This window comes from Cynocephalus volans, chromosome 11, assembly GCF_027409185.1.
Source record: "Cynocephalus volans isolate mCynVol1 chromosome 11, mCynVol1.pri, whole genome shotgun sequence".
Lineage (NCBI taxonomy): Eukaryota > Metazoa > Chordata > Mammalia > Dermoptera > Cynocephalidae > Cynocephalus > Cynocephalus volans.
In genome coordinates, this window is record NC_084470.1 from 53,984,707 (window position 1) to 54,045,802 (window position 61,096).

Consider the following 61,096-nt stretch of genomic DNA (forward strand, 5'->3'; position numbering starts at 1 on the left):
CAATGTAGTAGCCACTACTCACAGGTGGCTATTGAGCACTTGTAATGTGGCCAGTGTAACCAGGAATTGAAATTTAAAATTTTAATTAATTCAAATCTAAATAGTCACATGAAGTTAGTGAATCTCATATTGGACAGTGCAGTCCTAGACCAAGAAAGAGAAATTCAAGTGCTGCTGGAGCCCAGGCTGCTGGTGTAAGTGAATGAAGTGGGCTGGGTGTAATGAAAACAAATCCATTTATGTCTTGGTTTCTCAAGTTTAATTGAACGGTGGTCAGAGAAATGTAAATTTTCTATAAGAAAAAAAGTAAAGCAAATGTGGTGCCAAAGACAACTGTTCTTTCTCCTTGGTATTGGGAGACAGTAGGGAATGATAAGGCCTGTGGTGAACTGCAGGGAGCATGTCATTGAGAGAGGGAGACACATTCTACTCCAGCCATGTGGGGACATGGGCCAAAAATGTGGCTAGAACTTCCCCTTTTTCAAAGGAATTTGGAAATGTGAATTTTTATGTGAAATATCCTGGATTTTAAACATCAGCTCAAATTTATTTAAATTGCTTCAGGCCAAACAAAACACATCTGCAGGCCAGATATGGCCCGTGGATCCCAGTTTACAAACTCTCCTTTAGGTCTGTCTAATCCCGTAGAAGTCCATACTACCTGCTGGAGACTGGGTGGATTTAAGACAAAGTGAGGTGGATGCTATCCTGAAGTATTCCTAATTGGCTCAGCCTCCCCTGTTGTCACAAGTTTAGTCAGAAGAGAGGAGAAGCGCATCTGGAAGACACAGACCTGTCCCCTTTCCCTCTTCACTATGGCTCTGTCTTGGCCTCTGAGCAACCAGAGAGTAGAAATCTCTGGAAGGTTGGAAAGGAACAACCCAGAGAGAAAGTTGCAATTTTTTCAGCAGCAATCCTCACCCACTCTATACCCCAGTTCCATTTCCAGGCCTGAGAGCAAAATGTGTGGCTGTTAATACGAAGGCAGCCAGAGAAAATTCCCAACAAATGACAGGGCCTCCAGAATTCCATCTGGCCTTTGGTGTCCCCACACTGGGGTTCTTGTGAGCAGGGACAAAATGCTAACTCAGCCATGGTTGTAGAGAGGGCTCCTGGGGCCAGCATGGCTGAAAACCCCAATGTGTGATCAGCGTAGAGACTGGAGCAGAGCAGCCAGCAAACAAGGAGGGGAGATAGGAACGCCTCGTCTCACTCCTGCCTATCTCGGGAGCAGGCAAAGAATTAACACTCCCACCTGCAGAGCACTTGTTCTCAACACACGTCCCAGGATCCCTGCCATGAAGGTAATCCCATGGGCATTGCTAGAAAATCACGGTCATGGTGATAGTAACAATACTAATGACAGCTAACATCAATTGAACTTAACTGTGTCAGGCTATGTTTTGAATGTTTTACCTACAACAGCTAATGTAACTCTCGTGGTACTTAGTAGAGTGATTTTATTTTTGTGAGTGACAAGTCACATTCTTTTCCCACCAGAATATTACCACCATAAGGGGAGGGGCATTTGTTGTGTTCATAATGTATCTCTTCTGCCTGGAGCAGTGCTTCACTCAGGAAATATCTGTTTAATGCATTAATGAATGGACCACCCTATGAGGTAGGTGCTGTTATGATCCCCATTGTACAGATGAGGAAATTGAGGCCAAAGTCTCCTAGCAAGGACACAGTGGAGGTGGGATCAATACCCAGGCACCCTGGCTCTGAGCCCGTGTGTTATTAACAGCTACACTAGGCTGGTGATGACAGGAGGCCCTAGTGACCTTCCTACCTGCATTCTGGGCTAGGGATGAAACTTGTCAAACAGCTGGGGGGCTGGACAAAGGTCACGGTGAGCAGATTTGTCCTAGGGTCTGGTCCTGTGGTCAGGGACTGAGTGGGGCCCCTGGGGCCATTTGGATGTGGGATGCTCAGTTCCTGGCTCAGCCTGTGCCCTGTGAGCCTCAGGCCATCTACCTTGAACCTGAGGACTTGTGGCCTCCCTGAGGAATGTGCACAAACTCCGAGAGGCCATTTGTCTTTCTGATGACAAGTTGGTCACTCTGTCCCTGGAGCAGAGAGCTGGCAGCTGCATGTACTAAGGGCCATGTGCAGAGTGGCACATTCCATGCTTCCTTCATAGGCTGAGCAGTAAATCAGAGCTGAGGTTGGAACTTGGGCTGGGATAATGTCCCCTCTGTATCGGAGCTGAGAGGCCCTGTGATGGACAGCCTCACTAGCCAGGGTTCCTCAGCTGGGGCAGATGAAAAATTTTTCCTTGCTGCCCACCTCTACCCTCTGCAACCCATACCTCCCTTTCAGAGAGTCATGGGAAAGTAGTTTTTTGTGTGATGTGTCTGGGCATTGGTGAGGGGGTCTGGGTGAGTTGCTAGGTGTGAGGGTGAGAAGGCCCTCAGCAAGTCTTGCTGATCTCACCTCTGGCCTCTGCTCCCTGCTCTGGGGGGGGCGTCTCCTTTTTTGGCCTGATTTTTCTGTTTTTCAAGTGGAAGATATTATGTGTGCAAGCTGCTATTTTTGAGAGGCAGGGCTGGGAGGTAGAAGTGGGGGAGGAAAAAGAGAGAGAGAGAGAAGAGAGAGAGAGAGAGAAGAGAGAGAGAGAAGAGAGAGAGGAGAGAGAGAGAGACAGAGAGAGAGAGAGAGAGAGAGAGAGAGAGGATAGATAGATAGATAGATAGATAGATAGATAGATAGATAGATAGATAGATAGATAGATAGATAGATAGATAGATACCTGGGATCCACAGAGCTGGGGAGAATCTCCAAACTTGAAAACAACACATTCTTTTCCAAAAATGTACCTCGCAAGGGCCTCTCATCCATGGGCTGCTCTGACCTTCACTGGTGCAGACCCTCCTCTCCCCAGCTGTACCTCGCATGATGGCTGCACAGGGAGCAGTACTCCCCTCTTCCTCCTCCTCGTAGCTGACATTTATTGAGCTTCTATTATGAGTCTAGAACAATTGTATTTAATAGTTAGCTCATTTAATTAGTATAATTTCCCTGTGAGATTGTGTCTTGGGTTGGCTTCCACAAGGAGACCTTGAGACAAGGATTCCAGTGCAAGTAGTTTCTTTGGAAGATGTCACTAGAAGACAGCAGTAGGGAGAGAGGAAGTGAGACAGGGAAGGCAGCCGATGTAGGGTGCGTGAATGAGCAGGTTACTGCTGTGGGAAACTAGGGCTCAGTCCTTCTGGGGACTTCTGGGAGACAGTGCAGAACATGCCCCACATGGGAGTTGTCTTGCTTCAGCGGGGAAGATGGTCTTCATCCACCATCTCCTTCCGTGGTAGGTTGAGGACTGCTTCTGGGGTGTTAACGTCCCAGCAGGCATACTACTGCTGACCACTTCTGAAGTTCTTTAGAACTCCAGAACTTTCCTGGACCTCACCTTGCTGTTCACCTGTATGGGAGGATACCAGTTGTGAACACGAATCCTGTAGAAGGAGCAGCCAGAAGAACTCAAAATGTAAGGCATCTCTGCCTAAGAGTTGGTTGAATGAAGGGCCAGCTTTCGTGGAAAATTCTGGGGACCTCATACCCCAGAACTAGGAAAGGCTGAAGGAGAAGCAGGGGCAGGGCCGGCAAAAGAGGCGTGTCAGGGCCGGGCCTCCTGGTGGAGGTCATTACTGTGCATATGTCTCGGGGTGGACCTGCAGCTCAGCTCCTTAACCCAGCTGGCCCTTTGTTGTAGTTCATTCTTAGTGGGAGAATATTAATCGCGGTAGCTACCATCTTTTAAACAGTTACTATGTTCCTGTGACTCTTATAGAGTTTTACGTAGACAAATTCGTTAAACACTTGCACCAAATAGAGGAGGTAGGTACTATTATTTCTACCACTTTAGAAATGAGTGAACTAGGACACCATTCTAGATGTCCTCCCTAGCAAGGGTGTGAGGGCTGGTCTCTGCTTTGTGCCTTCTGGTGTGACAGGCATGGCCCTGTGTGGGTGGCCCTCCTCCTGGTGTCTCTTCCTCCCCACTGCTCATTCCTCATGACCTTTGTGCTAACCTTGGGTTTGCTGGCTTGAAGTCACCCGATATTACCTCTCTGGTCACTGGTGCTGATTTGGTCTTTGTGGTTATTGGCGATGACCAGAGCTGGGTGTGGGAACTCTCCAGTCAGTGTCAGCTTTCTTAGCATGCACGAGGGGAGAAAAGCCTCTTTGTTTCTTTACTGGGCCCTGACAGAAACTATGCCATTTCATCCATTGGCTTTCAGACTTTTTTTTTTAACCAATATGCACAGAAATACATTTTATATTGTGATCCAATGTGTGTGCGAATGTGTGTGTGTGTGTGGTGTGTGCATGTATGCATGTGTGTGCGGATAACTGAACTAAAAGTCTCATGAAATGGTACCTGCATTGACTGGCTTGTTCTCCTCTCTTCTTCTTTTCTTCCTTTTTCTTCCCTTAAAAAAAAATTCAGACAGTAACCCAGACACTGCTAATTGGTTCCCATCCACAGTGTGATTGATCTCTGCTCTATTTTAATAGAGCCTTCTCCCTTCTTGAACTCGGTTCAGGTGCTGGGAATGCAGCCAGTGTGGAAGGCAGTGTGCGCACCATTGCATTTTCAAATCATCATGCCTCCCTGCCAACGTATACCTTATGTCTGAACAAAGCAGGTGCACACGGGTGCTCCTCCTGCACATGCAAGCACTCTCCACGTCCAGCACACCCCGAGGGGAAGGTGCTCAGGAGCCTTTGTCCTGGGCCCGGCTGTCAGCCCCAAGTCTGTCTCCTTACTGTTCCCCTCGAGGCAGGGTTGGGGGAGGGTTGTTTACTGGGACTTCAGTGGCTGCCACCCCCACTGCCTACCCTGACATAGACACTCAGATTCCTGGGGTGGACGTGCCAGACATGGCCTTCTTGGAACCCTCACTGTGCAAGGACTCCTGCAGCAGGAGGTTATGTGGCCATCTCTGCAGCAGCCAGGGTAGGGGTTGTGTTAGTTTCCTATGACTGCTTTAACAAATCAACACAAGTTTAGTGGCTTAGAACAACACAAATTTGTTCTGTTATGGTTCTGGTCCAAAATCAGTTTCACAGGGCTGAAGTCAAGGTGTCAGAAGGGCTGTTTCCTTCTGGAGGCTCTAGGGATTGAATCCTTTTCTTTGCCTTTTCCACCTTCTAGGTGCTGCCTATATTCCTGGCTTGTGCCCCTTCCATCTTCAGAGGCCATCATTCCAATTGCTGCTTCTGTCACCACATTGCTTTCTCCTCTGCTGCTATCATACATATCTCCTTCCACCTCCCTCTTAATATGGACACTTGTGACATTTAAAGCCCACCCAGGTAATTTTATCCAGGATAGTTTCAAGATCTGAAAAGTCCCTTTTTCCACAGAAAGTAACATTCACAGCTCCTGGGGGTAAAGACCTGGATACCTTTGGGAGGCATGATTCAGTTTAGCACAAGGGTCCTCCAGTCTCTGCATTGAGGACCATGAGTTACTCGTCCCTCATCAGCTGTGAGTCAGGCAAGAGCTGTGTGCGTCTAGGGGTTGAGGGAGACCAATGTGACTTTTCAAATGCTTTCCCACTCCTATCTACCAAAACAGGGAAAATCAATAGTTATTAGGTATTTAACAGATAATTACTGTGCTCTACCACTTTCATAGTTAGGCTTTCACTCTTCAGTCAAGTTCCTCTTTGAGTTTGTGGAAAGACAGGAAGCCATAGAATCTCAGAAGTGCAAGGAACTTAGAGGTTGTATAGCCAGGGGGGACTCAATCTGGTGGCCCCTGGGCCAGATCAACCAGATTCTCTAAGTTTGGCCCTTGATGCTAATGAGAGAGATGAAGGAATATGGGAAATCTCTCAAGACAGCAGCCATGCCTACAAGCCCATGCATTTCCATGTAATTGTTTCACGTGTCAGCAGGTGAATATTCCCTTGTTCTAACTCTGCTTATCTTTGTAACGTCCCCCTGTAACACTCCCAGGCAGATGGATAAGACGAAACTCAGGTTCTCAGGAAGGCAAGCAGGAAAAGCACATTAATACTTTGTAAATACTGTCATGTGCCACATAACGTTGTTCTGGTCAATGGCAGACCTCATATATGATGGTGGTTCTATAAGATTATAATGCAACTGGAGGTGTGTGGTACACTATACCATCTAGGTTTATATAAGTACACTATGATGTTTGCACAGCGATGAAATTGCCTGATGACACACTTCTCAGAACATCCCTCCATTGTTAAGCAACACATGACTGTACTGTCATTTTTCCATTAGTTGCTTTAGAGTGCTGCTCCCATGGTAATAACTTTAGTAGTCATTAAACAGGTGACTAAGCTTATGGACAATTTAGTTGTAGTTGTATTTGGGGGCAGGATGGGGCATGGAAGACAGCAAAGACAAATTTCCCCTACTTGCTAGTTTTGGCTTTGAATGCCTAGCCCTGGATCCATTTGCTTTACTAAATTTTATATTTTTTTGAAGACAAAAAATTTTGTTCTTTTGGGACCCTCTTGGCACTGTCACAGACTGGTGGAGATGCCTGGGTACCTGTCACAGAAGGAAAGGGGGAGTTGAGCCCCCATTTTCCTTCCTAGGAGGAGAGCTCTCTCCTCAGCTTCCCTTCCCCCACTCCCCTGTCCACCAAATACACCATTCCAGATGCCCCAGTGTTGGGAACACCTAATGCCAGATCTTCACTTTGGCAGAACTCTGTCCAACCAGTGCCCTAGTGTTGTGGGACTAGTCCAGAAAGCCTGCACTGGGTCATGGGCTATAAGAAATTCCACTTCATGACACAGAGGGTGGAGTGAAACCCTTCTAGCTCCTGCTTTTCTTGGTGGAACTTGGTGATACATAGTCCAGGAAAGGGAACGTTCCTTTCTAATACTGGACATAACTTAGTCCTAACAGCATGTGGTCACATCCAGCCTGAAATGGACTTGGCCTGCCCTAGCAAGCCAGTACAGAGAAAAAGGAGCCAGATGTTATGACATAGTGGTCTGTGCTCAGAGGCTCGTGTAGCCTCCAGCAAGTACGTGGATGAGAATGCAATGCTCGCTTATTGATTTGCGAACACAATACCACGGACAAGGAGCTGAAATGTTGACTGACTAACCCTTTCAAAAGAGGAGAACTGAAATTTAAGGTGAGGGGCCATAGCTACTGACTTCCAGGAGCACTTGGTCTTTCCAGGAGCCTCAGTGAGAAATTAGAGGAGGTGGGGAAGGTAAAGGTGAAGGTGGGGACAGGTGGGCCTCTGTGGGCATAATGAAAGGGCGGTCAAGCTTGCACTGAATAAAGAATTTCTGAGGTTAGGGAGGCTCAGTTGGATCTCTGGCTCACCACTTCCTCTTACCCTGCAGGCTCCCGGGATTTGGCCTGCTGACTCTCTCTCCTCAGCCACCTCTCGCACCCGCAGTTGTGTCTCCTTGGGGCTTCCTGGGCATGTGAGGCAGGTCCCTGACCACCCCCACATCTTCTGCCGGAACACATGCCCTCCCTTCCCTTTTGGATGCTTTTTATTTCTAGAAACTACATAACCTAGAAAGCTTGCTGATTGGAAATTTGGTGTTAATTATCACTAGTCTCCTTTCCAATGTGAATGGAGCTAGGTAGGTCTGCATTTGAACATTCTTCCCAGAATCTCTTGTTAGATGGTCCAGCTTGTTTCTCAAGACTGATAATCTCACGGTCTGAGTGCACTCCAAGAATTTTCCAACTCTGTGGCTTTATTTCGTTGAGACAAAAAACTCAGCATCTGATGATGTATCAATCTCTTTCTTAAGGGATTTTCAAGGGTAATTTTGATCTGGACTTAATTTTTGCCTAATTTGTTATATTCTTATCTGACTCTCCCATAAATTGGGACTTTGCTGTATTACAATTTTTATGCTTGCCTTTTATGTTTGTGTTTATGGTTGTGTTGATTCAACGGATCTGCTGCTGTTTATCCTTTAATACAGCATTTCTCAAACATGCCGTGAGCTCTGGGGTCTCCAAGGATCTTCGCCTTGGTTTACAGCTGTGCTGTTCAATATAGTAGCCAACAGCCACATACTGAAATGTAGCTAGTCTGAACTGAGATGTGCTGTAGGTGTGAAATGCACAATAGATTTCAAAGACATTACAAAAAATGTAAAATATCTAATTAATAGTTTTTATATTGATAACACGTTGAAATAATAATATTTTGGATATATCAGGTTAAATAAAATATTTTATTAAAACCAATTTTACCTTTCTTTTCCTTTTTTTCCCCCTGATGTTTTTCCTTTTTAAAAAAGCGGCTACTAGAAAATTTAACCTTTCAAATGTGCTTCGCATTATATTTCTACTGGACAGCTCTGAGTTAGAGAAATGCGGACTCATAGCAGAGTCTCGTTCTTCAATTCTCTTGTTCTTGAAAGTCAAGCTCAGCAATTTCCACATTCCTTGTTTCCCAGCACTGTTCTCTGATTTTCATCTCTGAATGTTTGAGGACTGCAGGTGATCATTAGAGCCTGATTTTCTTATTCAAATGTACCAGGACTTGATTTGATTAGTTTGTTTCTGAGAAAAGTCTCTAAGCTACTGACTTCAATCTTGGTGATTCTCCTGATTTACACAGGAAAATTTCTACTTTATTTGGTCCCATAACCTCTTCAGATTATCTCTAGCACACTGTGGGTAAAAATGCACTTAAAAAAATGGACGTTAAACACAATCAACTCAAGTCTCCCCCTGCCAGTCACCTTGTGTGTGAAGAAGGCAGATTGCTTCTAGACCAAAGGTCTCCAAAGTGGGGCTTACTCACCTCAGTGGGTACGCTAGACGATCCACTGCAGTGCAGTATGAAAATATTAGAACCTGTGTTTACATTTATTTTACCTAATTCTTTTATGATATTTTATTTCTTGTTCATGTTTTTCATATACTTATCACAAGTCAACTTCCTCTTAATAGACTCAAACACATATCACATGTCAATTTCACCTTCTTAGGAAACCCCCTCTCCCAGGGGCTTTTGACCTGCTCCCTCTGGAGCTGGTTGCTCTCTTGGTCTGTGGCACAGCTCTTGCCTTAGGATGTCCTTTCGCCAACGTTCCGAGTCTCTTTGCCTCACTTTTGTGTTGGATCGCCGTATACTGCATCCCACATCTTCCTTTTCTCATTTGCCCTTTGGTTTTAGTGGCATAATTTATCCAATAGATTATTAAAAATAATGCAGGAGGATTAAACTATTTTGAAACAGCGTATGCCTGAAACTGCCTTTATTTTACTATACACTTGATCGATAGTTTGGCTAAGTATAGAATTCTAAGGTAGAAACCATTTTCTGTTGGATTTTGAAGGCTTTTTGCTCCGTTGTGCTCTTGCCACCAGTATTTCAGGAAAGAAGTTCAAAGCCATTCTGATTTCTGGTTACTTTGTATAAAACTTGTTTTGTTTTATTTCCCTTTCTCTCTGGAAACTTGTAGGATATTTTCACCAGCGTTCTGGAATTTCTCAATGATGTACCTTGGTTTGTCTTAACCTGGCTTCCTAATAACAGAGCCTGAGGTGGAAGGCTTATCTGCTATTATTTTGTTAGGGAGTACAATCTCAGGGAACACCCAAAGAGAAGCAGGGAAGCAGGGGAGACGATCTGGGGATGCATTATCAAGCTGGCTGCTGCTGAGTGCAATTGATTGTGTGATCCTATGGCCCTATCCAAGAAGCTGCATACATTGAATTCAGGACCACATGGATTTACCCACTGGCTTCAGTCTCAAATAATCAAAGGTTTGTTTCACTTAATATAAATTTCCCTGTGCTTTTGGCTTGTGCACCCCTCAGTATCACACAACACAGGGGAGCAGGCGAGAGGTACAGCACTGTCAAGTGGTGAGGCTTTATCAGGATGTGCCTCTAGATGACCCCAAGCAGTCACTGCCATGCAAGCTTTGGCTTTTCACGGCTGGAACAACAAACTGTTTTCATGACTGTGGAAATGTCTTCCCTACTGGGAGGACATTCTGTTGCTAGGGCTGATCCTATCAAAATGTAAGTGGGTGTGTATGGGGGAGGTTGCAAATAACTGAATCAATACAGTTAGGGTCTCTTTTTTAGCCATTGTGTTGGATACTTGGGGGGCCCTTTCAATATTTCAATGTTCTGGATGTAAATGTTCTCTTAAAACTCCTGTTTATAGCATTGTCCCCCTGCTCTCAGTTGTGCCTGGTGTCTCCCAGTATAGAGACCCTCTGGCTTCCTCTCTCCATAGAACAACCCCCAGTCTTTTTGCTGGGTGGTGGAGGGGTAGTTGCCTGGCTTCAGAATATGGAACAAGGGATTTGGGTGTCTAGCTTCTTCTTAAGTAGACTTTCATTCCATCCTCTTGTTTTTGATTCTCCTTCACTGCCCCCTCCAGAGGCACCTGGTAGCACCAGACCTTGACCTTCTGGGGGCTGCTGTGGTGTACACCACACTGAGTCTTGACCTTCTGCCTTCTAGTTAGGATTCCGCTCTCACGGCTCTGCTTAGGCCAGTGCCGCTCAGCCCCCTGCTTTCCAGCTTCCTGAGTTTTGCTTAGGGTCACCTCCTTTCCTGTTCTTTGTCCTTATGGGTTTGTCCCTTAAAATTAAGAACACTTTGCTGTCACTTTCATCAGGTGTCATGAAGATAGGGAATAGTGTGTGCTTAATCCACCTATTTTAGCTGAGCACCAGCATTGCTTTTCCAAATCAAATTGTGTGGCTCCAAGCCTGTCTTCACCTAGGTGACCCAGCAGCAGTCAGACAGCCTGGCTCAATTTGCTTCTAGAAGCCTTGGTTGGTTTTTGAAAGCAAAGGCCTTTTTATCCTCTCCTGTGGCAGGAAGAGGCAGCTTCCAGATCTCCAGGTTTGCTTGCTTGCTTGGAGAAGGGAGGCAGGGAGGGAAACAATTCTTATTCTTGGAGGCTTCTGTAATAGCAGGGACAGAACTCCAGGTAATAAATGGATGGAACTGGCCAGACCTGGGTTTGAATCCTGACTCTGCCACTTAGTTATGAGGTTGTGAGAAAGTGACATAAGCTGTCTGTGCCTCAGTTTCCTCAGCTGCGCAATGTGAGTGATGGCGTCTTCTTTACAGGGAAGTTATGGGGAGTAGAGGAGCTGATGTGAGTCAAATTCCTGGCACAAGGCCTGGCATAAGAGATGCGCAATAATACTGGCTACAGTTGGTGCCCTGGACTCCTCTGAGGGAGGAATTCCATGCCTCCAAGAAGGTGCCATCTGCATCCCCAGATGTGTCTGCCCACTTCCTCCCTAGTCCTCTTAAGCCAGAGGCCACCTGGCTGGCAGGAGCTCTGTGCCCCATGGTTGTCAGGAAATGCCCCACGAGCCTCTCCACTGCAGGCTCCCTTTGTTTATTCAGCCTGTAGACTGCCCGTCTGATAAACTCACTGAAGGAAAAGGTCAAGATTTAATTCTTCTATCTCAGATTCCAAGTGTAGCTTTGTTTTAACCTTCCTGAGGTCCAATCTTCCAGGCATTTCATGTCTGAGCCCCGCTTTCCTGCTGACCGGCATCTCCCCAGGAGTACTGCAACCCTCTCAAGGGCTCCATAGGTGTTTACACATGTGCAGAAGTCTGCTGCACTGGGCTGCAGAGAGAGGAGCCACAGGTTGCTCTTTTGGTCCCTTGAGCAAGTGGTGTCTCCTGGGAGGTGCCTTGGAATCAGTCCCTGAGATGTCTTGATGCCCTTTCCTCTCAACGATGGTTTAACGGTTCTCAGAGTGATGTGACCCTGTTACCAGCCCATTCACAGATGGAGAGAGTGAGGCACAGGATAGTCACTTAAAGGAGGTGCTGGAGCCACAGAGTACCACAGGGATTTAACATTCGTGTGATTTAATGATAGTACTAAGTAATAACTATAAAAATATATGCAAGACCCTGTTCTTACCACTTTATACATATGTTAAAACTCACTAAATCCTCACAGCAACTCTTTGAGGTAGGAACCATCACCATACCTGTTTTCCAGATGGGGAAACGGATGTTAAGTGACACGCTCGTTAGCGGCAGAGCTGGGATTTGGACCTAGATAGCCCAGCTCCTATGTGTCCTTCAGCACATCCTTCCAGATACTGCCTTTCCAAAGTAGGTGTCTGTGAGTATTTTCCTGTGTCTCAGCTGGTGCCAGGTTCCCATCTCATGGAATGAAGAGACAGATGCAGGTTTCTCAGGTATCCTAAAGCCTTCTGCCAGCACTGCTTCCCCCATGTCAGCTGGGAGCACTGGAAATGCTTCTGGGTGAGCCCTGGAGGGCGTGAGCTAATCCTTTCCCGTGTTCCCCCAGGTCCCCAGGCCCAGAACTGGCTCCTGTGTGCTGGGAAAGGATTGGTCTCTGAGGGCTGCTCTTCTATTTAGTTGGCGTGTCACCTTGTGCAAATGACTAGGTCTCCGAGCCTCGAATTCCTCACCCATCAAACGGGCATGACGAGAATTCTTTCCTACCTGCCAGGGCTGTTCTGAGAATATCTGCAGGCAGCACCCTTCTAGCCATAACAGTGAGAAAACTTTAAACAAATATGCGATGTTATTGGATGTTGGTGGGGTCCTCGCGTAGCAGCACCGGCTCTGCCCCCAGCTTTCCGTGCTCTGCCATCCCCACCCCTCAAGGCTGGGAAGGAGAATGCCCAAACATAGGCAAGGCCAGCCTTGTGGGAGGATTTGGGGTGAGCAGAACTGGCATGGGGAAAGGATTGTATCCTTCATGTTTCTACTACGAGACAATGTGTTGCTTGAAGGCAGGGGCCAAGCCTTCTTCACACTGGTGTCCCTTTTTCCTGGTCCAGTGCTTGGCTCAGGGGGGTGGTCAGAATGAAAGGATGGGGCCAAGCCCGTGGCGCACTTGGTAGAGTGCTGCGCTGGCAGCGCGGCGACACTCCCGCCGCGGGTTCGGATCCTATATAGGACTGACCAGTGCACTCACTGGCTGAGTGCCGGTCACGAAAAAACGACAAAAAAAAAAAGAATGAAAGGATGAAGTTGTGGTATGGCAGAATTTGTCTGGGGGGTGACCTCAGCCCTACACTGTCCCTTTGGAGGAAGCTGCCTGCCTTCTGCCCCGGGGTGTCCTGGATTTCCACTGATGCGCTGAGGGTCTCAGAAGTGCCTGACGTGCCATGCCTTTCCCAGTGTCCTCCACTGCCCTAGATCTCATCTGGAGATAGCAGGTTATCAGAATGCTGCACTGAAGCTGCCTCTCAAATATGCCCAGATTTGGGTGCGTCAAATAGTGGCATTTTTTTCACTGATATTCTTCTCTTCATAAAGTAGGACAAGAGACATAATAAAGCTATTTTCATTTTGAATGAAAAACATGTCGCCTGAAAACACTTTTACTTTTCCTCAATTAATTTGCCCCCATGCAAAAAGGTTGCCACGCACCTCTGATGTCTTTCAAGCTCATTTTGCAGATGAACTGACCACTTCCAAAGAGATAAGCCTCTTTTGAGAGAAGGACCCACCTCCTAGCACTCGGTGCCGGGCAGGAGCTGGGGGCTTTGGGTGGCGGTCCCTTCCAGGGTAGCACAGCAATTACTCAGCTGGCCCTGGAGCCAGATTGCCTGGTCCATGCCCTGGTGCTGCCCTCGCTAGCTGTGTGAGCCTGGGGCCTCTCCGATTCTCTGTGCCTTGTTTTCCTCACCTGTAGAATGGGGAAAATAACACTAGTACCTACCTCATAAGACTGGCATGAGGATTAAATGAGTTAATATAAGTCAAGTTCTTCAAAGAGTCCCAGGCTCATAGTGAATGCTGAATAAGTGTAAGTTATTATTCCTTTGGTTTTCTTTCTTTTTTTCTGAAAATTGGCTGGACAAGAGATGATAGGGGCAAAAGTTCTTTCTTGTCTTGAAGTTGCTGATGTGGAAGGAAAATCACAACCCTCCAATGGGGCTGAGCAAGAGAGCCTGGCTGGGTGGTGGCTTTGGAGACAGGCAGCCTGGGATTCTGCCCACAGTGGGATAAACAGCTCCAGCCTCCCAGGACCCAGCAGATCTGATAGGGAGGGAGAGGGACACAGTGTGCCTGGAGGCTCTAATGGACTGTGACTGCCACCTTTGCCCCCAGAGGATGGCTGTGCCAATCCAGCTCCCCTGCCAGACCCTAACTCTGGGAAGCTGAGGGAAGCAGTTTAACCAGGTCTAGCTTGCGGAGTTACTCACAGGACTGTGACATGTGGTTTTAATCCCGCCCTCTGAATATCTGCTCATGTACTCCCTCTCACCCCAGCCATACTTTTGTTATGACATTTCTTTAACTGAACTTTAAAAAATGGAACAGAAACTCCAAATTCCAAAATCTCTGCCAGTCTCACTCAGAGTCTGGGTAGCGATGAATCAATGATCAGTCAGCCGGGACTGTTTAGAAGGGGGCAAAGATCAGGGGGACAGAACCTAAGGGGTCGTCACACCTTCACTGGTGACTCTGGAGCCAGAGCCAAACTCAATTCTTTTTTTTTTTTTTTTTTTTTTTGGTGGCTGGCTGGTTTGGGGATCTGAACCCGTGACCTTTGTATTACAAGGCTGCACTCCAACCAACTGAGCTAACTGGCCAGCGCCAAGCTCTATTTTTATTAAACACACACATGCATGCACGCGTGCACACACACATGTGCACACACACATGCTCACTCCATCACATGGCTTCCCTCTGCCCCTTCTGCCACCTAGAAAACTCCTAAGAAACACTTTACAAGTGCTTTATGGTCTTTTCGGTTTTGGTGGGGAGAGGAACGTGAACTCTCTCTGTCTTCTCTTCATCTTCCCTGCCCAGCATGTAATCTCTTCTTCCATGGCGTTTGGTGGAGGACCAGGTTTTTATTATCTTTTTTTTGATGTCTGGCTGTTGAGGAAAGATGAGTTTGCCGCTGTCCCTGCCACCTGCTCCCTGTGCAGCCAGCCGATGGGAATCATATTTGTGAAGCACGGGGCTGTCAGGTTTGGAGCAGGCAGGTGTAGAGGCAGTCTGGGGAATGGAGACTAGTGCCAAAATTTGAGACACATTCCTGACTGGATTTTCCAAAGTAGAAGAGCATTCCTTTCCCTGTGACCCTTCTGCTGGCTATTATGGTACAAGGTATAATCTAAGCCTTTCTTCCAAGTGTCCCTGTTTCTAAACTGTCTCTATGCGAAGGCAACCAGCTTGCGTTGAAATTTTTCAAAAAAGTCCTTCTCAAAAGACCTCTCTGGTTTCCATTCGACAGAAGCCTCCCTCCATGCCACCTGCCTGTTTTAGGGGGGGAAACTGACTCAGGGGATATATCCGCAACCAGGTTATGCTGTCATCCTCATCGCAGCCTGAGCCCCGTTTGTAGAGACAGCACCACACACTTATTAGTCATGGGAGGGCTGCTCTGCTTTAGTACGAAAGTGCCTTACTGTTGCCCGTCCAAGTACACACACGGAGCCCAACAGACACTGCTGAAAGATCTGTACTGGTTGTGCTTTGCTATGATAATGCTGCATGAGAGACATCCTCACAACCTCGATGGCTTCAACAACATATACCTATATCTTGGTTGCAGGGCTGGGGGTAGGCTGGGCCCAGCGGACATGGCCGGGTCGGCTCCAGCCTGGGGGTTGGGTTCAGGTCTGTTCTAGGTGCCTCATCTGGGGCACGCTTCTCTTATGTGAGGACAGGTTTGCACGGAGGCAAGCCAAACCACACAAGCACGTTAAAGCCTCCAATAGGACGTGGCATGTGTTATATCTGCTCACTTCCCATTGGCAAAAGCAAGTCCATGGCCAAGGCTGAAGAGAGCAGACAGGGATGTATGCTCCATCTGCAGCTGAACCATGGTGAGGTGGGGAGGAGGGGAGAATTGTAGACAAATGATGCCATCGACGACACTGCCCAACTCCATGTCTGAGAGCTGTCTTCACCCTCATGGAGGCAGTGGCAGGGAGTCTGGTGGTGGCTCCTGCCCCTGCCCAGCACAGCCCCCGGCTTCTCAGTGGGCCGGGCTCTTTGGATCACTGCCATCCTGGCCTCCCTTCCCACAGCTGTGAGGGGGCCCAAACCCCACTCTTGTCAGAATCTCAGTCTTCTCCTTTTAGTCCCTCCATCTCCTACCCTTTATCTCCTCACTTTCCCACATGCTTTTAAGTCAAGTGATTCCTTCCTGTTCCGTCCTGGTTATCTTTGGATGGAGCCTCTGCACAACAGTGAGGCCTTTCTCACCGCCAGGGTGGCCTCCTCCTGGCTTACCCTTGTGATTTTATGATGAAAGGGCTTCCCCTCCTGCCTCTACCTTGAGTTGTGATCCCAAATATCCCCATATTTTACTCTGACTTTACAATGTGCCAAAACCCAGAAAAAGGAGTCGGTATTTCTTAGACCCTAGAAAGATAGAGGGTGTCCAGAAAGTAGGGGGAGAAAAACCCTGATCCCCCATGTAAATGTACCCGAGTGTGGAGTGGGCCCTTCACATGCTTTGACACATTTATCTCCCACACCACCCCTTGGAGGGGGACATTATCCCATTCTCCCCATCTTATAACTGAGGAAACTGCAGAACGATGGTGTGACTCGCCCACTGTAACGCAGCGTGAACGGGCAGGAGCACGGCCAGACTCAGCGCTGTCTTTCCCAAAGCCTGCGCCGTCTGCTTTTCTGGCTACTCCTTTTTTTCATTCCTCCTCCTGTGCAGCAGTGGGGGGATGTGGCTGCTGGGCCAGTGGGCATCTTCTCTGAGGAATTAAAGGGAGTCTTGGGGAAGGGGTGGGAGGTGGGGATCTGAGCAGGAAGGAGAGATGGAGCAGCTGTAGAAGCAGACAGTGCAGGTCATGCCACTTCTCGTCCCCTCCTGCCGTGACCAGTGCAGGGCAGGCAAGACAGTGTGTGTATTTTGGAGGGAGAGGCTCGGGGGGAGGGGGCGGGGCAGCCTTAGCTGGCAAGTGAGCAGTGACGGGGTCAGTTTGGGTCCCACCAGCAAACTTTCTAGTATTTTATGCATCATCCCCCTCTTTTTTTTTTTTTTCCCTCTAATATGCTCTTTATTATTCAGCTGAATATTTCTCTTCAGAGGATACTTTTTCAGTTTGATCAAAGCTGCTTTTCTTTTCCCAAAGCTTTCCTTGGGTGGCCCTGCCTGGGACATCTGCTCATGGCCGTTTTGAACCTTTCTCTCTGCACAGCTGCCAACTTTCCCCAGGTTTTCTGAAGCCAAGGAAGACTGAGAGAAGGACCAAAACAGCCTGTCTTCTTGAAGCATTTTTAAAAGATGATGAATTTTTTCCTAGTGGTGTCCAATACTTTGAGAATACAGATTATGAATTCAGCTTGAAAACACATTTTTCATTTTAGATGAAAAAAAATGAAAACAAATTTGTTCATGGCCATTTCCCATTTAGTGTTTATTTAAAATGTTGATATTCTTGCCAGCTCTATGGCCCTGGGCAAACGTTAGCACTCTGGACCTCTCTGTTTCTTCAGCTATAAAATAGGAATTCTATAATTACAGTTATAGAGTTCCCATCTCACTGGGTTATTGGGAGGATTAAAGGAGACAGTAACTGCTATACGGTGAAACGTGAAGGGCAGTGAGGAGTGAGGCCAGCAACATCCTCTGTTGGTGTCTCCTCTGGAGAAATCCTCAGATTGTTTCCCAGAGACACATGTCTGGAAGTTCAGCGAAGCATCGTTTATTATCATAAAAAATTGGAAACTATCTAAATAGTTTTCTGTTGAGGAACGGGCAAAGGAGTTATGACACACCCCAACTGTGAAATTACGCAGCAGTTAAGAAGAGTGGAGCAACTCTATATGGACAGATATGGAAAAAGCTTCAGGGCATATTGTTACATCAACCAAAGCAAGTTGTGGAATAGTCATAACCTTTATGTAAAAAGAATTACCATGTGTACTAGGCTCCCAAATAATATCCACATCCTAATCCCTGAAACCTGTGCATGTTACCTAATTTGAAACAAAGAATATTTGCAGATCTGAATAAGAATCTTGACATGGGGTGCCTATCCCAGGCTATCCAGGTGGGCCCTAAGTGCCCTCACATGTGCCCTTATAAGAGGAAGGCAGAGGGGGATTTGAGACAGACAGAAGAGGAGACCATGGAGGCAGGGATTGGAGTGATGTGACTCCACCAGAAGCTGGAAGAGGCAAGGAACGGATTCTCTCCTGAGCTGAAGGAAGCACAGCTCTGCTGACACCTTGATTTTGACTCAGTGAAACTGATGTGGAACTTCTGGCCTCCAGAGCTGTGAGAAACTAGAGAGACTGTTGTTTCTGGCTTGGGTATCTGGGTTAGCCAGATTGGAAACAGAAGGAGGGGCTTGTTTGGGAGTGAGATGGAGTAAATTATAAAGTGAGAACTTCATAGTTCTCAAGGAGAGGGGAGTGAAATGGCGAGTAAATTATAAAGTGGAGAACTTATAGGCGACCTGGTGGTCCCTTCCCCTCTCCCTGACTCCTAGAACTCTGTGATAGGTGGGCCACCTTACTTCCTGCTCCAGGACTCTTTTCAAAGGGCTTCAAGAGTGGTCTCACCTGGAGGCTGCACTCAATTCACACAAAGCTGGTGAGTCAATCTCACGGAAATGTGCAGAGGAAGCAAAATTCTTGGAATTCCCAGAGCTGTTTGGGTGCTGGGCCTCCTGAGCACAGAAGTTGGAATAAGCTGGTTGCTCTGTGGGTTGGTCTAGTTACTGCATTATGTAAGGGCGCACTCCTTTCTTCTTAAAAATGTGCCACCGAGGACTACTGGTATGAATATGGCTGCATAAACTCTGCGTTCTCCACTTGTCCTGGAAACCATCTGAAAGCAACAAAGAGAATGGAAGACAAAAATGCCAATTTCTTTTTCAGCTAAATGAGGAGGCACACACCAAAATACTTGGGAGTAGTGTAAAAAGCAGCCAGTTTCATGCAGGAGCAGTTTCTAACTTATTTCTAATAAGTTAGAAAGAGAGGAGGAGAGAGCCCAGTGTGGCAGAACTCAGAAAGCACCGATGAAATATACCTGAAGATGAGTAACACACCTTGAGGAGCAGAATCTTCATCTCTCTTTGTCTGCAAAAGAGGGCGTGGAATGGGGGAGGGGTTAGGTTAGTGGCCCAGAAGCCCCCGCTGGACTATTAAAAAAGCAGAGGAGACTGTGATACATAAAGAACCATGCTAACAAGACATATTTGCAGGAAGCAGCCTGGCAGCATAGTAGGTAAGGAGAAAAGATCATCACATCAAAAAGCCAGCTGATTTCAAATTCTACCTGGGCCCCTCTGTAGGAACCTCTTTTAATTGACTGGTCCAACTCATACAATAAAGAGTTAGCAGCCATACAGAGACACTCTAAGAAAAAAAGGAGACAAAGGAAAGCAAAGTTTATCAACAGGTGAGGGCCAGTATCATGAAAATATTACCCTGAAACAAGTGAAAATTTTGAGCAATCATTTCACTCACTATGAATTTTTAATGAAAAAATACCCTCTATGAAGGAATAACACAGAACAGAAATGCAAGAACTCTAGAAAAAATGATAAGATTGCGAGAAGTAAAATATGAGCTAGAAGGAAATAGAGAAAAAAGTAGAAATTAGCAGAAAGGGTGAATAAATGTAAGTATTAGATAAAACAAAATAAACCAAATAGAGTATAAAAATAAGTGAACAAAATGAAATGAAAATAGTTAGAAAGGATTAAAGAGAAGATGAAAGATATAGAAGGCAAAGAAAGGAGATCCAACATATACATAATTGAAGAACCTGAAGAAGAAAATAAAATTAAAATTATGGAATGCAACAAATATTTCAAATTTAGTTCAAGAAAACTCCAATGAAATAAAAGACATATATCTACCTTTTTTAGTAGGGCATACTGCATGCCAAGAAAACTTGACATGGAGCAGTCAACAGAGATATATTCTAGAAACATTACCAGACTTCAAAGAAGAAAGAATCCTTAGGATAGCCAGGCCAAAGTAAAAAAATCAGCCTAAGCTTAGATTTCTCCACCGCAACATTCAATGTTAGAGAACAGTGGAGCAGGACCCACAGCTATTCAAAGATAGAAACTGGGAGTATTTTATATCTTGTCAAACCTTCCTTCAGGTATGAATGCTCTAGAAAAACAGTTCGAACATGCAAGAACTCAGAGAACATTGTTTTCATGTGAACTTCAGTCAATCAAGAAATAATGGGAAACTAGGGCAAAAGGGACAGGAATAGGCGAAGAATATATTTAGATAAATAACTAAGAAAAATAAAGACGTGACAAATGTGGGTATGAGGGTGATGGGATAGAAAGCCCATGCTTTATCTTCTAACAGAGTAGAAATGACACAAATAAAAAATTGGGAGGTAAATGAAGGAAAAAGTAGGAGAAAGAATAAATATGCTGTTTACTTCATTAATAAGAGCAAGGAACCAAAAAATATCATTTAAAACTGGCAAATATAGTAGAAATGTAAACATTTAATTGTAGAAAGGTGGACATTAAAAAAGATAATGCTAGTGATGAAAATTGAGTGGTAGAGGCAAGGTAGTATCTGGGGGGAAGAGGAAATACACAAATTTTATTATTTCTCTTACTAGGGAATTAAAAGTTACAGTTTAAAGAGCCACACGACTAAGGGAATAAGATAATAAAGGTAATCATGAGGACCCAAATCAAAATTTCTAAATATTACAATAAATATACACCACCATGGGCTGGCCAGTTATCTCAGTTGGTTAGAGCTCTGCCTTGTCACACCAAGGTCAAGGGTTCAGATCCCCATACCAGCCAGCCACCAAAAAAGAAAAAGAAAAAAGAACTATACACCACAAGACAAAGTAAAGGGACAGAAAACAGGGTGAAAGACTTCAAAAATTATAAATACAGAAAATATGCCATAAAATATTATGACAGAACTAGTACTAAACATGTAAGGCATATTAAGTAATGTAAATGGGCTAAACCCACCCTAGTGAAAGAATACAGAACTATTTTGGTGGAAGTGTGGGGGGGGGGTGCAGAGCACACAAAGTCCTCTCCTAAACCCCTGCCCCATGGTAGACCATGAAGGAACCCCGTGAGCAAATCTGCAAACCATTTCCTCAGCTCATTTCCAGTAAGCAAGAGAGATTCCAGATGAAATCCAGGTTTGGGGAGCACAAGTTGTCTAGGGAACCACACAATTCATAAGGAAAATATGCTGCAGGCTTTGTCTCCCTACCCTGTGGCCCAGGAAGACCTGGCTAGCATGGGAGGAATCAGAAACCTGCCCTCACCTAATTTCCCTACTGCATATTCAGCTCATGGGTCCCTACGCTGGGCCTCCCCAAGCAGGGGAAATGGTTGGGTCCCCTGGGGGTGACTGGGCAGTGGCAGAAAACCTCACTCATTTCAACTCCTCTTTTCGAAGAGCTACCCGCAAGGGCCCACATGGCCTTATGGGGTGCTGGTGCTGTGGGAGCTCTTCTTGTCCAGCGTGGCTGTGCTGTGGATGCTTGGTCAAGAATAGTGGGGCAGAAGGAGGTCCAGGAGAGCCCACAGGTGGGTCAGTCCCCCTCCAACTGTTCACCAAGAGCTAGAATCACTGGGTATTGGGGGAAGTGAGGCCTTAAAAGTCATTTTGTCCAACCCAACCCCTTGTAGATGAGGAAGGCAGTCACAGACTGCAGTCCACTGACCCCTTGTCCAGTGCTCCTACCACGTCACACAGGCCAAGAGACATTGGTGCACTGGGCACAGAGGCACTAAGAGAGATGATGGTCCCAGTTCCAGAAGCAGGAGAGGCTGGAAAGGGACAAACCAGTGTGGAGGAACTAGAGGAAGGAGGCAACCGTGGGGATTTTTTTGAGGCAGCGCTGTAACTGGGATTTCCTGCTTCCTTTTGATTATCTTCTGATGTTCAATGTTCTGAGAAGAGAAAGGTGTTTGGTTCCTGCAGAAACTGCCACTGGCTCAGAAAGGGACTGAAAACACAGGCATGTGAGGGGGCTGTTCCTCCAGGCCACATGGTTGGAAGGAAGGGGAGGGCCTGATGCGGACAGAGGGAGGGAGGGAGGCTCTTTTAATTGCAGAGGGTAGGGCATTCAGAAGTGATCTTAATAAGGCCTTTTTGGCTGCATGTAGCAAGAGCACCCATCACCTACTCAAGTGTAGAGGGAGAGTGGATTTACGTGGGTCCTACAGAGTCCCACAGAGCCCAGGTAATGGCTGCAGCTGCCCCGGGCCAGACTCAGAACTGGAATCAGCAGCTTCAGGAAGACAGGCCAGGCACTCCCTCCTGTTTCCGTCTCTGGCTTGTTTGTGGGACTATTTCCTTCTCTCTCCCTGTGGAACAGCTCTCAAGAGAACATGTCTCACTGCTGAAATCTTTAGCTGGTGGCCATGGGCTCCTGCTCTCTAGTTCAAGAGCAAAACAAGTCAACCCTTGTTCCCAGGGCCAGGGTGGGGGTTGAGGATTTGTTGGCCCAGTGTGGGTCAGGGTCCAGGACAGCCCCATCAGCTTTGGTCAGGGATCAGGGTGCCTGGACAAATATGGCAGCTGGAGTGGATTGTGGGGGATAGAGGTGGCACTTTTGAGGGAAACCGGAGGGCTATTGATGCTGGACCTTACCCACAGACGTCCACCACAGAACTGATCCTGGTCAATCCCCTTTTGTCACCCACAAGGGGACTTTTCAGAAGAGCAAGCACATGCATGATGACAAAAATGGAATCTGATTTGTTTTGTTGGCCTGGTTTCCTTGATATGGGAGATCTTCTAAAATTCTGTCTACCTATGTGCCTTTTCTATGCATTCCAGCGACTTGCCTCACACTGCACATAGTATCAAATCTCTGAGAAACATCTGGCAACTTCAGTAAGTAAAGTTAATTTGAGGAGAGTTTTGGGGATGTGGACTACTTTTCAGTCATCCTATCAGTCACACGTCTGCTGGTTCTTATTGTGTCCAGTGCTATGCTGATAGGTCTATCATTAGCATAAATGTTTACAGGTGCAGAGACTCCAGAATGCAGTGGCTCAAACAGCCCCCAACAGCTCTGCTCCCATGTGACTGTGCAGGCAGCCACTCTCCTTCCTTCGTGTGGTTCCACGGTGTCCTAGAGCAGTGGCTCTCAAGCTTGAGCCAGCGTGAGAATCACCGGGAGAGTTTATGGGAACACAGGTCCTGGGCCCGTTTCTCATTTAGTAGTTCTGGGGTGGGGGCCTGAGAATGTACATTTCTGACAAGCTCCCGGGTGATATTGATGCTGCTGGTCCAGGGACCACATGTAGAAAAGTGTATTAGCCCGTTTGTGTTGCTATAACAGAAATACTTGAGACTGGGTAATTTATGGAGAACAGAGGTTTATTTGGCTTATGATTCTGGGACAGCTGCATCTGGCGTCAGCCTCAGGCTGCTTCTGCTCATGGCGGAAAGTGGCAGGTAGCTGGTGGGTACAAGCAGATCACATGGCATTGCTGGGTGAAGCCCAGCCTCTCCAGAAGCCCAGAGAGGAAGCAAGAGAGAGAGGGGGGAGGCGCCAGGGTCTTTTATACAAACAGCTCTCATGGGAACTAATAGAGTGGGATCTCACTCAGGACCCCACCCCCAGATACAGCATTAATCCATTCATGAGGGATCCACCCCCATGACTCAAACAGCTTCCAGCACTGCCACATTGGGGGTCAGATTTCCACATGAGTTTGCGGGGGACAACACATCCAAACTCTATCAAAAGTCATTGCCCCTTGGGGGCGTCCTTGATAACATGCACAGAACTCGTGCTGCCACATCCATGTGCCAACCTGCAGGAAAGGGGAAGAGAGAAAGTCCAGTATAGCCAAATTCCTTTTAAGCAAGTGGGGCAGGCAGAAGTAGTCTCTCATGCCGTAGGCAAGAGCTTAGTCACATGGCCACGTCTGGCTACACAGGATGCTGGGCAAAGTCATCTTTAACTGGGCAGCCATATGCCCTGGAAAGGGAAAGGGGGCATATGTGTGGGGCAACTAGATGTCTGCGAGAGTGGGCTTACGGATTACGTGGTGGTCGGGGCAGATGTGGAAAGAGACACATGATGCCCGGTAACCAGTATTGCAATGCCAGCTTATTCAAAGGGGAGAGTAGGGGAGAAGCTGAGGGTGTCTGTGGCCTCAGCAAGGGCGGCCCCGAAAGGCAAAGCAGCTGTGCTGTGAAGGGTGCTTTTCCTCTCTCCAAGGCAGCTCCGCCCTTGAGAGAGGAAAAGCCTTCTTGATGCCTGGGCTGCACTATCCACCCTCCCATGCCCCTAGGGTGCTCCTCCGGTCACTGGGCCCATTGTGTTGTGGGCTGAGGCTGATGTCTTTCTCAGGTCTCAAGCTTTATTTTTCTATCCCGTCTCCCAGGCATGTTGGCTCTGGAGAAGACTGCGTGGCAAGAGGCGGTCAGTGATGGCATTCTGCCTCTTGATGACCCTGTCTGCGGTGGCTGTCACCCGCTTACCCCCACAGCATCCAGCTGCTGGCCCAGACCCTGGTCCCATGGAGTCCCAGGGGGTAACTGGAACCCCTGCCCCTCATATCCAGCAGGTTCTGAGCTCCAGCCAGAGGCAGCGGGCAAGAAACCTGGGCGTCTGGAGAGGCCGGGCTTCACCCAGCAATGCTGTCTTGGTCTGTGCTGAGGAGCAAGGCCACAGAGGGCGAGTGGACAGAAGCAGGCAGTCCCTGGGAAGGGACAGCAGGCATCCAAGGAAGGTGAAGAGGGATATTACTTCGGCAGGAGATCCAGGACTCAATACCCAGCATTTTATGCTCCTGAGGGAGGATGAGATCAGAAATCCAGGAGCCAGAGCCCTGGGCCATACCTGGCATGGCAGCCCCATCCAAGAGACACAGAGGGAGATGGGCACCCTGGTTGACCCTCTCATGGGGAGCCACATAGCAGCTTTACGGGCTTGGAAAGCTACTTCTGGGCCGACCCTCCAACTCCATCCAGCAGAAGGCAGGGATCTGCCGGGAGCTGAGAAGAGAGCCTTGACTGGTGGGCAACAAGCAGTGGATCCCACCCTGGCCTCAGGGGCTCATCAGTGGCCTGGCTCTGTTGGGGAGTTGCAAGGATCCATATGGTGTGACGTTGAGACCCCTGGGCTATTGACCAGCTCGAGCACTAGTGGGCAGGTTCCCCCATGGCTCACAGAACACGATGTGCAGACCCTCCAGCTATTGGCCCAGGGGGAGGTGGTGGGCAAAGCCAGGGTCCCCGCCCATGGGCAGGTGCTGCAGGTGGGGTTCTCCACTGAGGGTGCCCTTCAGGATGTATCCCCTCCCAGGCTCAGCCAACTCTGCTCCCAGGGGCTCTGCGGCCTGATCAAGAGGCCTGGGGACCTGCCTGAGGTCCTATCCTTCCACCTGGACCGTGTGCTGGGGCTGCGCAGGAGCCTACCTGCTGTGGCCCGGCGCTTCCACAGCCCCCTGTTGCCCTACCGCTACACGGACGGTGGCGCAAGGCCTGTCATCTGGTGGGCACCTGATGTGCAGCACCTGGGTGACCCAGAGGAGGACCAGAACTCTCTGGCCTTGGGCTGGCTGCAGTACCAGGCCCTGCTGGCACACAGCTGCCACTGGCCTGGCCAGGCCCTGTGCCTGGGCATCCAACATGCTGAATGGGCACGCCTGGCGCTCTTTGACTTCCTGCTGCAGGTAGGTGGGGTCAGGTGGTGGGGTAGAGAGCTGCAGAGGCAGGGGATTCGAGGTGGGGGGGCCTGAATTGCCCACCTGAGGTTGGATGGGGACTCTCCCCTCAATCCTGATCTTTTGGCCACCGAGCACCTGCTTCTGCAACTTTTCTGCCTCTGTTTATTTATGGGGTGGTGTGCTGGAGCCAGCTCATAACAGCTTACAAGAGCTGATTGCTAAAATTTTCAGAAATTTTGTGACCTGGTTGTGAAACACAGGCGTTATTAAAAAATAAATTATATGAACAACAATAAATGATATTAGAAACAAAGATAATAAATACTGAGAAATGATTACTTTCTAATTATTTTACTACGTTTTACTATTGTCTGTGCTATATAGTGAATACTACATAATGGCGCGCTACTTCATGTCTCTTGCCAACTCCACATCCAGTTATGTTGGTAGCTTGAAATTGGTCAGAGTCCAAATATTTACACCATGGAAATCAGCAAATATTACAAATCAGGACTCCCCTCTACTCTTGGAGAGCTGGTTATTAAACATTTACCAGCACGCCACTGTTTATAACTTCATATCTTGGAATCAACAAGGATTCAAAATGATTATATAATTCAAAAAAGAAAATGAGAGATGGAGAGAGACAGAGAGAATGGGAGAGGAGGAGAGAAACAGGGATGATGTTGGTCTGGCCTGGGCACTAAAGAGTGAGAAGGAGCTCTGGCCACAGGGCCTGCTGAGGTCTCTGCCAAGCCAAGGGTTAATCCTGGAGCTGCTGGATGGAGCGGATGTGTGAGGGTCCTAAGGAAGAGGTTGGGCTGTCAGGGACAGGGACTAAGAGGGGGACCGCAGGCATCAGCTGTTTACTAACTGTCCTGTTAATAACCAGTATGGGTCTTCCTGTGCCTGTGAGCTGGATGTCAACGGTGCACACACACGCATGGAAACATGACCAGAAAGAAGTAAAGACAAAAGATGAGTGAAGCTCAGGGAGGGTGGATGTGTGTATTAAAGGTACACTGAGCCAGTCCCCATTTCTGTAGGGACCCCTACTGAAGAGAAGTCAACGCTTTCTTATACCCTACTTCTTTTCTTTCAACCCTATTGAAGGTTCACCTACAGAGGTCGGTGGACAGGCCACAGGACCAGATTCAGGGTCACGATCAGGCAGCCAGGGGCTGATATGCTGTGTTTGGCCCACATGGAGTTGGTTCCTAATGTATTTTAGAAAATTTTTAGATGATGTGTGATGCTTTGGAAATTTCCCATAAAATTCAGCTTCCTTTGAAAAACCTCATGGTTTAGTAACACTGGGGTTCATTCCCACACAGTGATAGTGAGCCTTAGCTGAGTGGCCGCTATCCCCTTTAGAGGCTGCCATAGGCCCACCTCCTTACTGGCCAACACCTACCTACTCCCCTCTCCTGCCCTGCCCCTTGAATGTTACCTGTCTGCCTGCAGTTTGACTGTTTCCAGTCACTGGACAATCTGATCTCCTGCAGCCCTCCCACTTCCTCCTGTCTATGTCACCATGGCTGTGTTGTGGAAGGAGGAGCCATGGAGACTGGTGGTCAAAAGCATGGACTTTGGCATCAGACAGACCTGGGTTTGAACGCCCACCCTGAGGCCACTTCCAGCTGTATGGCACTGAGCAGGTCATTTATCCTCTCAGCTATACTTTTTCACCTCTAAAATGGGATTGGGTGTCCCAACCTCATCCCCTTGGGCTTGACCATTTTAGTACATGGTAGCTCCTCATTGCCCACACCTGCATCTGCGGGCTTGCTTTGGGCCCTGGAGCCTGCTCTGCCCTGCACAACATGCTGGAAGTGCTGGGGAATTAACACCCTCCAGGTAGTGTGACTAACCATCCAGATTGGGAAGAAGAGGCTTCCCAGATCACAGGACTTCCAGTGCTAAAACTGGGACAGGGTAGGCAAACAAAGCAGGTTGATCATGCTACCTCTGGGAGGAGCCCTCAGCCATGACTGATGGGAGTGGCTGTGTAAATGCCCCATGCGCGTATTCTACACATCTCCCAGAGTTCCCTAACAGGATCGAAGCCCAGTTATCCACAGTGCTACTTGCTGGCCTTCCCGGTCTCATTTCCCTACTCCTTACTTGTGTTTCTTGTAGTTAGCTCAAATAAACTGCTTTCACTTGAATCCTTGTCTCAAGGTCTTTCCCTGAGGGAGCCTGGCCTATGTCAAATGATAACACTGGCCTTGCATGTTTTCTGCACGTGAGATCATTCCTGTAATGTACTTAATACAATGCCTGGAAGGTGGCACAAACTCAATAATAAATAGGCACTGTCTCTGCCCCTTTACAGGAATTAACTCATCCAGTCTCCGTGGCAACCTTGAGTGAGATATACTTACCCCTATTTTAAAGTTTAGAAATTGAGGCCCAGAGAGGTTAAATTACTTGCTCAAGGTCACAGCTGGTGGACTGAAACACAGCGTGGGTAGTCTGACTCCAAAGCTCACTCTCTTACTCAAAGAGTCACGATTCAGCTGGCCATGAATGAGGGCAGGAAGATGGGTGCTTGCAAGGGTGCCTTGGGGTCTTGAGGTCTGAGGCAGGACTTCTTGCAAAGCCCCAGTCCAGCTGTTGTGCTCATAGCCGCTTTCTGCTCCACACAGAGCCCCTCTGTTCATCTCCTGGGCTTGCAGTGTGGGACTCTTCCTCGGCTGCCAAGCCCTGCTGTGGGGACCAAAGTCTCTGCAGCCAAGGCACACACAGGTTGGTTGTGTGGTCAGACACAACTTGGCTGGGGTGGTGCCACCTCTTTCCTGGTTTGCTGAACACCAGTCAAGTCAAACACCCCTGTCTGGCTGGCGCTCCTTCCTAGAAACCACTGGCAAGTCAAAGAGAGGAAGGCCTGTAGAATGTGGGTTTCCCTGCACAGGAACCCGAGGTACTTTCTGTCTGGGGGCTGGGTACAAACTTGGCATATAGCCCACTCTGGGGTAGGTACGCTTGCTCATTTGTTTGCTTTTATCTTATATAAATCTTTGTATTTTTGTGTGTGCGTATCACAACATACCATTTACCCAGACACAAAACCCATAAGCACTGCACACATACACATCTCTTATACCCCCCATAAATCATACCTGTGCTTCACAAATCCCACATACCACTTTGCATTAGTTAGTGATTGCTGAAATAATGCTGTGTAACAAAACTCCCCAAACTCAATGGCTGAAAACACCAGCTCTTTGAGCCTGGCTCTGAACTGTGGGTTGGGTTCAGGTCTGCTCCTCCTTCTTCATTCTGGGGCCCAGGCTTAAGGGGCAGCACCACCTGGGGCAAATTCTTCTCATGGGGAATGGAAGAAGCCCACGAGCTCAACCAAACTACAAAAGCACGTTTAAGGCCTCTGCTTATGTCATGTTGGCTAATATTCCATGGTCCAAGTCAGTGGCCAAGCCCAATGTCAGGAAGGGAAGGATACTGCCCAGAGTGGGAGGGGACGAGGAGTGGATATTTGTTGGACAGTAATCAAATCAATCACACACACCCCTCAGAAACATACATTGTACACTTATACACGAACCTCATATGCACACACATATGTACACCATTCACATGAACCATGCACCCACATACATGCCATTTGGTGCCCAGACACTGCTGTGGGCAACTGGGGCTCAGTGCTGCTGGGTCCTGTGGGAAGTACACAGAAGATGCCTCAGAGTTGTCCCACCCAGAGGGCAAGGAAGCTGGGATATTCACCCACTAACTCCCAGCCATCATTAGTTGAGACTGCTCCCTGGCACTTGCAGCCTGCCCCATGTGCTGGCCAACCAAGCATGCTCCTGCAGCCAGAAAGGGGCTAAGGCAGAGAACCTCAGATGCTTGTTGTAGAAAGCCATCAGTACATATGGGAACAGTGAGTGCCAAGGGGATACGGGTGGGATACCAGCAGAAGCTGTTATTCATAATGGTGATAAGTCAAAGATGAGTTTCAACAGGCCAATGTGACCAGGATAGCATTCTCAATTAATAAACTAGTTTCTCTGAGAAAGATAAAGTATTAATAGTAAGTGGGCTATCCTCTTACCTCAACTCAGGCTGTGTCACAGGAAGGAATAAGACGAAGAGAGAGCCCATTACCTCTGAATGGATCAGTAAGAAGTTACCTCTACAAGGCTGGCTGGTTGGCTGAGTTGGTTAGTGTGCTGTGTTAACTCATCAAGGTCAAGGGTTCGGATCCCCTTACCTGCCAGCTGCACCCTCCCCCCAAAGTTGCTTCTACTCTAATGGAAAAAATGTATGGGGGCAGGGGCAGAGGGAGAGGGAGATGGAGAAGGAGAAGGAGAGGGAGAGAGAGAGAGAGAAAGCGTGTGTGTTTGGGGGTAAGGAAGGGGCTCAAAAAACTCTATTCCACTTAATGCCAGGCCAACTTGCAACCAGAGTTGCATTCACTCTGGTAAAATTGCAAAGTCCTTTTCCTCTTGGGACAGCGAAGGTAGTGACCGTACAGCCAAGCTATGGTTGGGAGGAGCTGTGACCAACAATCTGCTGTAAGCCAGATCCAACCTTCAGGGAGTGTGCCTGGTCCCAAGAGGGCCTTCTCCCCACAGGCCAGTGTGGGGGACGGAAGTGCTGAGGGATTCGGCACATTTCCATTTCCCTTTTCTCATGTCAGCACTTCCTCTCAGAGGGTGAGTGGCTGGCTGGGCTGGGTGGGTGAGCTGGGGAGAATTCAGACAGACTGTGAGTTGGTAATGTTAGCTCACAGATGCCATTCTGCGACTTCTGCACATGAAGGAGCCTTCGTGTTCCTGAAAGTTGGGACCCCGGAAAGCCTCAGCTGTCACCATCCTAGTCCAGGCACCATCTTTTCTTACCTGGACTAACACAACAGCCTCCTCACTCTGCCTCTACTTATATCCCCTCCAAACCAGTTTCCTTACAGAAGCCCCAGTGGAGTGGTTGTCTTGGTTTGAAAAGAGGCAGAGCCTGAGACCAGGATTCCAGTGGGGGTAGTTTACCTGGGAGGGGATCCCAGGAAACACCTGTAAGGGAGTGGGAAGTGATACAGGAGGAAAGGAGCCCATAAAAGGTATACTACCAAGCAGGTCACTGCTGTGGGTGACTGGGGCTTAATTGCACAGGAAAATTCTGTGAAACTGTATAAAACACAAGTTCAGAGTTAGCCTACCAGGAGGTGAGGGCTCAGGGTATTTATAGCCAAACCCCCACTAGTCTTTGGTTGAGGGCTGCTCCTGGATGTGTTAATTCTCTGGCATTTGCAGGTTTGGGCTTGCCGCAGCTTTGCAGGAAGTCCCCAGGCAAAGCCATACAGCAGCTGGAAGTTAGAGGGAGAACTCTACCTCCCTGTTAAAATAAGGCAACACCTACTCAATGCCCTCAGTATCAGGCTCTTCAAGGGACCAGCTCCTCATGGACCTGCATAATCCACTTGTTCCTGCCATCACCAGCTCCATCACTTGGTACCCGGCCTTGGTCACTTTCCAAATATGCCCACCTCCTTCCAGGTGCATGGCCTCTGTCCCTACTCTGTCTTTTCCTGGAGCATTCTTGCTCTGACTTGCTTCTGACTCCCCCTCAGGCCTCAGCTGTCCTCCCCACAACCCCATTATTATTCTCTTTCATGCTGTCCTGTCTACTTTCTTTCTGATTCTCATCACGATATGTAATTATACATCTGTCCACATACTTATCATTTCTCTCTGTTTTGTTCACCACTATATCCCCAGTACCTAGCACAGAGCCAAGCCCTTTGTTTGTCCTAGATAAGCGCATGTTGAATGAATGAATGAATGAATGAATGAATGAATGAGCACGTGAACTTCCAAGGTCTTTGCATGGAATATGTTTTTCCATCCCTTCATTTTCAGTCTATGTGTGTCTTTACAGGTAAAGGGAGTTTCCTGCAGGGTGCATAAAGATGGATCTTGTTTTTTTATCCATTAAGCCAGTCTATATCTTTTAATTGGGGAATTTAGTCTGTTTACACTCAAGGTTGTTATCTATAGGTGAGGACTTGCTCCTGTCATTTTGTGGATAGTTTTGTGGTTGTTTTGTATATTGTTTCTTTCTTTTTTTCTCTTTTATTTTCTCATTGCAGTTTGGTGTTTTTCTGTAATGATAAGGTTTGATTCATTTTTCTTTCTTATTTATGTACCTGCTTTACCAGTGAATTTTATCCTTTCATGTGTTTTCTTGATGGTGGTTATATTCTTTTCACTTCCAGATGTAGGACTCCCTTGAGCATTTCTTATAAGGCTGGTCTAGTGGTGATGAATTGCCTCAGTTTTTACTTTGCAGGGTATAGTATTCTTGGCTGGCAATTTTTTTCTTTCAGCATCTTGAATATATCACCCCATTATCTCGTGGCCTGTAAGATTTCTGCTGAGAAATCTGCTGTTAGTCTAATGGAGATTCCTTTATATGTGACCTTTATATGATGCTTTTACCTTGCTGTTTTTAAAATTCTCTATTTGTCTTTGACATTTTGACTATAATGTGCCTTGGAGAGGACCTTTTGGGATTGAATCTATTTGGGAACCTTTGAGATTCCTGGATCTGTATATTTATATCTCTCCCAAGACTTGGAAAGTTTTCAGCTATGATTTCATTAAATAGGCTTTTGATGCCTTTTTTCCTTCTCTTCTCCTTTGAGAATGCTCATAATTCAAATATTTGTTCATTTAATGGTGTCCCATAGTTCCTGTAAGCTTTACATATTTAAATTCTTATTTATTTTCTGTTCTCTGATTGGGTAATTTCAAATGATCTGTCTTTGAGTTCAGAGATTCTTTCTTCTGCTTGCTCTATTTTGTTGTTGAGGCTCTCTCTTGTATTTTTTACTCCATTCATTGAATTCTTCAACTGCAGGATTTCTGTTTAGTTCTTTTTTATAATATCTATCTCTTTGTTAAATTTCTCATTCATGTCCTGTTTTCCTGATTTTGTTGAATTATCTATCTTCATTCTCTTGCATCTCATTGAGTTTTCTTTTTCTTTTTCTTTCTTTATTTAGGTAGATGATTGGTACAGTGATCCGAACCCCTGACTCTGGTGTTATAACACCACTCTATAACCAATTGAGTTAATTGGCCAGACTCATTGAGTTTTCTTAGGATCACTATTTTAAATTCCTTTTCTGGCACTACATTGATTTCCCTTCCCTTGGGATCTGTCACTGGTGCATGATTGTGTTCATTTGGTGGTGCCATATTTCCTTGCTTTTTCATATTTCTTATGTCTCTGTGCTGATGTCTGTGCATCTGGTGGAACAATTGCCGCTTCCAAGATTCACAGAGTGGCTTTCATAGACAGAGTCTTTCACCTGCAGTTGGGCCTTAGTATGCTGGTTGAAAAGGGCTTGGTGATTCTCTTTTTGTGTAGATGGAGTGGTTTAGTCTCTGGGCAGATTCTTTAGCTTTGATCAACATCACCACTAACTATAAGTGCCTCAGTGCCCTAGGCTGTAGAAATTTGTAACAGTGGTGGTGGCGGTGTAGGTTGTTAAGGTTTTCAGTGGCAAGGGATTTTGTGCTATCCTCATTTTTCCCACAATGGGGCAACTTAGTCAAGGGGATCTCTCTTGGTGTGGGTCTGACTTGACCTACAAGCAGCTGCAGTGGTGCTGGGTTCCAGCTGCAGGTGCTCAGAGCAGCTGTGGAGCAGAGATCCTGGGTTCAGTGTCTCAAGATCCTATAGTGGCATGTAGGTCTTGGGGTACACCTTCACTTTCTACAGCAGGGTTGAGTGTTGACTGTCCACAGTGCCAGGATATGTAGCTCTGAGACCCCCTGGCAGCTCAGATTCTGTGGGCTGTGTTATAGCCATGACTTTGACCCTGGGGGGCTGTGCACAGCACTGGCCTGACTCTGCAGGAGAAGGGGTGCTCTGGAAGTTTGGGCCCAGGGAGCAGAGTATGGCTGCAATTTAGGAACCAGAGCAAATGGTGCTCACTTGTCACTTGGTTCCCAGGAGGTGGGGCACCTCATAGTGGTGACTGTAGTCCCTGGAACAGTAGGACTCAGCAATATCTCAGATTCTATGTAGCCAGGTGGAACAGCAGCTAGAATCTAGAATGGTGAGGCACAGCTGTCATTTGGGCCATGAGGGGCAGGGAGCTGCAGAGCACTGACTTCATTGTCTGGGGGAAGAGGTATCTCAGCAGCTCAGTCTCTAAGGGAATAGTTCAGCTCCAGGGAAGTAGAGTACTAGAGCTGTTTGGCTTCTAGGGCAAGGTGTCTCAGCTCAGCCATTGCTCTTTGCCTCGGATATGAGGTACTATGTCAGCTCAGCCCTGGGATGCAGAGCTGCCTAGCTCAGCCAGGCAGCTTCTCAACCAAGACAGCAATTCCCAGGGGGCAATGTGCCACTTCAGCTCAGTTCCAGGGGGTGGTACACGGCTGCAACTGAGAGGGGTAGTTAAAAATTCCCCCAGAGGAAGTGTGCGGTTTTTCAGCTTCAGTTCCATCCTGAGGGGGAGGGTCACTGCTGCAGCTGGAAGGGATGTGTGGAGCACTTCCACCACTGCCTAGTCCCTCAGGGTTGGGTATAACAGCTGCTCTCAGCTCAGCTTGGGGAATTCAGTTCAGTGATAGCTTGTCTCTGGAATGAAAGGGTGTCACTCATACTGGGGTAAGACACTCCAGCAGCAGTTCCTGTTCCAAGATGGCGCAGTAGCCATGTAAGCCACAGAAGGATCCCAGTGGTGGGGATGATAGGTGTCCAAGGTAGTGATGAGGGCTGCTGGGGTTCTCTTCCTTACTTTTTCCTCACAGGGAGAAGTTCCTTCTGGTTCTCTGCTGCTCCTGGCTGGGAATGGGGTGGTGGAGGCCACGTGTTTCCTTTCATTCTTAGTGTGGCTATCCTAAGTTTCTGTGCTCACTAGTATTCCTGTTACTCCCTTAATGTGCTCCAGCACTTTCCTCCAGGGATTTCCATCCAAGTGTAGTTGCCTATTTGTTGTTGGTCTGTCTTGGTGGGAGAGATGACTGGTAGGGTCTTCTGGATCTTCACTTCCATGTTGGTTTATTCCTGGGTATTTCATCTTCCTATGGTCTTTGAAAATAGGATCTTTTCTTCCACTATATGTTATGGCTGGTAGCTCTCTGTATGAAGGCTACTATTTCTGAATATTTAATTTTGTTACTGGCCACCTGCTAACTTTTCTTGGCTTCTAAAAGTTGCTTAGTTTATCCTGTTGGGATTTCCAAGTATCACAATTTCATCTGTAATGAATGGCATTCTGTCTGCTCATTTCCTCTTCTTTCTCTCTCTTACCTCATCACATTTGCTGGTGCCTCAAGAGCAATAGTCAATATTAATGGGATGATGGACATGACTTGTTTCTTACAGACTTGGGGCAATTTATAGTGTTTCACCCTAAACACCATGCTGGCTTTCAACTGAAAATGTAATGAAGAACTGTTCTTTATGTCTGCTTTATTAAGAGTTTTCATTGTGGTGAATGGGTGTATTATTTCATTAGGTGCCTTTTGGGTATTTCTGGAGATCACAATATTTTCTCCTCTAATATTTTTGTGAAAGGTGATCTTACAGTGAGTATCCTTGCTTTCTTGGTCTGAACCTATTATGCTGCGGTGGATTCACCATTTAATGGCTCCTGGATTTTGTGCTGATGTTTAAAATTTAGAGTAATTGTAGCGCTCTTTTACCTGCCTGTAATCCTGCAGTGACTACACCAATTGTAGAGCTAGGGCTGGATCTCAGCTCACAGACCCCTCAAGCCCGTTGTCCAGACTGGGTCACAAACCCTTCACACACAGGTCTATGAGCTAGGTAACTGGAAGAAAGGTCCTTGGAGCCATAGGTGAAGCAGGAGTAGTCTTTATTTAGCACACACATGCCTGAGAGCTAGGTAGTCCAAAGAGAAACCCAAAACTCAACTGCTACTGGCAAAGTCCAAAGAAAAACTGAGCAGCTGCCAGCAAAGTAAACATGCTCTCTTTTTAGATGCGAGCTCTCTGCTGGCCGTCAGTTCAGGTCCACTACTCCACACAACTTTCTAGAACACACAGTAGCAACAAAACTAAAAAGATACATTGGTGCGCATGCACACTAACTACCCCCACTCATACACAATTTGTTTACAAAGAATGTACTGCACCACACCCAACCAGACCTGAGGCAAGGGGGCCTGAGTAAATTATTCTATTTTCCCAACAGTAATCCACAGATGTCTTTTTAGATGAGCTATAGTTCTTCTCAGTCCAGCTCCTTCAAGCCCATCAGCTCTTCTATTCACCTGCTTCCAAAGCTGGTACTGAGACTTCTGGCCTCATGCTTGTGGTAGATGAGGTAGTCCAGATGTTTCTTCCCCAAGCCTACAGGGAAGACACCCTTCATCGGTATGTAGGGAGCTTGGCAGGGTGAGCTGTTGGGGTAGTCAGTGCTAAGTAACTCCCTCTTTCCTCACACTCTGACCTCCCCAAAGCCTTACTGAATTCTTTAACAACAAGCCAGTCAGTGCAGGACCCTCCATGGAGAGAAATTTTAGGCGGGGGGTGTTGGTTCTCCTCCTGCCTCCAGCCACACTGATACTCTCTGACCCCCAGGGAGTAGCCTGCCCAGCCAAGAACCATCTTTTCCACCCTGAAGGACTCAGGACTATGGCTCCTCTCAGTCTGGGGGAGGGTCCCTGCCCTGGTGGGTGTGGGCCATCAGGGACAGCAGGTGGCTCTTCTAGAATCTACTAGACCTGGATCAGGCACTGGCTGAGGAACTCCAGTCTTGGCACAGGAGCTGGGTGGGTTTGGCTAGAGGACTTGGGCCATCCCGCACATCTGTGCTGGGCTCCTCCCAAACCTTCCTCCCCCACAGCTGGGCCTGGTGTCCCTCCTTGGCAGACTGCAGCATCTTTTTCCGCCTAGATGTCCTATTAGGGAGGTCACAGAGCCAGGCCTCCCCTGAAGCCTTCTGGTATTGGCCTCCTGGGCAGGGGAGGTAGGGTGTGGTGGGAAGGCTTTCTGTGACCATAGTCCTCATGTGAAGACCCCACTGTATCCTTCATGCTGTTAGTCATGCGCTTCATTCATTCTTTTGTTCAAAAACCTTCAACTAAGTCTCTGGTTGTGTTAAATGCATGCTGGGTGCTGGGACCAGAGTAAACCAAGTCTTCATCTTTTCTGTCCCGGAGCTCATGATCTCTAATGCCAGAGAACATGTGCCTGCCACACTGTCTCACTTAGTGGTAATGAGCCAGGCCTGGGTTCAAATCCAGGTACCACCACTTCCTAGCTACGTGAACTTAGGCACGTTACTCAGCCAAAGTGACTCAGTTTCCTCATCTTTGAAATGGGGGTAATAACAGTGTTAGTGGCTGCTGGGAAGGGTCAAACGAGTTGTGATATGTAAAGCACTGGGAATGGTACCTGGCACAGAGTAAGGGCTTTGCAGCAGCTCCACTAAAATCACACAAAAACTTCAACTCACATGATTATGTAACACTGCTAGGTTGGCTCAGAAAACCAAAACTGCAAAGGATTATCATTTTTTCTTGGTAACTCCTCATTTTTTAAAAAAGGGAAAAAAGAATCAAATCCTAAAGGAATGTGGGAATGAAAGTTAAGCTTGGTCTTGTTTGGCTGCTAGTCTGCTGCTGTTTAATCTTCATTTCTCTCTTGTGGAAGAAAATAACCAGAGAACGTGGCAAAATAATCAAACTGGCAACTCTGCTGGCCAAGTCCTTCCTGTAAAACGTTCAAATGGGTGTAGATTTTGGGAAGCCAGTGCTGCGCATATCATATGGGCCAATATTCCTTGTAGCTTCCTCTGGAAATAAATGCTGCCGCAAGTCAAAATCTTCTGCACAGAATGGCCTGGAGACGGGACCAGGGAGGGTTTGGTGGGAACAAAGTGGTTTGGCTGGCTATGCACCGGGCGTGAAGTGAAATCCAGAGCAGTTATTTAATTCTGGTCTTGCTAGAACTGCCCTGGAATTTACTCTGCCAGCCAAAGAAAACTCATCAGGTGAGTTTCTGCCTCACAGATATGCCCACTCTCCAAACACTAGGCCTGCACATAGAAGAGAGTGACTAGACCATCATAAACATTACTTTACATCAGATTCTGGTTCTCAGGTCTGTGCCACTGGGTGAACTGTGGTGAGGCCAGCGCTTTCTGGGAGGGAACCTCTGGCTTGTCTCTCCTAGGGCCAGAGACAACTGAGAACTCTCCATAATAGCCTCACCCTGCATATATATCATCATCCTCTGCTTCTCAGCACAGTCAATAGGGGTATCACCACCCCATTTAGTTGATGAGAAAACTGAGGCATCGGAAGGTTAATAACTTCCTCAGGTCACATGGCTAGGGCATAGTGGAACCAGAATTCATTCCCAGGTTCATCTGAACTCCAAACCAGCGGTCACAAGCCAAACCACAGCCCACAGTGGAGCCAAATTCATCCCTCGCCTGTTCTGGTATGGCTCATGAGCCAAAAATGGTTTTAGCACTTTTAAATGGTTGAAAAAAATTGAAAGAAAAATAATATTTTTTGACATCTAAAAATTGTATGAAATTCAAATTTTAGTATACATAAGCAGTTTTATTGAAACATAGCCATGCCCATTTGTTGACAATTACCTGTAATACAAACTACAGTGGCAGAATTGAGCAGTAATGACAGAGACCGTATGGCCTCCAAAGCCTAAAATATTTATTCTCTGGTTCTTTATAGAAAAGCTTGCTGCCCTCCGAACTAAACTGCTGTGTTGGAAACCTGTGGAGGGGTGCTTGCTAAGGATGGTGTGTATACAAAGGCATGGAGTGAGATCCCCTTGCTAAGTTCAAGGACAATACAGAGAAATACGGGTGGTGTAATATTAGGTTTAGTGGATTTTAAATGAACTGGAGGGCTGGGAGGTCTCTGGAGGCATGCTTTAGGGTTCTGTCATCAGCCCTGTCCTGGCCAACATTTTTATTAGTAGTATGAATGAGGACATCTGGGCTGTAGGGGACCCAGCTGGTTGCCCAGCGTTGCTGCCTCACAGAGCCCTGATTTGATTCACCTTCTACCTATTTGTATTAGTCTATTTCTGTTGCTTATAACAGAACAGCTGAAACTGGGTGATTTATAAAAAAATAAAATTTATTGCTTATAGTTTCAGAGGCAGGGAAGTCCGAAGTCCAGGGAACACATCTGGTGACGGCCTTCTTGGGCGTGGTGACTCTCCACAGAGATGCAGGGTATCATATGGTGAATGGATGAGCAAGACAGAGCTCAGCTTTTCACTGGCTCTCCTTATAAAGCCCTCAGAACTGTGCCCATGACCACCCATTAAACCACCAATGGAGTAATCCATTAACAAGGGTACAGTCTTCACAATCTAATCGCTTTTCAAAGGCCCCATCTTTCAAATACCATAATTGGATTTCCCACCCTCTTAACATTGTTACAAAGGAGATTAAGTTTCCAATGCATGAACCTTTGGAGGACACATTTAACCCATAGCACCATTCCTGGATCTAGAGGCGAGGGGTTCAGGGATCAATGCATCACCATCTTCCACTGACTGCTATTAGTCCAGGGATGAGCATGTGTCCTAATTTGGCTAAAGGGAAGGACTTCTATTCCATGGTTTGGCTCCTTCTCTCTCTCTCCCTTTCTCTCTCTCCTACTCTCCTTCTCTCTCTTGTGCTGGACACAAACAAGGAAACACATACTCATAGCAGCTACCTGCAGGCTTTCTAAGACAACACTGAGATGTTAACATTGTGGGTGGTAAAGTGCAAAGCAGAGAGCAACTCAGGTCCTTATCATGACAATACGGAACTGATAAATTCACCCAGCCTGTCCTACCTCAAGACTTCCTGCTGTAGATGATCTCAACTTTCCTTATGGTTAAAGCCATTTTGAGTCACGTTTTTCTGTTACTGGTTTTTCTGTTCTGTGGCTGAAAACACTCCCACTGATACAGTGGCTTACTGGTCTGGTTGGCACATAATCTAAAATTGTCAGGGGCAGAGGGAGCAAATGCACAGGATAGCAAAACAGTCTGAAAAGGATTCAACAGGTTGCAATGAAAGATCAGAGGGGAAAACTGAATAGTGTTAAATGCAAAGTCCTCCACTTAGGGCCTGCAAGAAAGTAGTGTAAATGCAGTTTAATGAAGACCTGGCTGAATGTCTTGATGTGTTAGTTTCGGGCATGCTCAGTAGGTGTCAGCAATGTGGAGGGATTGGCAAAAATGCTAATTCAGCCTTAGCATCTGGAATCAGGGAGGTGATGTTTCTGTGCTGCTCTAATCTGGCCCTTCATTGGAATGTTGTGTCCAGTGCTAGGTACTAAGTAATGACAGCAATGGAGACTGTGAGGGGTTTCTGTCTAAGTCTGGGTTCACAACTCAGACCCTGAGACAAGGATTTGGGTACAAGCATTTTATCTGGGAGGTGGTCCTAGTAAGTCTGGTGAGCAAATGGGGAAGTAAGACAGGGAAGAAAGAAAAGCCAGTGAAGGGCTCAGAAATGAGCAAGCTGCCACTGTGGGCCCTTGAGAGGCTGTCTAGAACACTCCTGTAGCATATCATTCCTCTGGGGAGTGATGGGCTACAATATCTGTACACCAACACCCAAGTCATTGGTTAAAGGTTGCTCCTGGGAGCATAAATTTTCTGGCACTTTCAACCTGCTGCATGGATGGGCTAGCCTGTCCAAGAGCTAGAGAGCACCCCTAGACATGGAGACTGTATGATGGGGACCTTTTGCAGGTGAGCCCCAGGTTCAAGGGTAGTGCACCAAGAACACCTGCTATAGTCTCAGAACCTAAGCATGTTTAACCTGGAAGAGAGAAAAATCAGGGGGTGCATCACTTGGAGGGAGTTTGATTCCAAGCAACAGAGACTAAACTCGTTGAATAAAGAAAATAATTTATTTTTGGTAATACATTAAGGATTTCAGAAAATGGGAGAAAAAGGGCCAGGAAGCCTGGGGAGTCAGGAGCAGAATGGCAGGTGTACAGTCAAGAGAGCTTGGGCCCCATCCTCACCCCACAAGTGGTACCTCAATTGATAATGCCATAAGACGATAGCCAGCAGGGAAGTCTGCTCCTCTTGGAGCAAACCAGACACTCTTGTGAGTGGTGTGCACCGAAGTATTTAGGGGGAAATTTCTGAAGTCTGCAACTTAATTTGAAACCCATGAAAAATAAGAAATAAGATGGCTTGGTGGATGGACATAGGGATGTATGGATGGGTAGATATGTAGTGAAGTATAGTAAAATATTAATGGTAGAATTTTGGTGATGGGTATATGGGTGTTCATCATAAAATTCTTTCAACCTGGCTGTATGTTTGAAAGTATTTATAATAGGATATTAAGGAAAAGAGGGAAAATTGGGTGTCGTTACTCAGAGTTCAGGAGGCCAAAGCAGTGAAGAGGGTCCTTTAATGGGCTCATGGCATGAACAGGCTTGTGGTTCTCTGCTAAGCTGGACCAGTCCTCTGGGCTTGTGTATTGGTTTCTGGGCTAAACTTGCCTTTTTTAGTAGTACCAGTGGATGTACTTGGTCCACTGCCCCTGGAAACGCTACCTAATGTGGCCTCACAGAAATGCCCTTGGCCTTTTTGGGGTGATTGTGTAGGCCTGAGGTATGACATCTCCATGTTGAACTATGGTAAAACAGAAAAAATGATGTTTGGGACAGTACTTGGGACTGTTTAATACTGTCTCATTTCTTGACATCTGGTTTTGAAAGGTTGGTAGGTGAATAGAACTATAATTGTTTTCTTGGTGGTTGTCCTGGGATTACCATTAACATCTTAATTTATAACCATCTAGGTCAGATTGATAACAACTTAATTTCTTTTCTTTTTAAAAAACTTTTATTGAATCAAAATTGATTATACATATTTTGGGGGTTCAACATTGAGATATGTTGATCAAATCAATATTACTAGCATATATATTGTTATAAATTGTAATTATTCTTGATAACAATTTATTTTTTTATTTTTTATTTTTTTAATGTCCATATATATCTTTACTGTTTAAAAGGAACTTTCACATACTTTTTGATTCTCACAACCACCCCGTGAGGTAGGCAGGTTTCAGTTATTCATTCTAATGAGGTATATTCCCGATAAAACACTGAAGGATGTCAAGAAAAGTTTGCTTTTGGATCTAGATCCATGTATTCAAAGAATAAATAAAAGTAAAAAAAAAGTTTGTTTTACTAACTTTAGCTTAAGAAATTGCATTATAAGGCATTTCTTATTTTCAAAGTCCATCCTTCACAGAGAAGATAAGAAATTTTTGAAGTCCACCTTTGGAGTTTTTTGGGATTCATTCTGACTAAGCAACATTTTTAGTTGAGAGAAGTGTTTCTTTGTTTTGTTTACATTCTTTGAGGAGCAAGTGGGTGTTGACTGTCCAGATGGAGGTGTTCTGAAAATCAATGCTGGGCTCTTGCCTTTGGAACCAGACATATCATGATTTAGGTTTGCAGAACTTAGAGTCTTTCTCTCTGATGTCTTCAGACTGAGCTTACTCGTAGGAGTGGTAGGATTGCTCTTCAGTGCTGATAGAAAGCTTCTACTTTTACCATGATGTTTAACTGTTCTGTTGCATGTTTTACACGTAATCTACAATACACTTTTGGAGTCTTTATACTTTTTCACAATTTTTGCTTCTTTAAAACTGAGGGTACAATTTCTGGCTTCTCGATTAAGAAGTTTCTGTACTTTGGGTGTCGATTTGGCCTTGGGTTTGAGGCGCACTCTAGAGTTATCCAGAACCAACAATGTGTGACGAACTGTAGGCCCAGAGGAGATAGCGTGCCTGGCCCGGGCAGCTCTCCCGCAGTCCCTGCGCCGCAGCCTCAAGGTAGTGCTTCTGTCTCATCGCGGCCGCCGCAGCCTCTCCTTCTCTGCTCAGACCCGGCGAGAAAAGCAGACCCAATTTAGTTTCAATAGTGTAAAAAAACTTTACTCCTCTCTATATCCGTCCTCCTTCACATTTTTACACTGTTCTTGTCACAAATTACACATCTTACATCCTTCAGTGTAGATTATAATTATTTTATGCAGTTGTTTTTTAAATCAGAAGAAAAAAGGAGTTACAAACAAAAATACATTTATTGTCTTTTGTTTTACCTATGTAGTTACCTTTCAAGTGCTTTTTAATTCTTCACATTAATTCAAGCTACTATCTAGTGCCTTTCATTTCAGCCTGAACACTTACCTCTAGTATTCTTGTGGAGCAAGCCTGCTGGCAATAAACGCTCTGTGTTTTTATGTATCTGTGAATGTTTTAATTTCTCCTTTATTTTTGGAGGATAGTTTTGCTGTGTATAAAATTCTTGGTTGACAATTTTTTTTTTTCCTTTCAGCACTTTGAATGTTATTTCTCTGCCTTTTGTCCTCTATGGTTTTTGATAAGAAATCAGATGTTACTCTTACAGAGTCTTTTGTTGGTGATGAGTTGCTTCTCTTCTGCTGCTGGTAAAATTTTTTCTCTGTCTTTGGCTTTTGACAGTTTTATTCTGGGTATGGGTCTCTTTGAGTTTATCTTACTTGTTCATGGGGCCTCTTGGAAATGTAGAGCAACGTTTTTCACCAAATTTGGGGAGGTTTTGGACATTATTTCTTATAATATTCTTTCTACACCCTCCCACCCACTTTTTTTCCTGGGACTCCCATTATGCATAGGTTGGTATGTTTGATGGTGTTACATGAATCTCTGAGACTCTGATTATTTTTCTCCATTCTTTTTTTTCTTTCTGTTCCTGAGACTCAATAATTTCAATTGAGCTATCTTTAAGTCTGCTGATTTTTTCTTCAGCCTGCTCAAATCTGCTGTTGATCCCCACTAGTGAATTTTTTTGAAGTTGTTATATTTTTCAACTTTGTAATTTATATTAGTTTCCCTTTATAATTTCTGTCTCTTTACTGATATTGTCTATATGGTGAGGCATCATTATCATACTTTCCTCTAGTTCTTTACCTGGTTTCCTTTAATTCTTTGAACATATCTAAAATTGTTAATTTAAAGTTTTTGTCTAATAAGTTTATTATATGGGTGTATTAGTCCATTTCTGTTGCTTATAACAGAAATACCTAAAACTGGGTAATTTATAAGAAAATGAAATTTATTGCTTATAGTTTCAGAGGCTGAGAAGTCCAAAGTCTAGGAAACACATTTGGTGAAGGCTTTGTTGGTGGTGACAGTGACATAGGGGTTTCATGTGGCACAATATAACAGAGCAAAGAGAGAGGAAGAGGAGGTGCCAGGGTCCTTTAAACAACCAGCTCTCACAGGAACTAACAGATCAAGAACTCACTCACTCCCCACCACTCCCCTCTTTGCCCCCCCCAGGGGGAAGCATTAATCTATTCATGAGGGATCTATCTGCCCCTTCTGACCCAGAGAGCTCCCAACACTGCCACATTGGATATCAGATTTTGACATGAGCTTTGGGGGGACAACATATCCAAACTCTATCATCCTGCCTTTGGCCCCCCAAAACTCATGTCCCTCTCACATACAAAATATAATCATTCCATCCCAACAGTCCCAAAATTCTTAGCTTGTTCCAGCATCAACTTAAAAGTCCAAAGTCTCATCTGAGACCAAAGGCAAAACTCCTTCCAGCTGAGAACCTGTAAAAATCAAAAAACAAAATTATCTCCTTCCAAGATAACAATGGTGGAACAGACATTGGGTACTCATTCCCATTCCAAAAGGGAGAAATAGGCCAGAAGACAGGAGAAACAGGACCCAAACAAGTCCAAAACCCAGCAGGGCAGACTTTAAATCTTAAAGCTCCAAAATAATCTTCTGTGACTCCAAGTCCTATGTCCTGAGCACAGAGGGGGATTTGGGCCCCCAAAGCTTCAGGCAGCCCCACCCCCCTGGCACGGCACACTGGGCTGCACTGGTGCCTACAGCTTTTCCAGGTGAGTGCTGCACATTGCCAATGGCCCTACAGTTCTAAGATCTTGGCAACAGCCCCACTCCCGTGGCTTTACTACACATTGCCCTGGTGGGGGCTCTCTGTGGGGCCTAGATGCCTCTGCCATGGCCCTGCCCCTGCGGCAGGTCTCTGCCTGGGCCCCCAAGCTTTTCCATACATCTTCTGAAATATGGGTGGAGGCTGCCACACTCCACTGCTCTTCTGTTCTGCTGACCTACAGACTTCATACCACATGGATGCCACCAATGTTTCCAGCTTGCTCTCTCCAGAACTGCAGCACAAACCACACTTGGGGTTACCTGAGGCAAGGCTGCTCCTGCCAGAGCAGCTGGGATACAGGAGCATCTTTCTAAGATGGTTGCCTTGGATTGAGTGTCCCCCCAAAACTTGACTCCCACTGTGACAGTGTTAAAAGGGTGGGGAATCCTATTAGGTAATTGAAATGGGGCTTTGAAGAGGTGATTAGATTCTAAGGACCATGCATAGTGAATGGATTAAAAATGGTGGTCAGGGATGTGGTTCTGAGGGCGTTAATAGAAGAGCACATGAGACATTATTCTCTTTCTGCTCTGCCATTTACTGCCATGTGGACACCTGGGTCACTGTCACTCCCACTAAGGCCTTCACCAAATGTGTTCCCTGGACTTTGGACTTCCCAGACTTTGAAAGTGTAAGCAATAATTTTTGTCTTCTTTATAAAACACCCAGGTCCAGGTATTTTTTTATAAGCAACAGAAATGTACTACTACAGTGGTAGAGGGCAGGGATGCCCTGGGTCTATATTCTGGAACAACTCAGTCCTCCTAGGCCCCTAAGCCTGTGACAGGAGGGACAGCCTGGAAGACTTCTGAAATGCCTTCAGGGCCTTTCTCTCATTCTCTACCACATGGACAGGGTGCTGCAAACTTACCAAATCTTTACACTTTGCTTCCCTCTTAATTATAAATTCCAGCTTTACGTCATGCCTCTGCTTCCCATAACTGAATATAGGCCATGTCTGAATGCTTTGCTGCTTAGAAATTTTTTCTGCCAAATATTCTGGTTGCAAATTCTTAAGTTCCACCTTCCACAAAGTTCTAGGGCATGGACACAATGCAGCCAGGTTCCTTGCTGTGGTGTAGCAAGGGTGATCTTTTGTCCAGTTTCCAATAAGTTCCTCATTTCTATCTGAGACCTCATCAGCATGGCTTTTATTGTCCATATTTCTATCAGCAGTCTGGTCACAACTATTTAAACAATCTCTAAGAAGCTCCAAACTTTCCCTCATCTTTTTGTCTTCTGAGCCCTCCAGACTCCTCCAACCTTTGCCCATTACCCAGTTCCAAAGCTGCTTCCGCATTTTCAGATATCTATATAGCAACACTCCACTTCTAAGTATGAATTTTCTTTATTCATTTCTGTTGTTTATAACAGAAATGCCTGAAACTGGGTAATTTATAAAGAAACAATATTTATTGCTTACAGTTTCAGAGTCTGGGAAGTCCAAAGTCCAGGAAACACATCTAGTGAGGTGACTCTACAGCAATGAAGGGTGTCACATGGCGAGAATGGCAGAGCAGAGAGAGAGGAAGGGGAGGTTCCAGAGTCCTTTAAACAACGAGCTCTTGCAGGAATAGAGAGAGAGAACTGACTCACTACCTGTCCCCCCTCCTCCCAAGGGAAGCATTAATCTATTCATGAGGGATCTGCCCCCCATGACCCAGAGAGCTCCCACCATTGCCACTTTGGGGATCAGATCTTGACATGAGCTTTCGGGGAACAACATCAGACTCTGTCAGTGGGCTTCTTCATGAATAGTTGCTACTGATTGCTTTTCTTCCTAGAATGTTGGCCGTACTTTGTTTCTTTCACCATCTAGTAATTTTTCATTGAAAAGTGAATATTTAAGTAACATAATGTGGTAACTCTGAAAATCAGTCCTCCCATTTTCCCAGGGTTTTTTGTTGTTGCTGTTTGTTATTGTTTGTTGTATTTGCATGTTTTGTTTGCTTTATGAACTAATTCTGTATTAATCTGTATTCTTTGTTGTGTGTGCCCACTGAAGTTTCTGCTCATGGACAGGGGATTTCTTTAAATGCCTAAAACCGATAAGTCTCCCAGTCTTTGCCAAGGGGCTTTGCATGTGTGTGCTGGGGCACATCTTCAACACACATCCATGCAATTGACAAATCTGCCTTTGCCTTCACTCATGCTTGTTCAGTCTCAAGGTCAGCCAGAGGTGAGAACTTAGGGCCTTTTTAGTTTTTTTTTTTCCTGAGCATGTGCACAGCCCTACACATGTGTGTATGACCGTCTGATTTCTAGGAATATATTGAAGCTTTTCAAAGCTGGTTGGACATTTTATTCCTTATCTTTTCATTTTAAAGCTTTTTGGTTAGTCTATTTTTTGCCCCAACTGTTATCCATTGTTTCAGGCAGCCATGCTGTTAAAACACTTGCCAGTAATTGTTTTCAACATATGTCCTCCACCCTTCCAGGAAAGGCTTTTAGCATTGGGCAACTGATAAAGTCAAGCCTTTCAAGTAGGGTTTTCCAGGGAACTACCAGACAGGTCAAATAATGACAATTCTTTTGGAATAAAGTCTGCTGTGCTCCCTTCATACTGGGAATGTGGGCTGTTATTTTCAAGGCTACAGCTGAGCTGGGAATGTGGTATGGGACTAGGTAAAATTAAAACACCATAACAATCACTGTTCTTACTGAGATTCCATCTTTTTCTTGCATAAATGCTCCCCAGATTACTGTAAGGCTTTGGTTAACTTCCAGAGTTATGAAAATATTGATTCTGACCATTTTTGCCAGTTTTTTCCATTGCTTTTATGAAGGGGCACATTATCGAAGTACTCACTCTACCACTTTCATTCCAGATTTCCATTTGAAGAGTTAGAGAACCTGTTGTTGAAGGAAATCAATTTTTTATTTCCTCAGAACATATGAGAGTTTTCTTACAAAGTGATATGGAGATGGAACAAGACCTTTATTGCCCAGCACTGAGCTGGGGCTGAGTGGACTGAGAGATGGCTGTCCTTGTTTTGATGAGTGCTGCATACTGGAGGTGATAGATAGCCTTCCTCCCACCCCCAGCTCCAGATGGGCATAGGAAGACAGTGGTGGTGCTGGCTAAAGCTGAACCCGGTCTGTGGCTCAGGTTGGCTGAGCAGTGACTACAGAAAATAGGTATGGACCATTCAAACACCACCTGTGCTGGCTGCTGCCTCAGTTGTCACAGGGGATGATGGGCTCTGAGTCTTCTGGTGCTTCCTCTTCCTTCTTCCTAGTTTTAAAAGCTCTTCTTCAGCTTTAATTGGCAAGGCTGAGAATAAATTAATTAATCCTATGATGTTCAATGATGGAGATCTTATTTGTCCTCCATAACTGGCTCACCCCTCCTGTTCTTCAGGGAGGCAGGGCTGGATAACAAAGGGCTTGAGCTTCAAGTCAGGAAGACCTGGGTTCAAATTCCAGCTGTATTGCTTTTACATTTATGACCCTGGGCATATCTGAGCTCAGTGTTCCCATGTGTAAAAAGGGGATAATATGCCTCCTTTGCAAAAATGCAGTGAGGAGTAATTAAGATAGAGATGCAGTGATGGTGGTGGAGGTATTCCGAGTGATGTTGTCTTCTTATACCAATTAATTCTCTAACACCATCTGGGTATCTAACAATTCTGAAACCAGATTCTGAAACTAGATACCTGGAGTCTGATAAGTTAAAGGGCTCAGTCCCACAAGAGTTCTCCCACTTCAGACACCAGTTGCAAGTCCTGGGTCACTTGTATTTCTGACCAACTGCCTATAAATTGAGGGTTTCTGTGATCTTCTCCTCAAGTTCAATAATTTGCTAGAACAACTCACAGAACTCAGAAGAACACTTTACTAACATTTACTGGTTTATTATAAAGGCTACAAGTGAACAGATGGAGAGGTAGACAGGAGGAGGTCTGGAAGGGTCCTACATGCAGATTATGTCTCTGTGGAGTTGGAATATGCCACCCTCTCAACATGAGGATGTGTTCACCAGCCGGGAAGCTCTGAATTTCATCACTCAATAGTTTTTATAATCCAATCTCCAGTCCTCCTACCCTCTCCAGAGAGGGGTACTGGACGGATGGGGGAATGGAGGCCTGAATTTTCCCACCCTCTATTCACATGTCTTTCTGATGGCCAGGCCAGCACCCCACATCCAGAAGCTACCTGGGGATCCCACCCTGAGTAACCTTATTAGCATAAACCCAGGTGGGATGAAAAGGGGCTCATTATTAATAACAAAAGACACTCCTATCACTCAGGAAATTCCAAGGGTTCTAGGAGCTCTGTATCAGGAAGCAGGAAAAAAGATCAAATACATTTTTTATCATTGCACATCATCATCATTTCTGAGGGAGACACTCCACCATTGCTTTATTGGATGAAAATGTCTGTTGTGTGTGCCCAGGGTACGTCTTTGACAATTGCATCATCACCACCACAGGGCACGGGGTGCCTGAGAGCCTGCCAGAACCAAGTGCAGAGCAGGGAATCCCAGCGCCTTCTGAGGACTGGAGAGGGAGCAGGCACACCCCTTCTGTGGGCTCACCCCGCCGTGGTGCCATCTGGCTTCCTGCTGCTGCTTCCCTCTGCCTGACTCTAGCTCACGTCCACCCTGACTCTATCCTCTCTAACTTGCACTCAAAGTTCCCCAAGGAAGGCATGTTAACCGAAGCTGGTTTCTAGGTTCCTAGGCTGGCATCTTCCTCTCCTGCGGTGTTCCCAGTCTTTCTCATTTAGACTAGCCATTCTGCAAAGAAGGGGCTGGGGCCTCCATTCTGGGTCTTCCTACATAGTGCTCTTTCAGGAACTTAGTGCATCCCGTTGCCTAAGAGTCAGGCACCTGTGTGATTCATTGTCCTGATTGGTAGAGCCCAGGGGTCCCTGAGGTCTCCCCTCTGACTACCGCCACCATCTGGAGACTTAAGGAAATGACAAATCCTGGTCCCACAACCTGTTGAGGGTTTGGAGCCCTTCCTAGGATTTGGACAAATCCCAGACAGTTAACTCCTCCTGTTGCAAGTGCCATGAGTACTGCCTTGGTTTGCCCCACACCAAAGTTGAGCCCGAAGCTCAGCCTCTTCACCAGCTCTCACCAAACATTTCCCAAGGGCGGCTGCTTTACTGAAGGATGGAGGGGTCATGGGAGGGCACATCTCATACCCTCAGCCTCCTGCTGCTCCTGCTTCACTTTACCCTCTCCTCTTCCCTCTCCCCTTCCACAGCAACAAACTGACTCTTCCTCTTGTCCCAAGCAGAGCAAATCCTCCCCCACCCGGACCTGCTGATGTCTCACCTTCTACCCTAAGCACTCTTCAAGGCATCCTGTCAAACCAAGTTTCCTTCCTGATAGGGAAAAAGCATGCGTCGTCCCTGGCTCGCCCACCCAGTAGGTGCTGGTGACTTCCTGCTGCTCGCCCGTGCTTGCTGCTTCTCTTGGCCACTTCCTAGTACAGCCCGAGCCTTTTCCAACCCCACCCCCACCCCTAACTACTGTCCCTTTCCTGTCTTTCTCCCATAGCAAGACCCTCCCCACCCCATCCTCAGAAGACTCTACCACCTGTTTTTAGGCCTCTCAAGCTCATTGTCCTTGATACATACAGCAGATAATATCTTCATGCAGGTCAGGGCTAGGGTCAGACCCACGATTCTTCATTCCTGACCTGCGGCTGTGACTCCTTCCTTCTGAAGAAAGCAAACCAGAAGCAAGTGAGGGGAAGTGTTACCATAGCCATCGTCCAGTCCACTCTAAAATGTCCTGTGTGTCATCCGTATGTGTATATATAGGGGATGGGTGGCAAAGCTCCTCAGAACTGACCCCACATGACAGTTGAGAATTCTCAACTTAGGCCAGCAGGCACACAATGAGCCTGTAACTGGAATGCCTTCCTCCTTCCCCGGCATGATTCATACCTGCAACAGGGTCAAAGAGCTGTGTGCTCGGAGCTGTTTGGATGATCATTAAAGGACTTGTACCTCTAAAGAAGGGAGGAATCCCTGATGTAGCACTTGCTGCTTAAAGAGAAAATGGAGTCATGAGTGGGTTTTCCTAGGTAGACAGTCAGTATTCGGTGGCCCAGTGGTGCTAGGCCAGTACTCAGGGGCAGCGGTGTAGGTTCAGCAGTGGGCACTGGGTGGAAATCATGCCAGCCTGAGGCATGAGCAGTTAGTTCCTAGTTTCGGAGTGAGCTGGCAGAGAAAGCAGAGGCTGCATTACCAGCTGGAGGCCAGCACAGAGCCAGGGGCTCACCCAGGGTCAGCGCAGGGAGTGGCAGGTCCCACAGCCTCGGTGTCAGGGCAGGTGGACCAGGCACTATGCCACACCCCTCAGAGGCCAGGTGTCTCCACAGGTCCACGACCGCCTGGATCGCTACTGCTGTGGCTTCGAGCCTGAGCCCTCAGACCCGTGTGTGCAAGAGAGGCTCCGAGAGAAATGCCGGAACCCAGCCGAGCTGCGGCTGGTCCACATCCTGGTATGTCTCCTGCACTTTGTCCCCTTGTGTCCCTAGACCAGGGCCTTCCTGTTTCCTTCTGAAGATGCTGTTATTGAGTTTCAGAGATTATTGACACTAGAGTTTCCCAATCTTGTTCTTTTTAACAGCAGAATCCTTTGCTTGAGTAATATTTTCAGGAAGCCATAATAAATAAAACTGACAAAATAAAGCCCTCTTTTCACTGTCTCCACTGCTCCCAAGAGGCCCCAGGGAACCCCTAGGACTCCTGGAAGCAGAGTTTGAGAACCGTGTGCCTAGTCAACGTCCTTACTGTGCTAGTAAATGTGGGAATTGTGGCCCTCAGGTGGCAGTGGGGCAGGGAAGGGAATTTCCAAGGTCACAAAGCTGGTTGGGGGCAGCACTAGGGCATGAACTCAAGACCCTGATGGCCCACAGGCTGGTGCTGATCAGAGGGACACTGTGCTGCCTCCTGTCAAAACTAGAGCTGGATTAATAAACAAACGAACAATAAAGAAAAGAGAGAGAGAGAAAGAAACAATGATCACAATAATACGCTGAACTTTTAGAAAGAGAGAACAGAGCTGTGACTACTAGAAGTGGGAAGGGCGGGGAAAGGCGGGGGCTCATGAGAAATTGGCTAACGGACACAGAACGATTGCGTATTGTAATGATGAATAAACTAACTACCCTGATTTGACCATCACATATTATACACAACCACTGATGGTAAACTTTGTACCCCACAAATATGTATAATCAATTATGCTTCAATTTTAAAAGAACCAAAAGACAAAACTAGAGCCCAGGTGAGAAGCAATGTGCCAAGGCCCTCAGAGAGGAGCTGGCGTGGTGGAGTAGCCACTGCTCGGCACAGGAAGCAAGGTGCTCCCCTGGGAAGGGCTTCTCTATCTTCTGCGGTGAGGTCTAGTGTCCTCGCAGAGTCGCCTTGGCCACTTGCTTTTGGAGGATAGCTGTCAGCATGGTGCCCAGGGCTGAGCTTCAGGCAGGCCGCACCACCTGGAGGCCAGGGCTGCCTAGTGGTGGGTGGTAGGAATTCTCTGTCCCCTCCTCCCAGAGCCACTTCTCCTTTTCCTGGTCAAAGGCAAATGTCCCCGAGAGAGGTAAGGCTTTTATATTCATCATTTCTCCGTGATGGGCAGCCCTTTCACGGATCCTTCTGGACAGCTGTTTTTGGAGATAGGAGTCACGAGGCTTGGAGAAAAATTTGATCCCTGATAGGTAGAGGCGGGTGAGGAGAAAGAAGAGGCAGAGAGAGGAGAAGCTGGGGTCCAGGAGACAGAAGTTCATCAAGTAAGCCTATGACCTGGGGGGATGATGGGACATGGCCACGGAATTTTGGAGAACAGGTGGGAATGGAATGTGTGCATGGATGGGAACGGGCGCCAGAAGAGGCGGCCTCCCGTTCCCAAGCACACCATGTGTACTGAAGAATTCTCTGTGGCTAATTTTAGTTTTGAAAATGTTTAGGAGATGTTACGCTCTTCTCCTGTGGAACTAGAATATGGTCAGTGCTTTCTGAGGATAAAGGATATCGTTGTGTGTTCTAGGTGATGCTCAGGGGAATGCCCGGGTCACAGGGGCACAAAGGGGTGAGCGTGCGTGTGCGTGTGCGTGTGATACATCATGAAGCTGATGGCCCTGATGAGTAGGCTACCACTGCACCTGCCAGTTCCCACCCATGCTCTCCACCCTTCAGCCACCCAAACAGGAATCAGTCCTTCTGCCTGGCAATTTAATAAGTGGTGCTCTGGCTTAGCCCTATGGGTCCAGGCTTGAACCAGCCCAGCTACTTATTATCCGTGTGATCTTTTACAAATTGCTTAACTTCTTTGTGCCTCTGTTTCTGTACAAAGGGACTAATATGAGTGCCCCCTCCTAAGGCTGCTGAGGGGATTAACTGAGATGATCCCTGTAGGCACTTAGCACAGTGCCTGGCCAGCACAGACTAAGTGCTCAGCGGTGGGGGCCATTTGGGCAAGCAGCGGGGTCGACTGTGACACTGATAGCTAAGGGCCCCCAGCCCTTTAACCCTGACAGAGCCCTTAGGTGCCAGCTATGCTGTGCCCTTACCTCCTCTTTGTCCATCTTCTTCCCCTGAGGTCCGGAGCAGCGATCCATCTCATCTGGTCTACATCGATAATGCCGGCAACCTTCAGCACCCTGAGGACAAGCTGAACTTTCGGCTGCTGGAGGGCATAGATGGGTGAGGGTCAAAAGGGTTGGGTGGAGGTCCACAGGACTGAGGCTTGATGGCCCTGCTGTGGACTGTGGGACCTAGAACTGTGGCTCCTGAGAAGTCCACAGTCCATCAGAGAAAAACTTTGGATCTGAGCTTCAGAAGGAGGTAGTGAGCCCTGGGAAAGCTGAAAGGGGACACAGTTGGCAGGGCCTACCCCCAATACCCACAGGTCTCCTGTCCCTGCAGAACACCAGCTGCCCTGCTGGGGTGTGGGAAGGCTACCCCCTTCCCTTGCCCTGGTGAAGAGTTCGCCTGGGGAGCCTGCCATTCCCTGCTAGCTCCTGGCAGGCAGCTCAGGCTTCCTAGGCTCTTTCTGGCCCTGTATTTGCCAAGCATAGCCTGGGATAGCAGAGTTGGTTCACCCAGCTTCTCTGTGGAATGGGACCCATCAAAAAACTCTATCCCCTGCTTTCACAGCAGAGCAGGTCAAAGGATCCTCTCATAAAAAGAGAGCGGGCACAGGACTGGGGATTCCTCAGGCCAACGTTGCTAGGGTTCCCCAACTGTGCACTTTCTGGTCATCTGGTCTCACCTTTCACTGGAACTCACTTTTGCTTTTTCTTCTGTTACGGGGCTCTGGGGACTTTGCTCCAGGTTTCCTGAGTCTGCCGTGAAGGTTCTTGCATCAGGGTGTCTACAGAACTTGCTGCTCAAGTCACTGCAGATGGACCAGGTGTTCTGGGAAAACCAAGGCAGGGGCCAGAAGCTGAAGCAGGCCCTCCAGACCCTGGAGCGGCGAGGACAGGTCCTGCTGGGACACATCCGGAAGCACAACCTCACACTCTTCAGGGACGAGGACCCATGAGCCCTGCCAGGCAGGGCCCTTGCCTTGCTGGTGGGCTGCCTGACAGCACAACTCTGAATCAAGGAGCTCCATCGTGATGGCCACCTTTTCTTGGGCTCACTCATCATGAGGATACATGGGAAAAGCCAGAACCCAGAGGGGCACATGGATGTTACGGGATGTTTCACTTGCCTGGGCTGGTGGAGGTGGTGTTGGGTTTTCAATTTCACTGCGTTCCTTTCTGCCTTCAGGCTCTGGCTATTTACTCCCTTGCACCAATAAATACATTCCAGAATGTTCAATGAACTGCTCCAGATACTATAAAATTGTGCATCTCACATGCATATGTAGAGCTGGACAACTCTGTGAATGTGTGTGGAGGCACGTAAGTATGTGTGGCATGTGTGCACACTGGCATGTAATACACGAGACAAAACTAATAAAGATCTTCACAGAATTGTACTTGTGGCCCAAAACTGCTCTGGCTGCAAGTAGACTCAGGTCTAATAAATGAAACATTAAGCATTTGTCCTTATAGGCTTTAAATTTTCAATTCTTACTCCATTATGTTTTTTGGTTTAAAAATTACAAAAGCTCCCTAAAAACAAATTCATAAATAATAGAAGCATATAAGACAAAAAGTGAAAGTTCCAGAAACTCCCTGGAGATGTGTACGTGTGTATGTTATTCACACTTACACTACATGCAAATTAAAAAATAATAAAAGTGGGATCATCCTTTGTCAACTATTTTTATGTTACTATATTCTGTATCAGCCATCTGAATTGACCTAATTTTTATTGATAATTAAATGAAATTCCAAGGCAGAAATGTTTCAGCTGTTCCCACAATAATGAACATCTAAGTGGCTCCAGTTTTTCACCAGTTACAAATAATGCTGCCATGAACATCACTGCAAGGCATGCAAGTATTTCTGCCAGCTAGATAGATTCCTGTAAGTGAATTTCTGGGTCAAAGGGTATGAGTACTCTTTTTTTAAGAAAAACTGCCACATTGCTCCCTGAAATGGTGGTGTTAATTTACCCTTCTACCAAGAGGGTAGGGGACTGACTGTTTCCCTATGCCCTTACCAACACTTGGTATTCTCACTTTTTTGTTTTTTATCTATCTAATAGGGAAACCTATTTTAAAAACTGCATTTGCTTAATCACTAATGAAGTTATCTTTCCACTTATTATTCATTTGTGTTTTCTTTTCTGTGAGTTGTCTTTTTCTTCTAAGATGTTTCTTCTTTCCTTGTTAATTTGTTAGAGATCTTTTAATCCAATTAGTGTGATCAATCTTTTCTCTGCTAGACATGTTGCAAATGTTTTCTTCCTGTCTGTCATTTGTCTCGACTTTGTTTATGGTATCTATTGCCAAGTGGAAAATTTTAATTTTCATGTAGTCAAATTACTTATCTTTCCCTTTCAGTCTTCTGAGTTTCATGCCTTCTTAGGAAGTCTGACGCTACGTCAATATTATTGAAATAATCTCCTGTTTTACTCTAGTATTTATACAGTATTTCTTTTATATTCACTCTAAATTCATATAAAATTCATATTTGAGAATGGGTAGTCAGTTGTTCCAACATCATTATTCAATTGTCTATTCCTTTCTACTGATCTGAAATTATACTCTTATCACATACTAAATTCCATTTGTTGATTTGTGAACTCTGTTCAGTTCCATTGACTTTTGTTTTTTTCAGTTCCTGCAATAATATGACACTGTTTTAATAAAAGTTCCCTTTTCTGTTCTTTTTTTTTTTTTTTTTTTTGCTACCTGGTAGGGCAAATTCCCATCTTTTTATCCCACTTCAATTTTTTCCTTTGATATATTTGTGCATTTGTCTTAATACGAGAATGTCAGTCTATGAAGTGTACTACCCTCTCCCATTGTCCTCAAAATCCCATTGGTGTTTTGATTGGGATTGTATCAAATTTATGGATTAATCAGTGAGAATCTGACTCATTTGAATATTGAATGCTCTCATTTGGGTACTTGGTTTACCAATTCACTTACTCTTTGATAATCTCTAGTAACATTTTAAGGTTATTTTCAACAAGCTCATTTTAAAGACATTTTATAACTTTTACTGCTACTGAGAATGCATTTTTTTTCCTGATTAGATTTTTTCTAGATAGATTTTTAGATGCATATCTTAGAGTTTTTAAGTAGAAAATCATATTTTCAAATAATGATAATTTTACATTTTGATTTCACAGTTGTGTGTGTGCACGCATATACCTCTCAATTATTTCGGTTGTCTTAGTAGTTTGGTTGTGATCTCTCTGGAGGAAAGTTAATAATAGTAATAGCAAGCATCCTCATCTTATTCCTGACTTTAATGGGAACACCTCTATGGTTTTACCATTGGATATTATCAGGTTTAAAGAAGTCATTTCTGATAAATATATTTTATCAAGTTAAGGAAGTTTCTTTTTATTCTTAGCTTACTGAAAGAATTTTTCAAAAATCAAGAATGGGGATTGAATTATATTAAATGCCTTTTCAACATCTATTGAACATAGTTTTTTCTCTTTTATTTTCTAATGCTGAAAATAAATGTATCTGGCTGAAGTATATCAGTCTTTTAGGAACTATAGGTTTTAATTTGCTAATATTTTATTTAGAATCTGCATACATATTCACATGGTCTAAGGTTTTTCCTTTTTGGGCACTCCATGGCTATCTCATGATTGAATTTAAGCAGGCCTCATAAAATGAATTCAGAACTTTGTCATTCTTTTAATGTGTTGGGACAATTTAAATTTGAATCATTTATTACTCAAAGGTTTTACAGAACTCTCCCATAAAACCACCTGGGCCCTGTGCTTTTCATTAGATCTTTTACCTTTTCAAGGAGCTTCCAACCTAGTCTGGGACGGGCAGTGGTGGGCTTACAATCAACCAGTTTCTATTCAACAGTCCCTGCTCTGCCTTCTGTCTGATGGACATACATTCAGCCAGAGGTGGAAGTGAGACACTTGTTGCCTTAGAAAACAGCAAGGAGAGAGGAATACAAAGAAACAGTTCATTGTCAAAGCAGAGTTGGGGCTCTCACATCACAATGAGACTCATTCTACTTTGTGACTTAATCAGCCCCCTTGAAAAAAAAAAGAACTAATAGTGTCTCACCACTAAGACCCACAATGTCTGCGGCATCAGCCCAGTAAGGTAAGGACTTGGTCAATGACTGTGGGTTTCCCTATTTTTTGTCCCCCTCTTCCAACTCAGGACTAACCAGAGGAAGCCAAATATGCTCCCCTAGCCAATCCCATAGGATGCCTCGCTTCTAGTTAGCCTGCCCACAGCCTCCCCATGCCAGCAGCCTCCAATCAGGGCATACCCGCTGCCTTCCCTTTTCTCCACTACAGAGCTTTCCCACTCCTCTGCTTGACTTAGTCTCAGCCAAATACAAGTGATGGTGCTGACTCCTTTGCTATAGCAAGCTCTGAATAGCCTTTGCTTGTTCTCATTTGGGTGATCTTTGTTGATTTTCACACCCCTAGGCTGTGAGGATTAAACAAAGGTGAATGGTAATCCAGGTGAAAGCAGCAGGTCTGATGCCCTACAGGACAGGCAAACTGAGTCACAGCCTCTGTCAGCACAGAAAGGGGGACATGGACAGACACTGAGCAGCCCCTGCCAGCCTGCCCAATGCATGTCAACCACCTGTAGCACTGTGGGACAGGGCCCAGCTCTCCCTCCTTACCCACCCAGCAGAGAAACCATTTCCAGGTACTCCCCTCAACACTGGCTGCCTCCTCATCCCCCTGGGGGACAGGCTCCCTGTGATAAGTGGTTTATATCAAAGCATTTAACTTCACCATAACCCAGGGGTCAGTGTGATGGTTATCTCCATTTTACAGACGAGGCACAGAGGACGCCCAGCTGGTAGGGTAGGACTTCAAACCCATCCACCAAAAGATGCTCCCATTGCCCTCCCCAGCCACCCTGACAGCGCCTCTCCTGGTGGTCCCTTTGGATTCAGAGCCGACAAGGAGGCAGGGCCCATTCCCTGGATGGGAGCAGCCAGCCGCCACTCCCAGCCAAGCACATTCACACGCACTGGGCTCTTTGCCTGGTAAAGTCTGCTCAGTCTATTAACCATGTTTCCAGTACACCTGAAACTTCATCCATCTTTTATTCCTTTCAAAAAAGCCTCTGCCTCAGGTTTGCCGCCTGCCCTATGCCTGCCCCAGCCATTACCTCTGGAATGAGAACAATGTGCCCAGCTAAGCCAACAGCGGGCAGTGAATCAGGACATCCTTGTCAACCCAAGAAGAGGCTGTGGGGGTGGGAGCTGCTGTGGGGTGGAAGTGGGGGCTGTGCTCAGCCTCAGGCAAATTGGACTTAAGAAAGAGGCCAGGTGAGGGGCTCAGCCAAGGGAATCTCAATTGCCAGCCTCTGTGCTGCCAACTGGCCTCACCCCAAGCCCCTTCTTCCTAAGCCCCCAAAGGGCCGTTCCAAGGAAAATCATAAGAGTTTTCAAGCTGGAGGGGCTGATGTAGTAGTAACACGGGTTCACAACCCTCTAGATGCAGTTCCAACAATCCTCAAAGCTCTGAAAATCAAAAACTTTTTAGTATGTTTGGTGCCAAAATTCACGTCCCACTCAAGTGTGAATATTCATACAATTCACTGCAGAATAACCAATGTGTCTGGTTACCGGATATAACTGCAGACCCTGCAGAGGGTCTTGCATATTACACGGTATCTGTGTGCACATATTACCTTTCTCAGTCTGAAAAATTCAGAATTCTGAATCACATCTGGCCCCCAGGGTTTAGGTATGGGATTCTGGACCTGTAATAACTAACGCCAAGGGTTTTACACAGATTATCTCACGAATGCCTTACAAACCCCGTTTTATTATCTTTACCCTACAGATGAGGAACCATGCCCAAGAGGGGGATAACTCGCCTAAGGCCAAACAGACAGGAGTGGCAGAGTCCACCTGTGGACCCAATGGACACCTAGCCCCGATACTGGACGAATTCCCCAGGAACTCCTGAGATCCTTGACTTCAGAAGTGTCCAAGGTGGATGGCAGGCCTAGTCCAAGGGAGGCACTAGGCGTGGTGCCTCTTGGGGACACAGCCACATCAACTTGTGAAAGGCTCTGTGGTCCTGAGGCCACAGCCCTGTTCAGTGCAGCACTTCCTAAACTTATCTTGTCAAGATCTCTCTTTGTTTGTGGTCTTTTTGTTGTTGTTATAACATTTATTGATGTTCCTCAAGATGCACTTTGGGACTGCCTGACTTGGCTCAAACCCTTCTGTCCTGCAGACAAGGATCCTGAGATCCAGGGACAGGAAGTCCCAGCCAAGAACACAGGTGATGGCTCTTCCCAGGAGGGATGTTGGTGATGCTCCTCCTCCTGAGGACAGCCCATACCCTGAGCAGGAGCTCGGATGTGGAGTCCCTGAGTGAGGGTCACAGAGCCTGGAGATTAGAAGGAAGCCAAGCAGCCCCTCTGCCCATTCATGAGGCCGGTGGGATGTGAGGAGCAGGTTCATGTGCCTCAGTGGCCTGAAGTTTGACTGCTCTCTGTCATCCTGCAGACCAGAGCTGGACAGACACTACCAGCTATGGGGGAAGTATTACATGCACTGCCTGTCCTCCTTCTGCCCCACCTCCAGGCACTCTAGGCCTGAAAGGCACAAGAAAGGTTGTGGTTGATCCAGAGAGTGTGCCAGTAGCCGAGAGAGGCAGTCGGAAGAGACGGGCAGACGTGCCCACCTACCACGAAGTGTCTGCATGACGGGCTGCATCCAGGCTGGAGTGGCAGCCCCTCCTGGGAGGACGTGGTCTCTGCCTTGTTCTCTGATTCCTGTAGTGTGCCATTTGCATCCTTGCAGCCCCGAGCAGCCTCCTCAGTGCTGGGACTCTGGGCTACCCCTGCTCACTTCCCAGACATCGACTCCGCACCTGCTGCTCTGTCTGAGAGCCCAGGAGGACTCTGAAAACCATCAGCCTGTGGCTGTAGCTGCAAACTTGAGCCCACATCAGAATCATTTTGGGATCTTGATAAAACACACATTGCTGGGCCCCACCCCAGAGATTCTCAGTAGGTCTGGGGTGTGGCCTGAGAATCTATATTTCTAACAAATCCCAGGTGCTGCTGGTCTAGGGACAACATTTTTCGAGCCTTTGCTGTTAAGGAAAAGGTGGAGCTCTGGGGTTTGTGTAAACATCCAGGCTATTTGGAAATTGGGATGGAATAGTGCTACAACGTATTTCAGAACTAAGCAAACAGCCTGTTCTAGCAAAACCTGAATTATACCTCCATAAACGGAGAGTTTGGAGACTGACAGAACTAAGTGGACTATGGAGGGAGAGGAGATTTAACTCAGCTTTGAATCTAAAGGAAGAACTCTCTTGGCAAAGAAGCCAGTCATTGGCTTTGCTTTTCTCAAGGGTAGGACAAATACCTGAGGTCCACGTGAGAGGAAAAGTGTCAGGGGTGTATTCATTTCCTTGGGCTGCTGTAACAAGTTACCTACTGGGTGGCAACAACAGAAATGTATTCTCTTACAATCTTGGAGACCAGTCCAAAATTAAGGTGTCAGCAGGTTCCGCTGCCACCTGGGGTCCGGGGAGAATCTGTTCCTTGCCTCTTCTAGCGTGGGGTGGCTGCTTGGTGTTCCTTGGTGTTCTTCTGTTGGTGACTGCATGACTCCAATCCCTGCCACCTCCTTACCCTTCTTTTCTTCTCCCCTTGACTGGAGTCAGGCCTGCAGCAGGGTCTCCCTGGCAATAAAAGACTAAAACTCCTCTCAGGACAAGGATTAACTTTCTAGCTCTGTTCCCAAGGAAGCCAGACAACCCAATTAGTTGAATGTCACGTGTGGTATTAGGCAAAACTGCTGATGGAAAAAATGACCACTGAGTGATAAACTATACCTGGACTGGAAGGACTATGAATAAGCTAAAATAGCTGGTAGGAGACCATAGCCTTAGGCTTCCCTAAGTGCAGTAACTCTTAAAACTGGGCATGTCACTTGGAGCACCCTGGGAACTATCATTGCAGGTTG

At 46.5% G+C, this 61,096-nt stretch overlaps 1 protein-coding gene and 1 pseudogene across 1 annotated transcript; one reads left to right on the forward strand and one right to left on the reverse strand.

Annotated features, from left to right (window-relative positions):
• Positions 1 to 24,322: 24,322 nt before the first annotated feature.
• Positions 24,323 to 54,075, forward strand: GASK1A (golgi associated kinase 1A). The gene is made up of 4 exons (XM_063114165.1): positions 24,323 to 25,603; positions 50,906 to 51,028; positions 53,131 to 53,234; positions 53,865 to 54,075. The coding sequence occupies exons 1-4, from the start codon at positions 24,356 to 24,358 to the stop codon at positions 54,073 to 54,075; spliced, it is 1,686 nt and encodes a 561-aa protein (XP_062970235.1). The 5' UTR covers positions 24,323 to 24,355.
• Positions 41,589 to 42,486, reverse strand: LOC134391234 (UPF0711 protein C18orf21-like; annotated as a pseudogene).
• Positions 54,076 to 61,096: the final 7,021 nt, after the last annotated feature.

What these genes read in the sequence shown, in the direction of transcription:
- GASK1A (XM_063114165.1), top strand. Translation starts at nt 24,356, where the DNA reads ATGGCATTCTGCCTCTTGATGACCCTGTCTGCGGTGGCTGTCACCCGC. An exon ending in TCTTTGACTTCCTGCTGCAG is followed by an intron (nt 25,604 to 50,905) that starts GTAGGTGGGGTC and finishes GTGTCTCCACAG; the next exon opens with GTCCACGACCGCCTGGATCG. An exon ending in CTGCTGGAGGGCATAGATGG is followed by an intron (nt 53,235 to 53,864) that starts GTGAGGGTCAAA and finishes ACTTTGCTCCAG; the next exon opens with GTTTCCTGAGTCTGCCGTGA.